The following is a 72089-nucleotide window of genomic DNA, read 5'->3' as shown; positions in this document are numbered from 1 at the left end:
TCGCATCAAACGAAGTAATAAGCCGTGCAAACCCACGCAGAAGGTGCTACACTTGTTCGAGCACCTGAACGATTCAGCACGATGAAGGACTCCAAATAATGATATCCCAACACTTGGAGGAATGTTCTAAGACACGCCGTTAGGCCACACAAGCCTGCGTTGCACCATAATCCCACAGTACAAGTCTAAAAAAGGGTAAGGCACATTGCACTAATGCAAGCACGACCAAGAGTAAGAGGCAAAGACTACTTATCGCCCAAATGCAAGCCACACGACTTCTACATTAAGGATTAAAGGTAGCAAAACATTACCTACCACGGAAGGGATAGCTCGCACCTACACGAGCGAAACCCCAAGGCATCTTTCTCGAAAGAACCTACAAAATCGTACGCCAAAAGGAAGCATCCCAACATGCATACTTGGGGGCTCCAAGCTACGAAACAACCATAACAAAATAAAAAATCTCGAAGCAAATGTTTGAACAATCGAAAGGGCACGATGTTTGAGCCCACTTCATGAATGGACCTGACCCCTATCTAGCTTCTAAGCAAACTATTCAAAATCAGTTATTGCTCAAAAAAAAATGATTCAAGCAAACTGATTAATGGCCCGCACACAACGGCCATTCTATGAACGCTCGTTCGCACATACATATCATCATTCACGAACACGTTCAAAAAATATAAGAGTGATCAAAGTCTTACACCTCAAGGTATGTTCCTCGGGCCATATAGACTCGCCCGACTATTGCAATAACTGAACACCTTAAGAGCAACAGTTCCTTAAAATAATCGCCCTAAAGCGACAAGCACCGTAGTCCACCAATCGGCTACGGCTTCTCAAGAAAATCATCACGTTCTAAAAACAAAGAAAAAACAAAAGAAAAGAGAATACATAGAACTTCCAAGTGAAATAAACGAATGAACAAGAGGCCAACTTTGTCATCAAAAGACCAGCCCAAACAACACTTTCAACGCCCCACCTGGGCGTGATTTATAACAACGCCCAGGCCTGGGCGCCGAAAATGAACCCAGGCCCTAACTTCTATTGGGCCCTGCCATATTCATTCGGCTTGAAAATTGCCGATTTCTTCATTGAAAGTCGCACCTCATGGCTTTGTTAAGATTAGCACACCACTATAAAGATCACCCGCACTTACGAGCACGATCCCAAACGCGATCAAGGACATTACAAATGCTTATCCCCAAGGAACCTTTTTGACAAGAAATGACCATCAAGCACGAATGCTTGGGGGCTCGAAAGAAAATATATTATGCAAAGTTAAAAACAATATTTCCAGACTACACTGTACGAAGTCCCGTGTTTGGATGTTTCAAAAAATAAAACCGGTTTACGACCTCAAGACAAAGGTCGCCGTTGATACTTATACATAGTCCCCTTATCAAGGACCCAAGTAGTGGCAAAATTGAGCCGTAAAGACTAGCTCAAAACCATGAAAGATGATGACCACGAGACAATGGTCCGTCTAAGCACGTTGTCAACCCACATTCAGGTTGCAACTAAATCCGAGCATCCCTCGGAAGAATTCGCTCCTACAAGAATGAATAAAAAGAAATTCTCAAAAAAAAAAATCACAAGAAAAAAATGAAATAGGGACTTGCCCACCTCAATCAGGCAAGATCGAACCGCGCGAGTTCCCAAATCGAAAAGAAAACGAATTCAGGGACGTCCACCCTCAGCGGACAAGGCTCGCCCACCCTCAGCGGGCGGGGTCTACGTCACTAGCCGCGCAGGTCCTCAGTTTTCGACAAAAATAAAGTCTTCAAATTTAAAATAGGCTCGCCATCTTCAGCCGGCGGGGTCTACGGCGTAAACCACGTAGGTCCTTATTTTCAAAAAAGCAAAATAAATTTCAAAATAGATTCGTCCACTTCTATCGGACGGGGTGTCCACCCTTAGCGGACAGGTTCGCCATCTTCAGCCGGCGGGGTCTACGTCACTAACCGCGTAGGTCCTTATTTTCAAAAACATCAAAACAGATTCGTCCACTTCTATCGGACGGGGCGTCCACCCTCAGCGGACAGGCTCGCCATCTTCAGCTGGCGGGGTCTGCGTCACTAACCGCGCAGGTCCTTAGTCGCTGCAGCGATAACTTTTGCTGGATTTTCCTTCGTTTTACGTCCTATAAAAACAAGGGTGCTGGATTTTCCTTCGTTTTACGTCCTATAAAAACAAGGGGGTTTTCTCGTTTAGCTAGCCCTGAAAATGAGAATCTTTAAAAAAAAAAAAAACATTTTTACCTCGTGATTGGGCTTGGCCAGGCCCAATTACACTTTATAGCTTTGATTTCGAAAAACTCTGTAGCTACTCCCAATGACAAAGTGAGGGAGTTTCTACGCACCTTTAGATCCTTCCAATGAAAAAGTGAGGAAGTTTCTATACTATCAGTTGACAAATCCCAATGACACGTGAGGGACACTTCAAGTGATGACCCTTAAGTCAAATGTTATCACTCGGGGGCTCGTGAGACCCTCGCAAAATAGGTCACAATACACCGTGGCTTGTGTGACGCACTCCGTCTAATACTTTGACCATTTTCTTACTCCAAGACTCAGTGAAAGTGGGGGCTAACTGTAGACACCTACTTTTGTCCCCATTCCCGCAAGGGAAAGGTTCGATGATGAAAACGCATCTCCTATAAAATAAACGAATCTCGATTCCCCAATTCATTTCACCCGAAACCTGCTATTTATGGAAACCTGCTAAAAATAGTAACTGCCGTAAAAGGTAGCTTCTAAAAGTGGCAAATCATAAAAGATAGAAACCTGTCAGAATTAGGTGTTGCATTCCAACATAAATCCTAAATGAGATAGAAATCTGCGAGAATCCTATTCCTAATATGATTCGGAAATAAGAGTTACGTATTGATTGAAATCCTAACGAGCCTAGAGTTCGTAACGGGCCCGGATGCATTCCGTCACAAAATTGGTACGCGCTAAAAGACTCGAATTAATCTCAAACTCTGCGGATTTCAGGAATCCGAATCTGACTAAAGAAAACAGCCCAGACCCTATTTTCAACACCTGGGTCTGGGCGCCGAAATCTTCGGCGCCCAGGCCTGGGCGCTGAAAATACCTGGGTACGTGTTTTTTCCTAATTCTTTGTGAATTAGAACTCTGCAATTCTATATTTCCACGAACTCTTCCCTATAAATAGGCCCCTAAATTCGACGTGAAGAGAACACACAACAACAACACACAATTATATTCTGAGTATTGACTCAACCCTTAAGCCTAAGCCTCTCGCTGCGAAACTGTTCACGCGTTCTGTCGCAATCGATCCATAAATCGAACAGAACGTATCCTGTCCCATAATTGAGATTCGTTAAATAAAAAGGAGAAATAGCAAAGTCAAAGTGGTTAGTTTTCTGAGAACCGTGACGCACCTCTCAAGGGTGCGTCGTAATGTGTCCCTTTTCGATGATTTAACTGCTTTCCTCGCCCTTTTTATGAACTGTTAAACTAACCTAATCTGATTGTTCTATCACGCCTAACAAATATAATATTTTTGGGAAATCGGATTATCATGCTAGGTCCCTTAATACTATTTAAATCAGATAATCACGATCGATCTAGTATTATATGTTGCATATTGCTAAAATCAACTCAGATTAGTTTAATAGTTAACGCATGTCCCTTCAATTATTTATGCTGAGCTAGTAAGGATATCCTGCCTCTGGAGTTATCGACGAGCGAAGTACTCCTCTCGGTAGTTACAGTCCCCCGAACCCTCAATCTTTACCTTGCGGTTGTATGTTGAGAGATCCCCACACCAGGGATCACAAGGGAACCTACGGCCGTCGTGGTCAAACATAATTGCACTCCCTTTATGTCACGATAACCGGGTTTTGTCAGTTTTTCTCATTGTCGTTAAAAACTGAATGGCGACTCCTATATTACTAGTCAATTGGGTGTATACTCACAGGAAATCCAATTACACTTGATTGAATAAAAAGAATCGTCACACCCACGAGGGACGAGGTCACGCATTAGCCTCGCGCTTTTTCGACCGCCTCACACCGTTCATGGTAATTCAAATGCTTGCTAATCCCCTTTGGAAAAAAATCAGACATTGCTAATAGGACTTGGCACTTAACCAAGGCTCACCCTACTCAGACATATGACACGGGCATCTAAAATCAAAATCTAAAAGCATCATTAATAGGAAGACATAGCAGTAACTGGGGGCTAAAACTTGAAATGAAAGAGATAGGGAAGGAACTAAGTATACCTCGACCTTTTATACAGATATACACCAAGTAAATCTAAGTCAATTTGAAAATGGTTTATATTCCCACAATTTTGGGCGAGATGGCACTAAAAGCCTACAGCATATGCCAAACGGGCACAAGCATGTCTTGACGCCTGCACCCTGGCTTCCAACAAATCCTTAGACAGCATTCCAAAAATCGTAACAGTATTTTGATTCACTCATGTAATCTTGTACGAACCCTTCTATAAGTCAAACTTACTTAGGACACCTCGGATTGTACATAGTAGGACTCGGATTTCAAATAATTTTCAAAGACTTCTTCGAACATAATAAAGTGTCATTGGTTTAATCTAAGTATGCATTTATCTCGATGTTGCAAGTGAGTCAAAAAGATCTATAAATATGATTATGGGTAAAGAAAGGCACCTAGCTTTTGGTCAAGGCACACTTCAACGTATGATTACCTTGACCATGGCAATGTCGCACAATACGACATTTACAAGAAAAGTAGCAAATTACTACCCGAACGTACCTCGCACTAAACGAGTCTGGTTCAAACTATTCATGATCCATGTCACCATGAATGCATAAAGACGTATGCAAAGCATTATAGCACCAAGCCAATCCCGTAGCTACAATTGGGGGCTTGAGAAAAACACTCTAAAAATGCTCGAAATGACGATTTTATCGCAAATTCTCGACGCTAATGCTATACATACATCATAGGGGCACAATCCTAAGCTTTAATCATGTAAAACGAACCTTAGAATGGCTGCAACCCCTCCCAAATTCTAAGCATTACTTAGAGTATATAAAGTCGCCCCACTAACAAGGGTAACTGAAAATCGCGAGTCACCAAAACTCCGATCAAACCACTGCACATAACGCTCGCCCTATAAAGCGCCCGTTACACTAGCTACATCGTTCCAAAGAAAAAGCGAAAGAAGAAAAAAAGAATCAAAAAAAACTGTCAAAATTCTGCCCAGGAATCATTTTCAAAGCCCAGAGCTGGGCGCCGATATCATTAACGCCCCAGCCTGGGCGCTGAATCTTTCTGCTAGCCAAGTTTTGCCCAGATACAAAAATAAGAAAGAAACACCTATGAATCATCGCATCGAACGAAGTAATAAGCCGTGCAAACCCACGCAGAAGGTGCTACACTTGTTCGAGCACCTGAACGATTCAGCACGATGAAGTACTCCAAATAATGATATCCCAACACTTGGAGGAATGTTCTAAGACACGCCGTTAGGCCACACAAGCCTGCGTTGCACCATAATCCCACAGTACAAGTCTAAAAAAGGTAAGGCACATTGCGCTAATGCAAGCACGACCAAGAGTAAGAGGCAAAGACTACTTATCGCCCAAATGCAAGCCACACGACTTCTACATTAAGGATTAAAGGTAGCAGAACATTACCTACCACGGAAGGGATAGCTCGCACCTACACGAGCAAAACCCCAAGGCATCTTTCTCGAAATAACCTACAAAATCGTACGCCAAAAGGAAGCATCCCAACATGCATACTTGGAGGCTCCAAGCTACGAAACAACCATAACAAAATAAAAAAATCTCGAAGCAAATGTTTGAACAATCGAAAGGGCACGATGTTTGAGCCCACTTCATGAATGGACATGACCCCTATTAAGCTTCTAAGCAAACTATTCAAAATCAGTCATTGCTCAAAAAAAAAAATTGATTCAAGCAAACTGATTAATGGACCGCACACAACGGCCATTCTATGAACGCTCGTTCGCACATACATATCATCATTCAAGAAAACGTTCAAAAAATATAAGAGCGATCAAAGTCTTACACCTTAAGGTATGTTCCTCGGGCCATATAGACTCGCCCGACTATTGCAATAACTGTACACCTTTAGAGCAACAGTTCCTTTAATTAATCGCCCCAAAGCGATAAAACACCGTAGTCCACCAATCGGCTACGGCTTCTCAAGAAAATCATCACGTTCTAAAAAAAAGAAAAAAAGAAAAGAAGAGAGAATACATAGAACTTCCAAGTGAAATAAACGAATGAACAAGAGGCCAACCGTGTCATCAAAAGACCAGCCCAAACAACACTTTCAACGCCCCACCTGGGCGTGAATTATTTCAACGCCCAGGCCTGGGCGCCGAAAATGAACCCAGGCTCAAAAAGGCCCTAACTTCTATTGGGCCCTGCCATATTCATTCGGCTTGAAAATTGCCGATTTCTTTACTGAAAGTCGCACCTCACGGCTTTGTTAAGAGTAGCACACAACTATAAAGATCGCCCGCACTTACGAGCACAATCCCAAACACGATCAAGGGCATTACAGAATGCGTATCCCCAAGGAACCTCTTTGACAAAAAATGACCGTCAAGCACGAATGCTTGGGGGCTCGAAAGAAAATATATAAAGTTAAAGCAATATTCTCAGACTAACGCTGTATGAAGTCCCGTGTTTGGATGTCTCAAAAAATAAAACCGGTTTACGACCTCAAGACAAAGGTCGCCGTTGATACTTATACATAGTCCCCTAATCAAGGACCCAGGTAGTGGCAAAACTGAACCGAAAAGACTAGCTCAAAACCATGAAAAGGTGATGACCACGAGACTATGGTCCATCTAAACACATTGTCAACCCACATTCAGGTTGCAACTAAATCCGAGCATCCCTCGGAAGAATTCCCTCCTACAAGAATGAATAAAAAGAAATTCTCAAAAGAAATCACAAGAAAAAAATGAAATAGGGACTTGCCCACCTCAATCAGGCAAGATCGAACCGTGCGAGTTCCCAAATCGAAAAAAACGAATTCAGGGATGTCCACCCTCAGCGGACAGGGCTCGCCCACCCTCAGCGGGCAAGGTCTGCGTCACTAGCCGCACAGGTCCTCAGTTTTCAAAAACATAAAGTCTTCAAATTTAAAATAGGCTCGCCATCTTTAGCCGGCGGGGTCTACGTCACAAACCACGTAGGTCCTTATTTTCAAAAAAAAGCAAACAAACTTCAAAACAGATTCGTCCACTTCTATCGGACGTGGTGTCCACCCTTAGCGGACAAGTTCGCCATCTTTAGTCGACGGGGTCTGCGTCACAAACCGCGTAGGTCCTTATTTTCAAATTTCAAAAACAGATTCGTCCACTTCTATCGGACGGGGTGTCCACCCTTAACGGACAGGTTCGCCATTTTTAGCCGGCGGGGTCTGCGTCACAAACCGCGTAGGTCCTTATTTTGAAATTTCAAAAACAGATTCGTCCACTTCTATCGGACGGGGTGTCCACCCTTAGCGGACAGGCTTACCATCTTTAGCCGGCGGGGTCTGCATCACTAACCGTGCAGGTCCTTAGTCGCTGCAGCGATAACTTTTTCTGGTTTTCCCTTTTCCAAAAATTAAAAGGATTGGTTTCCCGTTTTTTCCAAAAAAAAGCGATGTGCTGGATTTTCCTTCGTTTTACGTCCCATAAAAACAAGGGGGTTTTCTCGTTTAGCTAGCCCTGAAAATGAGAATCTTTAAAAACACTTTTACCACGTGATTGGGCTTGGCCAGGCCCAATTACACTTTATAGCTTTGATTTCGAAAACATCTGTAGCTACTCCCAATGACAAAGTGAGGGAGTTTCTACGCACCTTTAGATCCTTCCAATGACAAAGTGAGGAAGTTTCTATACCATCAGTTGACAAATCCCAATGACACGTGAGGGATATGTCGACACTTCAAGTGATGACCCTTAAGTCAAATGTTATCACTCGGGGGCTCGTGAGACCCTCGCAAAACAGGTCACATACACCATGGCTTATGTGACGCACTCCGTCTAATACTTTGACCATCGTCTTACTCCAAGACTCTGTCAAAGTGGGGGCTAACTGTAGACACCTACTTTTGTCCCCATTCCCGAAAGGGAAGGTTCGATGATGAAAGCATAAATCTCCACTTGACAACGCATCTCCTATAAAATAAACGAATCTCAATTCCCCATTTCATTTCACCCGAAACCTGCTATTTATGGAAACCTGCTAAAAATAGTAACTGCCGTAAAAGGTAGCTTCTAAAAGTGGCAAATCATAAAGGATAGAAACCTGTCAGAATTAGGTGTTTCATTCCAACATAAATCCTAAATGAGATAGAAAAATGCGAGAATCCTATTCCTAATATGATTCGGAAATAAGAGTTACGTATTAATTAAAATCCTAACTAGCCTAGAGTTCGTAACGGGCCCAGATGCATTCCGTCATAAAATTGATACGCGCTAAAAGACTCGATTAAGTCTCAAACTCTACAGATTTCAGGAATCCGAATCTGACTAAAGAAAACAGCCCAGACCCTATTTTCAACGCCTGGCTCTTGGCGCCGAAATCTTCGGCGCCCAGGCCTGGGCGCTGAAAATATCTGGGTACGTGTTTTTTCCTAATTCTTTGTGGATTAGAACTCTGCAATTCTATCTTTCCACGAACTCTTCCCTATAAATAGACCCCTAAATTCGAAGTGAAAAGAACAACAACACAATTATTTTCTGAGTATTGACTCCAACCCTTAGCCTAAGCCTCTCGCTGCGAAATTGTTCACGCGTTCTGTCGCAATCGATCCATAAATCGAACAGAACGTATCCTGTCCCATAATTTGAGATTCGTTAAATAAAAAGGAGAAATAGCAAAGTCAAAGTGGTTAGTTTTTTGAGAACCGTGACACACCTCTCAAGGGTGCGTCGTAATGTGTCCCTTTTCGATGATTTAATTGCTTTCCTCGCCCTTTTTATGAACTGTTAAACTAACTAAATCTGATTGTTCTATCACGCCTAACAAATATAATATTTTTGGGAAATTGGATTATCATGCTAGGTCCCTTAATACTATTTAAATAAGATAATCACGATCGATCTAGTATTATATGTTGCATATTGCTAAAATCAACTCAGATTAGTTTAATAGTTAACGCATGTCCCTTCAATCATTTATGCTGAGCTAGTAAGGATATCCTGCCTCTGGAGTTATCGAAGAGCGAAGTACTCCTCTCGGTAGTTACAGTCCCCCGAACCCTCAATCTCTACCTTGCGGGTGTATGTTGAGAGATCCCCACACCAGGGATCACAAGGGAACCTACGGCCGTCGTGGTCAAACATAAGTGCACTCCCTTTATGTCACGATAACCGGATTTTGTCAGTTTTTCTCATTGTCGTTAAAAAATGAATGGCGACTCCTATATTACTAGTCAATTGGGTGTATACTCACAGGAAATCCAATTACACTTGATTTGACAAAAAGAAGCGTCACGCCCACGAGGGACGAGGTCACGCAATAGCCTCGTGCTTTTTCGACCCCCTCACAAGTTGTTGTTTATTTCCTCCTTGAATTTCAGGAAGCTGTTGAGATGAACAAGAGGTTATTCAACTATGCATGGGTTATTGAAAAATTGAAGGCTGAACGTGAGCATGGTATTACCTTTGTCTTGCATGCATTTATTTGTGTGATTCCAAGTGTGCACAGTAAACAAGAAATATGGAGTGCGGCTACTAAGTGATAAAGTTCATGTACGATATAGTCACATGTTGTACAAAAGTCGAAGATCTCGAAAAAGGTACACATTATACTATAAGTCTATAACTGTGTATAACTTAATAAAAGTAGGTGAGAAAGAGTCTTTAAAACATAAAAATAAGTATGTTAAAGATGTAAATGGCACACAGTACTTATTTAGGTTCCTTAGTTGAAATTTGCGAGCGAAATAAACTTATTTTAGTCAAAATATGATCTATAATAAACAAACTAGCCTTAAATGTGCATAACTTTCCCAAATTAGGTGAAATTGAGTATTAAAAACATTAAAATAATTATAATAAACATTCAAAGGGTTTTTAATACTTTTTTAGGTTCATTAGTTGAAAGTTGAGACCGAAATAAGTCATTTTAGTCAAAATGTGACCTATAATGATCAAACGAGCCTTAAACGTGCATAATTTGACCGCAGTACGTGAGAATGAGTCTTATAAATATTAAAATAATTCTAAAAAAATGTAAAGAGTTTAAAATATTCATTTAAGTTCATTAGTAGAAAATTGGAACGAAATAAGCTATTTTAAGTCAAAATAAGGCCTATAATAAACAAACTAGCCTTAACTGTGCATAATTTTTTACCGAAGTAGGTGCAAATGAGTCTTAAAAACATTAAAATAAGTCCAATAACATGTAAAGGGTTTAAAACACTTATTTAGGTTCATTAGTTGAAAGTTGGGACGAAAATAAGACATTTTTGTCAAAATGTGACCTATAATGATCAAACGAGTCTTAAATGTGTATAACTTGACCAAAGTAGATGAGAAAGAGTGTTAGAAATATTAAAGTAAGTATATTAAACATTTAAAAGGTTTAAAATACTTATTTAGGTTCATTGGTTGAAAGCTGGGATCGAAATAAGTCATTTTAGTCAAAATGTGACCTATAATGATCAAGCGAGCCATAAATGTGCATAATTTGACCAAAGTACGTGAGAATGAGTCTTAAAAATATTTAAATAAGTATAATAAACAAGTAAAGAGTTTGAAATATTCATTTAAGTTCATTAGTTAAAAGTTGGGACCGAAATAAATCATTTTAGTTAGAATGTGATCTATAATGAACAACCTAGCCTTAAACGTGCATAACTTGACCAAAGTATGTGAGAATGAGTCTAACGAACATAATAGTCATTTTAGTCAAAATGTGACCTATGATGATCAAATGAACTTAAATGTGCATAACTTCACTAAAGTAGGAGAGAATGAGTTTTTGAAAAATAAAACTAAGTATATTAAACATTTAAAGAGTTTAAAAATACTTATTTAGGATCATTGGTTGAAAGATGAGATCGAAATAAGTTATTTTAGTCAAAATGTGGCCTATAATGATCAAACGAGCCTTAAATGTTTATAACTTGACCAAAGTAGGTGAAAATGAGTCTTATAAACATTAAAATAAGTCTAATAAACATGCAAAGTGTTTAATATACTTATTTAGGTTCGTTAGTTGAAAGTTGGGACCGAAATAAATCATTTTATTTAGAATGTGATCTATAATGAACAACCTAGCCTTAAACGTGCATAACTTGACCAAAGTATGTGAGAATGAGTCTAACGAACATAAATATAAGTGTATTAAACATGTAAAGGATTTAAAATACTCATTTAGGTGCATTAGTTGAAAGTTAGGACCGAAATAAGTCATATTAGTCAAAATGTGACCTACAATGAGCAAACGAGCTTTAAATGTGTATAACTTGATGACAGGCTAAAGTCGTATCACCTAATCAAAAATAACCTAAGGTCCACTAGCTAGGTAGCAAGGGAAGTCAGGATCGAATCCACAGGGAAACAGGCGTTCTTTCTACTATCAATGAATTAATCTAGACTATTGTGAACAAAAGTTGGTTGATGGTTTGTATGCTAAGACTACGAACGATAATTAAACAAGAATGAATGAATATATTAAGGAATCTAGGGTATAGGTTTGCCAACAAATAATAATCCAGGACATTGAACAATCACGATAATCAACAAAGTAATTAATTAGACTAGCATGCTCTCTCAAGTCGATACTAATCATAGACTTAGAATTAACGGGCTCTCGCTACGTATTAACTCTAATTACACCTATTGACACAAGCCTAAACATCAAATTGCATCTCTCGAATCTTAATTTGATATTGCATAACTACCACAATTAAACCTGCGCAAATCTAATTGTATAGTGAAATAAACCAATCAATAGGAATCAATTACAATGGCAACAATCATAATCATTCAATCATCCCTTCATATTATTCATGGATCCCCAACCCTAGAAATTAAACTACTCAAGCATGTTGACAATAAACAAAGCAATAATCATAATTGAAAGCATTATTAAAGCAAGACAATGAATTGAAATAAGAAATAATACTTATTTGAAGAACAAAGGGAAGTGAAAGCTTGAATTTTTATTGAGAATTAAACTAAGTGTTTTTGCATAAACTAGAGAGAAAACTAGGCTAAGGAAAATAATACTAAGGTTCAATACTAGAAAATAAGATGTCCTCTAAAAATAATTAAAGCTTGTTTATATAGTTTACCAAAATAAAGCCTAAAAAACGGAAAGTAAATGCGCGAAAAACTGCTGGAGGTTGGCGTCGCCCGATCGGGCGTCGCTTCGCCCGATCGGGCGATCCACTCGATAGTCGGCCCGATCGGGCCAAAATTCGCCCGATCGGGCGGTTTGTGAACTCTCCACATAGGCTCCAGGATGACCGCCCGATCCGGATCGGGCGAGCTCTGCCCGATCGGGCGCGCGTTGATGAATCCAAATTGCCTAAATTCCGCCCGATGGTTGCATTTCCCCCTCAGCTTCCAGGGCGAGTTGAAATCTTCAATGTAGCTCGCCTATATCACTGAGTCTAACTCTCGGGGCTCAACCATAAGCATCCAAGGCTCCCGAAAGTCGACGATGGAGGTCCCGAACTTCCTCGGGCTCATATAGTGGCCTAGATCGACATGAAACGGGTCTAAAAAGACCAATTTCTCATAATCAAACCTGAAACTCAAGGCACACTCAATAACACACATTAGTACTAGAAACGGCTCCTAAGAGCACGTTTGACACATAAAAGTACTAAGGGACGGGGGTAAAAATACTATATAAAACATGCATATCAAATCTCCCCAACCTAGATCCTTGCTTGTCCCTAAGCAAGGAAATCATCGATGAACACAAGACCAACTTCACCCCCAACATATTTCAAAAATGAGAACATAATCCAAGGTAAAATCTAATAAGTATGCATCAATGTCAACAATCAAATCCAATCAATCGCTAATCCACCTTAACAGTCGTCACGCAAAGCGAACCACAAATGCACAATGGAATTCAAGACTAGTGCTCACACACTCGTCACTCAGTTATGTGGCGGATAAAAGATGTACCCGTTCGCTCCCCTCCCAACATATAAGTGAACAATGCCCTCCCAAACTCACACACTCGTGTGTCTAGAAAAACATACACTCAACCTAGTGGTCGACTCGGAATGTGTCATGTCATAACTTGCATTGATAAACAACTACTTTCACATTAATACAACTCTATGCACAAAGGTCAGAAGGTCTTTCAAGCTTGTAATGATAGGCTTAGGTAAGGGTGTGGTAAATTTGGGTAAAATGTGAGCTTAAAGCCTTGACTTTGGGGAGCATAAATCCTAAATAAATCCATGATCAATCACAAATAATGACCACAACTCTCCCACTCAACACATGAATAAAACAACAAACAAACCACACTATACTTTCTTGCCTTGATTTCACAATTATAACCAATCACTCATGAAGATAAGAAATCGTAATACCGGAGTGACAAAAGCTTGAACTATTTTGAGAATAACGTCTTCACATTTTTTTCCTTTTTTTTTTCAATCTCTTTTTTTTTCTTTTGGAACCTTCACATTTTTTTTTATTCTCCTTATCTCATTCATTTTTCAGCTCATTTTTTCAACAACAATCATGATAAGAAGAACTTCCCTTTTCAATACTCAATATGCTTAAAATGTACCACACTACAACTCCCTCACCTCACTACTATTAGCTCCCCCAAGCTAGGCTTGGGACTACCGATGGGGAATTTGCGGGCTTGTAATGTGGTTAGTCACCGAATAAAGGGCACAAGCACAACATGGGTAGAAAAAGAGGGAACAAATGTATCTAATTTCATCTGAAGGCTACCTAAATAGAAAAATGCCTTCGTCCTCCACAATGTGCATGTATATGAGTCATAAAACACTACTAATAGTTGCAAACCAATACTCAAAATCAATGACACACCAGGAAGCTATCACACATCCTAGCCAAGTCAACTAGTCAAGCACCAAGTCCACAAGTAGTTAGTCGGAGTTGACTCATGTTTAGGCATCAAAGCAATCCAATATCAAATCATGGCTAACACATCTACATTGCCCATCATCAAATACCAAGAATCAAAACAATTTCCGCTCAAGGGGCACAGGGAAGCATGATATTGTATTCACCGGAACGTATTTTTGTATTTTTTTTTCAAAGCAATAAACTAATCTAGAAAGCATTAAACACACCAAAGGAACACACCAAAATAAAGAAATGCGAAAAGAAAAGAAAAACATACCTACAATGTACAAGTAATGTGAAACCCCCCCAAACCAAATCAGACAATGTCCTCATTGGCTCAAGGGTATCGAACCAACTCGATCTCATCTCCATCATTGACGGCCATGGCCGCCATCATCATCATCATCACCATCATCTCTGCTACCATGCCCGCTAGGACCCGCTCCCCACCCTCCGTACTGGGTAGGTGTGAAGGTGCCCATAGAACCCGGAGCTCCATATCCCTCCACGGGATAGGTATACCAGGTAGGGTGCTCATAATCTGGGGCAATGTAGCCCTGCCTGGCATACTGATCATAGAATGGGAACATGGTCCTCTGGTGATCAGTTGCGAACTCCTGGAAACCGAGCTCAAGTCTGCTCAACCGCTCATGAATGGACCCCTGCTCTTCATCTACTACCGGGCCACCCTGGGGCCTCCCCGCGTCTCGACGCCCCCTCCTAAAGTAGGTGCGAGGCGCTGGCTGGTACTGGTGGGGCTCTGGCTGTGGGTCAGGCTGAGGCTGGGGGTCAGGCTGAGGCTGGGGGTCAGGCTGAGGCTCTTGCCCAAATCCAACAAATAAGTAATGAGCCTGACCGGGTCTGAAACTAGTGCGGCCCTGAGGGTCAGGCAAGGTGAAAAGCCTGTTTCCCTCGAACATCCAATACATGGCTCCCGGCCTAAACAACCCATGCTCCCCCTGTAGTCGACGGAGTCCAGCAAAGTAAGCCAAATCAAGCAAGTTGCTACCCAGAACTGGAGTCTGGTTAGCCTCAGTAAAGTTGGCCGTGGCCATGGCTATGTGGGTGATCAACCCACCAATGGTAATTTTGGTAGTATGTGTGGAAGTGGCTATGGAGTAGAATTGAGAGGCCATATGATGTGCAAGGTTCATTTTGTAACCATCCTCCCCTTCTAAAACGTAGCCACCTAGAATCTCTAGCTCCGTACTCCTAATATTTTGGGTCTCATCCCTATCAAAGATCGTAAATCCTAGAAACCTGTAAAAGACAATGGGTACTGGGTGTTGTATCTTGGAGGCATGCAAATGTTGCATACTCCCGGGATTAGCATTACCCGTAAGCTTTCCCCACATGGTGCAGTTATTATGGGTTTCCTTAGGTTTCCTACTATAGGTGGTAGACAATCCAAAAATCCTACCAAAATCAGCTAAACTCATGGTGTAAGTTCGGTTCATCACACGAAATTGAACCGACGACACGGTTCGATAACCATCTCTACGCACATTGAAACTACTCAAAAATTCCTGAGTCAACCGTCTAAATGTGAGACGGAGCATACTATACATGTTACTCATACCAACACCAACAAAGACACGCTTGGCATCACGCTCAATACCCATTTCATGTAAAGATTTTTGGCATATAAAGCGAGTAGGGATTACCTCCCTCAATTTGAGGTGGATGAATCGTGCTCGTTGCTCCTTCGTAACAAAGATGACATCAGGAAAATCCGTGTCGGGCTCGAATTGCGGCGGCGGAGGTGGTGGTGTCGGTTCCCGAGCTCGGCTCGTTGAAGCTTCATGCTGATTTCTTGGTACCCTTGTGCATTTCCTTTGTGGTCGGTTTGCCATTGATGAAAATCTGATTTTTTGAGGTTTTTGAGCTTTTTGGGTGAAATTGGGGATTTTGTGGGGATTGGAGAATTTGGTGGAGAGGTGTAGGTTGTACAGGATGGTGTGAGGATGATTTTGGTGAAAAGATTGGTGAATTTGGTGGAGAGTTGAGGGAGATATGGTGGTTGGAAGTTTTTGGAGGTTGGGGTTTAATGGAGGAAGTGAGAGAAAGTTAGGTTGAAGATGAAGAGGAAGTGAAGAAAGAAAAGAGGAATCCGTGTATTTGTCGCTGAAATCACGTTTCGCCCGATCGGGCAACATTTCGCCCGATCGGGCGGATTTTGAACAATTCCTTTTCATCCGTGCGCGCCCGATCGGGCGCACCTCGCCCGATCCGGATCGGGCGATTTGCGAATGCTTGTTTTCTTGACTTTTTCTTGCCCAGAATCTTCCTTGACTTTTCCACGAACTTTTCATCAACCGCCCGATCGGGCAAAATAATTTCGCCCGATCGGGCATACTGTAGACACCTACTTTTGTCCCCATTCCCGCAAAGGAAAGGTTCGATGATGAAAGCATAAACACTCCACTTGACAACGCATCTCCTATAAAATAAAAGAATCTCGATTCCCCATTTCATTTCACCTGAAACCTGCTATTTATGGAAACCTGCTAAAAAGAGTAATTGCCGTAAAAGGTAGCTTCTAAAAGTTGCAAATCATAAAAGATAGAAACCTGTCAGAATTAGGTGTTGCATTCCAACATAAATCCTAAATGAGATAGAAAACTGCGAGAATCCTATTCCTAATAGGATTCGGAAATAAGAGTTACGTATTAATTAAAATCCTAACGAGCCTAGAGTTCGTAACGGGCTCAGACGCATTCCGTCACAAATTGATACGCGCTAAAAGACTCAAATTAATCTCAAACTCTACGGATTTTTAGAATCCGAATCTGACTAAACAAAAACCTGCCCAGACCTTATTTTCAACGCCTGGCTCTGGGCGCCGAAATCTTCGGCGCCCAAGCCTGGGCGCTGAAAGTACCTGGGTACGTCTCTTTTCCTAATTTTTTGCGGATTAGAACTCTGCAATTCTATCTTTCCACGAAATCTTCCCTATAAATAGGCCCCTAGTTTCGACGTGAAACAACACACAACAACACATAATATATTCTGAGTATTGACTCTAAACCCCTTAGCCTAAGCCTCTCGCTGCGAAACTGTTCACGCGTTCTGTCGCAATCGATCCATAAATCGAACAGAACGTATCCTGTCCCATAATCGAGATTCGTTAAATAAAAAGGAGAAATAGCAAAGTCAAAGTGGTTAGTTTTCTGAGAACCGTGACGCACCTCTCAAGGGTGCGTCGTAATGTGTCCCTTTTCGATGATTTAACTGCTTTCCTCGCCCTTTTTATGAACTGTTAAACTAACCTAATATGATTGTTCTATCACGCCTAATAAATATAATATTTTTGGGAAATCGGATTATCATGCTAGGTCCCTTAATGCTATTTAAATCAGATAATCACGATCGAATTAGTATTATATGCTGCATATTGCTAAAATCAATTCAGATTAGTTTAATAAGTTAACGCATGTCCCTTCAATTATTTATGCTGAGCTAGTAAGGATATCCTGCCTCTGGAGTTATCGACGAGCGAATTACTCCTCTCGGTAGTTACAGTCCCCCGAACCCTCAATCTCTACCTTGCGGGTGTATATTGAGAGATCCCCACACCAGGGATCACAAGGGAACCTACGGCCGTCGTGGTCAAACATAATTGCACTCCCTTTATGTCACGATAACCGGGTTTTGTCAGTTTTTCTCATTGTCGTTAAAAACTGAATGGCGACTCCTATATTACTAGTCAATTGGGTGTATACTCACAGGAAATCCAATTACACTTGATTGAATAAAAAGAAGCGTCACACCCACGAGGGACAAGGTCACGCATTAGCCTCGCGCTTTTTCGACCCCCTCACAGTGGCGACTCCTCTATGGCATCGCCCCATCGTTCCTTCGAACTCAGGGCACCCGTTCATGGTAATTCAAAGGCTTGCTAATCTCCTTTGAAAAAAAAATCAGACATTGTCAATAGAACTTGGCACTTAACCAAGGCTCACCCTACTCAGGAATATGACATGGGCATCTAAAATCGAAATCTGAAAGCATCATTAATGGGAAGACATAATAGCAACTGGGGGCTAAAAAGTGAAATGAAAGAGCAAGGGAAAGAACTAAGTATACCTTGACCTTTTGTGCAGACATACACCAAGTAAATCTAAGTCAATTTGACAACGGTTTATATTCCCGCAATTCTGGAAAAGATGGCCCTAAAAGCCTAAAGCATATGCCAAACGGGCACAAGTAATATCTTGACGCCTGCACCCTGGCTTCCAGCAAATCCTTAGACAACATTCCAAAAATAGTAACATATTTTGATTCACTCATGTAATCCTGTACGAACCCTTCTATAAGTCAACCTACTTGGGACACCTCGGATTGTACACAGTAGGACTCGGATTTTAAATAATTTTTAAATGATTTTTAAAGACTTCTTCGAACATAATAAAGTGTCGTTGGTTTAATCTAAATATGCGTTTTGCAAAGTGAGTCAAAGATGTTTTTAAATATAATTATGGGTAAAGAAAGGCACCTAGCTTTTGGTCAAGGCACACTCCAACATGTGACTACCTTGACCATGGCAATGTCGCACAATACGACATTTACAAAAGAAGTAGCAGATCACTACTCGAACGTACCTCGCACTAAACGAGTCTGGTTCAAACTATTCATGATCCATGTCACCATGAATGCATAAAGACGTATGTAAAGCATTATAACACCAAGCCAATCTGGTAGCTACAATTGGGGGCTTGAGAAAAACACTCTAAAAAATACTCGAAATGACGATTTTATCGCAAATTCTCGACGCTAATGCTATACATATGTCATAGGGGCTCAATCCTAAGCTTTAATCGTGCAAAACGAACCCCTTAGAATGGCTACAACCCCTCCCAAATTCTAAAGCACTACTTAGAATATATAAAGTCACCCCACTAACAAGGGTAACTGAAAATCGCGAGTCACCAAAACTCCGATCAAACCACTGCACATAACGCTCGCCCTATAAAGCGACCGTTACACAGTCTACATCGTTCCAAAGCAAAAGCGAAAGAAAAAATACTGTCAAAGTTCTGCCCAGAAATCATTTTCAACGCCCAGAGCTGGGTGCCGATATCTTTAACACCCCAGCCTGGGCGCTGAACCTTTCTGCTAGCCAAGTAAAAAAAAAAAAAAAAAAAAAAAAAAAAAAAAAAAAAAAAAAAAAGCTCCACTTGACAACGCATCTCCTATAAAATAAACGAATCTCGATTCCCCATTTCATTTCACCTGAAACCTGCTATTTATGGAAACCTGCTAAAAATAGTAATTGCCGTAAAAGGTAGCTTCTAAAAGTGGCAAATCATAAAAGATAGAAACCTGTCAGAATTAGGTGTTGCATTCCAACATAAATCCTAAATGAGATAGAAAACTGCGAGAATCCTATTCCTAATAGGATTCGGAAATAAGAGTTACGTATTAATTAAAATCCTAACGAGCCTAGAGTTCGTAACGGGCCCAGACGCATTCCGTCACAAATTGATACGCGCTAAAAGACTCAAATTAATCTCAAACTCTACGGATTTTTAGAATACGAATCTGACTAAACAAAAAACTGCCCAGACCCTATTTTCAACGCCTGGCTCTGGGCGCCGAAATCTTCGGCGCCCAGGCCTGGGCGCTGAAAGTACCTGGGTACGTCTCTTTTCCTAATTCTTTGCGGATTAGAACTCTGCAATTCTATCTTTCCACGAACTCTTCCCTATAAATAGGCCCCTAGTTTCGACGTGAAACAACACACAACAACACATAATATATTCTGAGTATTGACTCTAAACCCCTTAGCCTAAGCCTCTCGCTGCGAAACTGTTCACGCGTTCTGTCGCAATCGATCCATAAATCGAACAGAACGTATCCTGTCCCATAATCGAGATTCGTTAAATAAAAAGGAGAAATAGGAAAGTCAAATTGGTTAGTTTTCTGAGAACCGTGACGCACCTCTCAAGGGTGCGTCGTAATGTGTCCCTTTTCAATGATTTAACTGCTTTCCTCGCCCTTTTTATGAACTGTTAAACTAACCTAATATGATTGTTCTATCACGCCTAATAAATATAATATTTTTGGGAAATCGGATTATCATGCTAGGTCCCTTAATGCTATTTTAATCATATAATCACGATCGAATTAGTATTATATGCTGCATATTGCTAAAATCAATTCAGATTAGTTTAATAAGTTAACGCATGTCCGTTCAATTATTTATGCTGAGCTAGTAAGGATATCCTGCCTCTGGAGTTATCGACGAGCGAATTACTCCTCTCGGTAGTTACAGTCCCCCGAACCCTCAATCTCTACCTTGCGGGTGTATATTGAGAGATCCCCACACCAGGGATCACAAGGGAACCTACGGCCGTCGTGGTCAAACATAATTGCACTCCCATTATGTCACGATAACCGGGTTTTGTCAGTTTTTCTCATTGTCGTTAAAAACTGAATGGCGACTCCTATATTACTAGTCAATTGGGTGTATACTCACAGGAAATCCAATTACACTTGATTGAATAAAAAGAAGCGTCACACCCACGAGGGACAAGGTCACGCATTAGCCTCGCGCTTTTTCGACCCCCTCACACATACCACTCGCCTTCTGCGCCCGATCGGGCAGCCAATCGCCCGACTCGGGCATTCCACTCGCCAGACCGCCCGATCGGGCATGCTGCGCCCGATCGGGCAAAAATAAGCTGCATTAATTTCATCTATGCGCGCCCGATCAGGCGCTCCTCGCCCGATTCGGATCGGGCGGTTCGTAGCGTGCTTGGCCTTGTACGTAACTTCACTTTCTTGAACTTGGAGCTTTAGGCCTGCACATTATTAAACACCCAAACAGCGTAATTCCCTCTTCTCGCCTCACTAACACCGAAAACAATACTTAAACACACTTAGGTATGGGAAATACTAACTAAACACACAAAAAAATGGAATCAAAAATCAAACTTATACTACTAAAGCGATAAAATACGGGTTGTCTCCCGCAAAGCGCTGGTTTATTTCTAGGTCCCGCTCGACCTTGTTACCTCAGATATGTTGTCTATGAGGCGGAGGGGTTGAGGTGATGGACCTCAACCACTCCTACAGTAGCCCCATCATGGTACAACTTCAGACGTTGCCCGTTGACCTTGAATCGTTCACCATTCTCATTCTCTACTTCAACAGACTCAAACTTGCTTACCATAGTCACGGTGAACGGCCCAGACCACCTTGACTTAAGTTTTCCAGGAAATAACTTAAGCCTAGAGTTAAAAAGTAGAACCTTGTCGCCCACCGCGAACTCTCTATGCAAAATGTGATTGTCGTGCCACTTCTTGGTCTTTTCCTTGTAAATCCGGGCACTATCATAGGCTTGTAGTCGGAATTCATCGAGCTCACGCAATTGAAGTAACCGCTTCTCACCGGCTAGCTTTGCATCCATGTTGAGCTGTTTGATTGCCCAATAAGCCTTGTACTCCATTTCTACTAGTAAGTGACATGCCTTGCCATACACCAACCGATACGGGGAGGTACCAATAGGTGTCTTAAAGGCGATTCTGTATGCCCATAGAGTATCATCTAGCTTATCGCTCCAATCCTTCCTAGACTTCGCCACCACTTTCTCAAGGATACATTTGATCTCTCGGTTGGAGACCTCAACTTGACCACTCGTCTGAGGGTGGTAGGCTAGCCCAGTGCGGTGATAAACCCCATACTTGCGCAGGAGCGCATCCAGATGCTTCTCATGGAAGTGTGACCCTCCATCACTGATCAAAGCGAGCGGAACCCCAAATCTAGGAAAAATGATCTTCTTGAACAGGGAGATAACCGTCTTAGCATCGTTAGTAGGTGAGGCAACGGCTTCCAACCACTTTGACACATAATCTACAGCAACAAGGATATACAAGTTACCCTTGGACGATGGGAATGGTCCCATGTAATCAATTCCCCACACATCAAAAATCTCAACCTCAAGGATCCCGTTCTGTGGCATCTCATACCTCCTCGAAATAGTGCCGGTCCTCTGGCACGCATCACAAGCCATAATAAAAGCCTGTGCATCCTTGAACATAGTAGGCCAGTAAAAACCACATTGTGACAACTTAGCGTTTCTTTTAGACGGTCCATGGTGACCACCATAAGGTGAAGAATGACACCTACTGATAACACCTTGAACTTCCCATTCTGGAATACAACGCTTGTACAACCCTTCAGCAGTCTCACGAAACAAATAAGGGTCGTCCCAAAAGTAAAACCGGACATCATGTAGGAATTTCTTCTTCTGTTGATATGAAAGATCGGCCGGAAGAATTCTCCCCACAATGTAGTTAGCAAAATCTGCGAACCATGGTGACTGACTGGCAAGTGCAAGTAAATGATCATCCGGAAATGAATCATCAATCGGTGTAGATCCCTTACCATCGTCATACCTCAATCTAGACAAGTGATCTGCAACCACATTCTCAGCCCTTTTCTTGCCGCGGATCTTTAGATCAAACTCCTGTAGCAGTAGTATCCATCGAATAAGCCTAGGCTTGGTTTCCTTCTTAGAGAGCAGAAACTTAAGGGCTGCATGGTCAGTATAGAATATCACGTTGGATCCAATCAGATAGGTGCGGAATTTATCCAAGGCATAGACTATAGCTAGAAGCTCCTTCTCAGTACTAGCATAATTAACTTGAGCTTCATCTAAGGTCTTACTTGCATAATAGATGGCATGTAAAACCTTCTCCTTTCTCTGACCCAAAACTGCCCCAACTGCATAATCACTTGCATCACACATTATCTCAAACGGAAGATCCCATTCGGGAGAACGAATGATGGGAGCCGAAATCAGTGCCTGTTTAATCCTGTCAAAGGCCTCAAGACAAGCATCAGTAAACACAAACGGGGCATCCTTGAGGAGGAGCTGGGTAAGTGGTTTAACAATTTTAGAAAAATCCTTGATAAAGCGGCGATAAAACCCCGCATGACCAAGAAAACTTCTAACACCCTTCACATTAACTGGAGGAGGTAATTGTTCAATCACTTGGACCTTAGCTCGATCCACCTGAATGCCCTTATCAGATATCAAATGTCCCAAAACCACCCCCTCAGTAACCATGAAATGACACTTTTCCCAGTTCAAGACTAAATTACACTCTTCACATCTTTTCAAGACTTTAGTCAGATTTAGCAAACAAGAATCAAAAGAAGTACCATAGACGCTAAAATCATCCATAAACACTTCCATGATAGACTCAATAAAATCAGAAAAGATACTCATCATGCAACGTTGGAAAGTAGCAGGTGCATTACACAGACCAAAAGGCATCTTACGATATGCAAAGGTACCATAGTGACAGGTGAAGGTGGTCTTTTTCTGGTCGTCTGGATGTATGGGAACTTGAAAGAAACCAGAATAACCATCCAGATAACAGAAAAACTTGTGACAGGCTAGCCTTTCTAACATTTGATCAATGAAGGGAAGGGGAAAATGGTCCTTTTTAGTAGCAACATTAAGACGCCTATAATCAATGCACATGCGCCAACCTGTGACTACCCTAGTTGGTATCAACTCATTTTTTTCATTTCTCACCACAGTTGTCCCCCCTTTCTTATGCACTACCTGAACAGGACTCACCCACTTAGAATCAGACACAGCATACACAATACCCGCATCAAGCAATTTCATAACTTCAGCTTTTACAACATCTTGCATGACAGGGTTCAAACGACGCTGGGGTTGGATGCATGGTTTATGATTTTCATCTAGATGTATCCTATGCATACAAAAGTCAGGGCTAATACCCTTTAAATCATCAATACTGTACCTAATGGCCTTTTTGTGCCTTTTCAACACAATAAGAAGTTGGGATAACTGGTCTGCATCAAGTGCAGTACTGACGATCACAGGGCAATGTTGTTCATCATCTAAAAACGCATATTTAAGGTTAGCATGAAGAGGCTTAAGTTCGGGTTTCTTTACCTCTTTAACAGAACAAACCGGCCGAACTAACCTCTTCAATTTGGTGCTCTCCGGCTCAGATTCTCCACCATTAAGAGCCAATTCCAGAGCATCCACTTCAGCACTCCAAGAACTGCTATCACCTGCAGAAGACTCACAACAAAGCACTGCCTCTAAAGGGTCTCTTTCGAGAACTTGGGAGACGTTATCACGAGTAATAAAATCAACTACATCTATGCGATATCATTTTTCCTCCTCTAGCATGGGACTTTTAAGGCACTATTCAGATTAAAAGTCACCTTATCATCCCCAACAGACAATGTCAATTTCCCACTTTTAACATCAATTACCGCCCCCGCCGTGTGAAGGAAGGGTCTACCTAAGATTATGGGAATTTGAGAATCCTCCTGCATGTCTAATACTACAAAGTCTACAGGTATATAGAATTTACCTACTCTAACAGGGACGTCCTCTAAAACACCTAAGGAGTATTTGACAGAACGGTCGGCCATTTGTAGAGTGATATTAGTAACCTTAAGCTCACCCATATTCAGTTTAGTACAGACAAACAAAGGCATGACAGACACACTAGCACCTAGATCACATAAAGCTTTATCAATAAATACGGTGCCAATGTTACATGGGATGGAAAACTCCTGGGGTCTTTAAGTTTAGGTGGAGACTTGTTTTGCAAATAAGCACTACATTCCTCAGTGAAAGCTACAGTCTCTACCTCACAAAAAGCACGTTTCCTGGTCAAAATATCTTTCATGAATTTAGCATAAGCAGGAACCTGTAAAATAAATTCAGTAAAAGGAACCGTTACCTGCAAATTTTTTACCACTTCCAAGAATCTGCCAAACTGCTTGTCTAGCTTATTCTTGAGTTGTCAGTTTGGGAAGGGGAGTGCAATAGGTGGTACTTGAATATCCGCCCCCTTCTTAACCTCAGTTGTAGCCTCATTCTCATTGACTACCTTTTCAGCTTCCTTTTCATCCATAACTATCTTCGGGATTTCCTCACTGACCAGATCACTAGCAGACACCCCAGAATCAACCTCAACCGGCATAGAAGGACCATCATAATCCCTACCACTCCTCAATGTAATTGCATTAGCAGTCTCCCTATTTTCGGGCTGTGAAGGAAATTGGCCTGGTGGCCTCCCTACAATAGTAGTAGCCATCTGTGCCACCTGTGTATCAATGATCTTGTTGTGAGCAGTAAGAGCATCGATTTTTGCATCCTTTTCACTTAGAGATTTTTGCATTTGTAGCATCATGTTTCTCATCTCTACTAGCATAGGGTCAGGCTGTGTGGTTTGAGGTGGTGGTGGTGGAGGTGATGTGTGTTGTCTAGGGAACCCAGGTGGTCCATTAGACTGTTGGTTGTAGTTGTTCCGTGGTTGGTAGGATTGTTGATGTGGGGGTTGATATGGTTGCTGTGGTGGATGTTGGACTTGGTGAGGGTTCTGGATATTGTTGCTCCTGTATGATAGTAGAGGGTTGTTTTTGTAGCCCTCATTGTAAGAGTTGGAGAATGGGTTATTTTGTTTGTAGGATTGAAATGCGTTACACTGTTCAACAGAGCTCCTACATTCCGGTGCATAATGACCAGACATTCCACAACTTTCACAAACAGTAGCAGGTTGGGCACTCATAGCAGCTACACTAGCAGGTTGGGCAGATTGAGTAATGGCTGCTTGCATATTATCAAACTTATAGTGTAAAGCAGTCAATTGGGCAGTTAATTGTTCAATAGAATTTAAATCATGCTTACCACCCCTATTAGATAGACCTCTAGGATTTCCATACTGGGCATTGTGAATGGCTATCTCCTCAATCACTTCCATAGCTCTAGGCACCTCAAGTTGCATGAACCTTCCACTGGCAGCCGAATCTAACAAACATCTAGACTCCTTGCCCAGACCATTATAAAACTGCTGAATCAAGAACCAATCTTCCAAACCATGGTGCGGGCATTCTCTTTGCAAATCCTTGAATCTCTCCCAGACCTCGAACAAACTCTCATCCGCTTGTTGTGAGATACCTAATATCTGACCCCTCAGACGAGTCGTTTTCTCAGGTGGAAAATATTTAACATAAAAAGCAAGAGCCAAGGACTCCCAATTAGTGATTTTCAAAGCCGCCCCATTCAACCCATTAATCCACAGTTTAGCTTTCCCACTCAAAGAGAACGGGAAAAGTATCTCCATAGTCTGCTCCGGAGTCAATCCCTTTTGCTTGATGGTGGAACAATATTGGATAAAGGACTGAATGTGAAGATTAGGATCTTCACCTGGTTCCCCACCGTACTGGTGTCTCTCGATCATGTTAATCAATGCAGGCTCAATCTTGAAGGTCTCAGCTGCAATAGAAGGCATGATCGCCTTTGGTAGCACGGACAGACTTGGCTTAGAATAGTCTGTAAGCCGTGGGGTAGGTGGCGGTATCAGATTTTTCGTCACCCATCTCTATCTCTGAAACTGAATCTGTATCTGAAGGAAAAAGATCGCCAATATTATGATCAGAATCAGAGTAATTCCCACACTGTGCAATGAAAGTTCTTCGTCTATGAAAGGTTCTTTCGGGCTCAGGATCGAATGGAGTAAGATTACTAGTACCTACGGTCCTGGGCATAGAGAAAGACTACAAAACAATGTGAGATCCGGTCTCAAGGAACGTGAGTTCCTTGAGTAGTAACAAACAATAATCTAGGATAAGCAATCAACAACAGAAAATAAAACCGTTTCCCCGGCAACGGCGCCAAATTTTGACAGGCTAAAGTTGTATCACCAAATCAAAAATAACCTAAGGTCCAGTAGCTAGGTAGCAAGGGAAGTCAGGATCGAATCCACAGGGAAACAGGCGTTCTTTCTACTATCAATGAATTAATCTAGACTATTGTGAACAAAAGTTGGTTGATTGTTTGTATGCTAAGACTACGAACGATAATGAAAAAGAATGAATCAATATATTAAGGAATCTAGGGTATAGGTTTGCCAACAAATAATAATCCAGGACATTGAACAATTTACGATAATCAACAAAGTAATTAATTAGACTAGCATGCTCTCTCAAGTCGATAATAATCATAGACTTAGAATTAACGGGCTCTCGCTACGTATTAACTCTAATTCCACCTATTGACACAAGCCTAAACATCAAATTGCATCTCTCGAATCTTAATTTGATATTGCATAACTACCACAATTAAACCTGCGCAAATCTAATTGTATAGTGAAATAAACCAATCAATAAGAATCAATTACAATGCCAACAATCATAATCATTCAATCATCCCTTCATATTATTCATGGATCCCCAACCCTAGAAATTAAACTACTCAAGCATGTTGACAATAAACAAAGCAATAATCATAATTGAAAGCATTATTAAAGCAAGACAATGAATTGAAATAAGAAATAATACCTATTTGAAGAACAAAGGGAAGTGAAAGCTTGAATTTTTATTGAGAATTAAACTAAGTGTTTTTGCATAAACTAGAGAGAAAACTAGGCTAAGGAAAATAATACTAAGGTTCAATACTAGAAAATAAGATGTCCTCTAAAAATAATTAAATCTTGTTTATATAGTTTACCAAAATAAAGCCTAAAAACGGAAAGTAAATGCGCGAAAAGCTGCTGGAGGTTGGCGTCGCCCGATCGGGCGTCGCTTCGCCCGATCGGGCGATCCACTCGATAGTCGGCCCGATCGGGCCAAAATCCGCCCGATCGGGCGGTTTGTGAACTCCGCCCGATCCGGATTGGGCGAGCTGCGGCCGATCGGGCGCGCGGTGATGAATCCAAATTGCCTAAATTCCGCCCGATGGTTGCATTTCGCCCTCAGCTTCCAGGGCGATTTGCAATCTTCAATGTAGCTCGCCCATATCATTAAGTCTAACTCTCGGGGCTCAACCATAAGCATCCAAGGCTCCCGAAAGTCGACGATGGAGGTCCCGAACTTCCTCGGGCTCATATAGTGGCCTAGATCAACATGAAACGGGTCTAAAAAGACCAATTTCTCATAATCAAACCTGAAACTCAAGGCACACTCAATAACACACATTAGTACTAGAAACGGCTCCTAAGAGCACGTTTGACACGTAAAAGTACTAAGGGACGGGGGTAAAAATACTATATAAAACATGCATATCACTTGACCAAAGTAGGCGAGAAAGAGTATTTGAAATGTTAAAATAAGTCAAATGTTTATGTAAAGGGTTTACAATCTTTATTTAAGTTCATTAGTTGAAAGTTGGGAGCGAAATAACTCATTTCAGTCGAAATGTGACCTATAACAATCAAACAAGCCCTTTTTTTGGCAAATAAAGATTATTATTAACCAAAAGGGAGGAACAACCAAACAACACAGCAACAAAACCAGCGTAGGACAACCCCTAAGCTTTACAAAAGCTCAACACCTATCCTGCCTACAAGCAGTTCTAAAAAGGATTCGATTAACTACATTACTACAAGAATCTAACTTGTTACTGAACACCTTAGAGTTCCTTTGAATCCAGATTGCATAGACTGACTCAACAAACAAAATGCTCTTTTAAGTATCAGCTGACTTAGTGCTTCTCTTCTTCTTAGCCATCCACTCAACCAACTCAGGCCAGTTCTGAGTCCACCTTTGATCACTACAAGACTGCATCACATTGCTCCAGATTGCAGCAGAATATTCACACTGAAAGAAGAGGTGAGGCACTGTCTCTGGACTCTTCTGACAAAGCACACATTGACCATCAATAGTCAGGTTCCAGCTCAGTAATCTATCCTTTGTAGCTAGCCTATTTTAAAGATCAAGCGAAATAATGAAGGTACTTTTTGGACTAGCCCTACTGTTGCAAATGATCCTTTTCCAGCTCACTAAGGTAGCTTCAGGTTTAAGGAATTGGTAGGCTTTGTAAATTCTAAATTTTCCACCATGCACAAAACTATGAACACCTCTAGCCTGAGCAAACATTTCCCTCTGGTGCCATATCTTCCTCATAGACCAAGTTAGCCCATTAGGAACATCCATAGACCAGAAATCCTTGTTTTTTATATAGTACTCATGCATCCACTTCCCCCACATTTTGTCTTGCTTCATAGCCAAAGCCCAGCAATGCTTTAGAACAACTGCTTTATACGGTGAGATCTTTTAGGTTCCAACCACCACAGCTTTTTGGGAGGCAAACATGATCCCAAGCAACAGGAGCTTTCCTAGAGCCATTATCAGAACCAGCCTAAAGAAAACACCTACACAATCTCTTAATTTCCTTCATCACCTTTTTTGGCATAACAAAATTGGGCACCAGTACAGCTGAATCCCACACAAAAAAGACTTGATAAGCTGAAGCCTGCCTGCATAGGATAGAAGTTTAGCTGACCAGCTTTGAATTCTTGCTACAGTTTTCCCAATTAAGGGTTTACATTCTGCATAGCTCAACTTCCTTTTGGTGAGAGGAACACCCAAATATTTGAAGGGAAAAGACCCCCTCAAAATACCTAGTTTAGTAGAGAGTATCTCAGCAAAGGAATCTGATACTCCTGCAACATAAACTTCACTTTTATGCAAATTTGCCATCAGACCAGAAGCTTCTGAGAATTTTGTGAAGGCATTAAACATAGCCGTAACATAGGGGTTATCAGCTCTGGAAAACATCAGAAGGTCATCTGCAAACATCATGTGTGTGATCCCTAGTCTCTTACACTTAGGTTGGTGTTTAAAGACAGGGCCAAGGGTATAAAGACATCTTGAAAGGTACTCCATTCCAATGGAAAAAAAGAAAGGGTGACATGGGGTCTCCTTGCCTGAGCCCCTTCTTAGCTTGAATAGGGGTAGAAGGAGAGCCATTAACCAGGATAGAGTAAGACACAGTATTTAAACATTGCATTATCCACTTCACAAATTTATCAGGAAAACCCAATTCAGACATCATACTCTAAAGAAAAGGCCATTCAATTGAGTCCTAAGCTTTCTTAAGATCCACTTTAATCATACACCTTGGAGAGATGTGCTTCCTAGAGTAACATTTTATAAGTTCAGAGGCCAGCAAAATGTTATCTGAAATGTTCCTGCCGGGTATAAAACCAGATTGAGCTGAATCCAACTTCACCAATGACTGAGTGCATCCTATCAGTAAGAATCTTTGAAATGAGCTTGTACACAACTGAGCAACATGCTATAGGCCTGAAGTCTTTAACACTGGATGCATTAGGCACTTTAGGAATGAGAGTGACAGCAGTGTTATTCACCTATTTTAACAGAGTTCCAGTCTCAAAGAATTCCTGGATTGCTGTATACACATCTTCTTTCAGAATCCCCCATGCTTTCTTAAAAAAGAAGCTATTCAGTCCATCTAAACCAGGTGCTTTGTTCACATCTATTCCTTTCAAAGCCTTATCTATCTCTTCAGGTGTCACTGGTCTAACCAAGCTTTCAGCAGCAGCAGGTGAAATTTGGTTCCCCCTCCTAACCACCTCAACATCAATACCAACAACAGTTGGGGCTGCAGTACCAATCAAGGTTGTATAAAAACTCATGATTTCACTAGTAGAAAAAACCCCTGTTGCAGCCCCCTTGTTGCAGCGTACAAGTATAAATACGCTTCAACAACCAGTCGGTCAACGCGGGTCAAACCCTTTAAAGGGTTATCGCAGCGTACATTTTAGTTGTTCGCAACAAATGCGTTTGTTGCAGCGTACAAAATAAAAGCCCGCAGCAACAAACCGTAGTTATTGCAGCGTACATGTTAATGCCCGCTGCAACAAGTCCGCGTTTCAAATTAAAATTTTTACTTTCCTAGTTGCAACGTACAAACCGCGCTCAATCATATCTCTGTTCCTTCTCTGCTATAGCTCCAAGCTTATCCAAGGTCGCCGTCGAACTCAGCTCGCGTCGCCGTCGAACCCAAGAGTTGCTCAGCCCTGCGTCGCTGTCTTGGTTCCGTTGGTTGCTCATCTCCCCGTCGCGTCGTGGTTCAGCCCTGCGTCGCTGTCTTGGTTCCGTGGTTCCGTGGTTCAGCCCTACGTCGTTGTCTTGGTTCCGTGGTTCAGCATCTCCCCGTCGCGTCGTGGTTCCGGTGGTTGCTCGGCGTCGTGGTTCCGGTGGTATGGTGTGTTCAATTTTTATTTTCGTTTTTTATTTTCGTTTTCAGATTAGGGTTCAATTTTAGTTTTTGATTTTCGTTTTGATTATTGTTTTTGATTTTCGTTTTTGATTTTCGTTTTGATTTTCGTTTTGATTTTCGTTTTTGAAACTTAACGACCCAACGAAGTAAATGGGGATTGCTATGTTTCCGAGTATAGATCTATTTCTTTAAAAAGCACACAGCCACTATGTTTCCAAGTAATGGGGAATGGCCTAAGGCTGTTGCTGACTGCTACTCACCCCTTCAGACTGTTGTTTGGATGTTATTTTGCTGATTTCCAAGAGGCTTTTGGATTACCTTTTTTTTTTAATTTTTTTAATTTCCAAGTATGCTCAAAGTGTTGAATACATCACTTAGATCAGTAGTATCAGGCCCTTAGTTCCCTTCTTCCTTCCCCGAGGTTACAGGATTTTATTCTGGCATTACCCTTCTTCCTTCCCCGAGGTTACGTAAGCACTTAGTTCCGCACTTGAATGCTGCGTTAATGCCAATAACTTGAATAATGTGATTGCTACGTGGTGATGTGGTAGATAGTTAATTTCCTGTTACATGCATTCTATGAGAAATATCTGAATTTGGCCCTCGAACTATTTTCGTTTGATTTTCGTTTTGATTTTCGTTTTGATTTTCGTTTTGATTTTCGTTTTTATTTTGATTTTTTTGGCTGTTTTTCAATTATTTCTTTTATTTGCAGTTAATTGTGAAGATGGGTAGATACGCATATGGTTGAAGAGAGGGGCGATGATCGTACTGCCAGCATAATCTATCATCGTGCTTGTTCGAATTTCAACAATTGCATAAGGTATTGATATATCTAATTATCTTCATAAAATTTCTCTTTTCCTCTTTTAAAAGTTGAAATCAATAGTACAGTAAGTGCATATCATTTTTACGATAAATAAAATTTGGATAAGTATAGTAAGTGTAATAATAAAACGTGTACATTAGTATTCTATGCTTAAGTATCCATTCCGTTTTACTTATTAGGACTGTTTTTGGACTTCTAATATCACTTCAGTGAAGCATTGATAAACTTAAATGATGTAACCAAAGATTTGCGGAACTTCTTAATGATTTTGTGACTTCTTAATATATGTGTTTATGTGTGGAACCTTTTGTTGTTGTTATTAGTAATGAGTCGTCGTTGGATGTATGGTGACCATACTACGGCAGAATACTTGAGTGGGGTCGCAGAGTTCATTAGATGTGCTTTAGCACACCAACGGAGTACAAAAGCCGAAAAAATCTATTGTCCCTGCCGTGATTGTAACAATATCAAGCGGTTAGGTGACATTGATGAAATTGAGGATCATTTATTTCGCCGTGGGTTTAAGCAAGATTACCATGTTTGGTTTTGGCATGGTGAAACAATACCTGATCGTCCAAGTTCTAGTGTCCATGAATTTGATGTTCAGAGTAATGAGAGTGATGATGATATTTATGAGAATAATGAGACGGATGATGATGAGGAAGAAGATGATGAAATAAATGAGATGATGGATGGGCTGAAAGATCACTTGGACGAACGACCTCAGATGTTCGAACAAGTATCAAAGGCTGCTGAAACTCCATTGTATCCCGGTTGTACAAAATTCAGCAAGTTGGAATGTGTGTCAATACTTTACAACCTCAAATGTAAAGGTGGTTGGAGAGATGAACACTTTGACACCTTATTGGAGTGGGTAGGTGAATTTTTGCCGGAAGGGAATGATATCCCCACCTCTACCTATTATGCCAGGAAATTGATGTGTCCCTTAGGCTTAGAGGTCGATAAGATAGATGCTTGCCCAAATGATTGTATCCTTTACAGAAAAGAGCATGAACATTTGGATGAGTGTCCAACATGCGGCGCATCTCGTTACAAACGCAAAGGGGCAAATTCAGCTAAGAGGGGCCCGCCTGCTAAGTCTTTGTGGTATCTTCCAATCATACCTAGGTTTGAGCGTATGTTTTCATTGAAGAAACAAGCAAAAAACTTAAGGTGGCATGCGGAAGTGAGGAAGAAAGATGGACTCCTTCGACATCCTGCAGATTCTGTTCAATGGAGAAATATTGATAAGAAATATCCTGAATTTGGTAAGGAGGTTAGAAATCTAAGGCTTGCTTTATGTGCAGATGGTGTGAATCCATATGGAACTCTAAGCAGTCAACATAGCACATGGCCGGTTCTTCTAGCAATTTATAATTTTCCTCCATGGCTGTGTATGAAGCGGAAGCATATCATGTTATCACTCCTCATCTCGGGGCCTAAGCAACCTGGAAATGACATAGATGTGTACCTGGCTCCACTCATAGATGATTTGAAATTATTGTGGAATGAAGGTGTTTCAATGTTCGATGCACACACCAATTCAAGCTTTACATTGCGAGCTATGGTTTTTTGTACCATAAATGATTTTCCGGCGTATGGAAACTTGTCTGGATACAAAACCAAAGGAGAACAAGCATGCCCTATATGTGAAGAGGACATGAAGCCCACATGGTTGCATAATTTCAAGAAAAATGTTTACCCAGATTTCAGGAAGCACCTCAGTCGATATCACCCTTATCGTAAGAAGAAGAAAGAATTCAATGGGTTCACCGAGGAAAGAGTAGCTCGTACGCCTTTGACAGGATCACAGGTTTATGAACGAATAAAAAATGTTGAAACCAAATACGGCAAGTGCTACAAGTCCAAGTCTAAAAAGGGTGTTTTGTGGAAGAAAGTATCTCCATTATGGGATCTTCCCTACTGGAGAGATTTGTCGGTTAGGCATTGTCTCGATGTAATGCACATTGAGAAAAATGTGTGCGATGCTATCATTGGGACTTTGCTAAACATGCCTGGAAAGACTAAGGACAATGAGAATGTGCGGAAAGATATGAAAAAGAGGAATATTCGACCAGATTTGTGGCCTGTTGAAAAATCTGGTGCGGGTGGTACTAAGACTTATCTGCCTCCAGCGTGTTACACAATGTCAAGAAAGGAGAAGAAGCAGTTTTGTGAGTGCTTACATGGAATTAAGGTTCCCTCGGGATATTCGTCGAATGTAAAGCGCCTAGTATCTCTCTCGGACCTTAGGTTGGTTGGTATGAAGTCTCATGATTGCCATGTAATGATTAATGTGTTTTTGCCAATTGCACTTCGTGGGATATTGCCGAAACACGTGAGACATGTTATAACAAAACTTTGTGTGTTTTTCAATTCTATATGTGCTAAAGTGATTGATCCGGAGAAATTAGATTCTTTGCACAATGATATTGTTGAAACTTTGTGTCGATTTGAAATGTACTTTCCACCATCTTTCTTTGATATTATGGTGCACTTAATTGTCCATTTAGTTCGAGAAATCAAGTTATGTGGTCCGGTGTTCTTAAGATGGATGTATCCTTTTGAGAGATTTTTGGGCATTTAAAGGAAAAAACAAAGAATCAGGCAAGGCCGGAGGGTAGTATCATTCGGGGAGTCCTTGAGGAAGAGATATCTCAATATGTAGCTGAATTCTTAACAAGGCTTGAGCAAATAGGTCTTCCAAAATCTCGTCATGCAGGGAGGCTTGAAGGGCATGGGGTAATTGGTAAAAATGTGATCTCGCCTCCATCTGAAAGGAAGAATAAGGCACATCTTTGTGTGTTGCAGCATCTTACCGAGGTCAATCCTTACATAGATAAGCATTTGCTAGAATTGCAACAAAAGAATCCTAAGTTGAAGGAAAGAGCGTTGATGCAAGAACATAATCGCACATTTGTTGATTGGTTTAAGAAGGAAGTAGCCGAGGAAATGAAAAAAAATCTAGATGTTTCTGAAATGGTCCAGTGGTTAGCTCGAGGTCCTCGACTATGTGTTCTGTCTTATGAAGGGTATGATATCAATGGGTTCACATTCTACACTAGAAGAGAAGATGAAAAGAGTGTGGTGCAGAATAGTGGAGTGAAGCATGTTGCAGCATCTAGGGTCTATGCAAGCGCCAAGGATAGAAGACCGGTTGATGCGACACAATCATATTATGGTGTTATCGAAGAAATATGGGAGCTTGATTACAACAAATTTACGATCCCTGTATTCCGGTGCAAGTGGGCCAACAACCATAATGGGGTGAAACAAGATGAAATTTTTCCTGGTTTAACATTGGTTAACTTTGATCGATTAAGTGATAGTGACGAGCCATTCATTCTAGCATCACAAGCTAAGCAAATTTTCTATGTGGTAGACAATGTTGATCCTATATGGCGTGCAGTTGCCCAAGGCAAGAGAAATATTCTGGGTATTGATGATGTTGTGGATGAAGATGAGTATGACAAGTACGATGAAACACCCCTGTTACCAACGGCTGTTCAACCGTTACCGGAGGAGGAAGATGCAAATAATACTAATCATATGCGCACAGATCATAGGGAAGGAATTTGGGTTGTAAACCGTAAATGAATAAGATGAGTTGGCTTCTGGGAATAGGTAATTCTAGCTAACTGAATATCAGATTAAATGTATCTTTTCTAGCATTTAGGAAGGTGTAGTTTGTACTTCCACATCTTTAATTCTTATTTTATACTTCCATTGTGTTCATGATTATACTTTTCTAGCTTTCTTTAATTCTTACTGTACTTCCACATCTTACTTTTGTTCCTGACCAAAGTTTTCTAACTTTCTGTGCAGATGACTTGAGATCCCCGAGTCAGAAATTTTCAGAAGCTTTCGGTGATTTGTGTCTTTTCAGAAGTTCTCAGAATCGGAAAATAAAGCACGTATTTACTTTTGGTGAGTTGTGCGTTTTCTCCTAGTGTTGCGCTAATTAACATGTCTCCTAATCTTGAGCTAGAATGACCTAAATCAAAACGAGCGGGCTTAAATTGACCTTAGTTGAATAAATTGACCTAAATTGACCTTAGTTGACTAAATTAGCATAAATATGAACCATAACTACCAAACAAGTCTCAAATGGCATAAATTGATTGAATTGAGTCTAGGTAAGTTAAAACTAATCATATTAATCATTTAAAAGGATTAAAATGAGTGTTTAGGTTCTTTAGTTCAAAGTTGGGAGCGGAAATGTCATTTTAGCTCTATATATGACATATAACGACCCAACGAGCCATAAATGTGAAAGAATAGGTTCGAATGAGTTTTAGAAACTTAAAACTATGCATATTAGTCATGTAATAAGAATAAAATGAGTCATTAGGTTCTTTAGTTCAAAGTTGGGAGCGAAAATGTCATTTTAGCTCTATATATGACCTATAACGACCCAACGAGCCATAAATGTGCATAAATAGGTTGGAATGAGTTTTAGAAACTTAAAACTATGCATATTAGTCATGTAATAGGATTAAAATGAGTGTTTAGGTTCTTTAGTTCAAAGTCGGGAGCGAAAATGTCATTTTAGCTCTATATATGACCTTTAACGACCCAACGAGCCTTAAATGTGCATAAATAGGTTGGAATGAGTTTTAGAAACTTAAAACTATGCATATTAGTCATGTAATAGGATTAAAATGAGTGTTTAGGTTCTTTAGTTCAAAGTTGGGAGCGGAAATGTCATTTTAGCTCTATATATGACCTTTAACGACCCAACGAGCCTTAAATGTGCATAAATAGGTTGGAATGAGTTTTAGAAACTTAAAACTATGCATATTAGTCATGTAATAGGATTAAAATGAGTGTTTAGGTTCTTTAGTTCAAAGTTGGGAGCGGAAATGTCATTTTAGCTCTATATATGACCTTTAACGACCCAACGAGCCTTAAATGTGCATAAATAGGTTGGAATGAGTTTTAGAAACTTAAAACTATGCATATTAGTCATGTAATAGGATTAAAATGATTGTTTAGGTTCTTTAGTTCAAAGTTGGGAGCGGAAATGTCATTTTAGCTCTATATATGACCTATAACGACCCAACGAGCCTTAAATGTGCATAAATAGGTTGGAATGAGTTTTAGAAACTTAAAACTATGCATATTAGTCATGTAATAGGATTAAAATGAGTGTTTACGTTCTTTAGTTCAAAGTTGGGAGCGAAAATGTCATTTTAGCTCTATATATGACCTTTAACGACCCAACGAGCCTTAAATGTGCATAAATAGGTTGGAATGAGTTTTAGAAACTTAAAACTATGCATATTAGTCATGTAATAGGATTAAAATGAGTGTTTAGGTTCTGTAGTTCAAAGTTGGGAGCGGAAATGTCATTTTAGCTCTATATATGACCTATAACGACCCAACGAGCCTTAAATGTGCATAAATAGGTTGGAATGAGTTTTAGAAACTTAAAACTATGCATATTAGTCATGTAATAGGATTAAAATGAGTGTTTAGGTTCTTTAGTTCAAAGTTGGGAGCGAAAATGTCATTTTAGCTCTATATATGACCTTTAACGACCCAACGAGCCTTAAATGTGCATAAATAGGTTGGAATGAGTTTTAGAAACTTAAAACTATGCATATTAGTCATGTAATAGGATTAAAATGAGTGTTTAGGTTCTTTAGTTCAAAGTTGGGAGCGGAAATGTCATTTTAGCTCTATATATGACCTATAACGACCCAACGAGCCTTAAATGTGCATAAATAGGTTGGAATGAGTTTTAGAAACTTAAAACTATGCATATTAGTCATGTAATAGGATTAAAATGAGTGTTTAGGTTTGTTAGTTCAAAGTTGGGAGCGAAAATGTCTTATTTTAGCATAAATATGAACCATAACGACCAAACAAGTCTCAAATGGCATAAATTGATTGGATTGAGTCTAGGAAAGTTAAAACTAATCATATTAATCATTTAAAAGGATTAAAATGAGTGTTTAGGTTTGTTAGTTCAAAGTTGGGAGCGAAAGTGTCATATTAGCCTAAAAATGAGTTCTTAGGTTCTTTAGTTCATAGTTGGGAGCAAAAATGCCTCATTTTATCATAAATATGAACCACAACGACCAAACAAGTCTCTAATGTGAATAAATAGATCGGATCGAGTCTTGGAAAGTTAAAATTAATCATATTAATCATTTAAAAGGTTAAAATGAGTCCTTATGTTCGTTAGTTCATAGCTGGGAGCGAAAATGCCTCATTTTAGCATAAGTGGTGTTTTCTAGACTTATCTCATATGAGTATATGATTTCATGATATAAGAGAAGTGAGATTGTCAGATTTCCTCATTAAGTTTCTTAATCATTGTTGCTTGAGTTTAAGTGAAACTCAATTACATAATTTCATTTTACGATCTAACTTACATACTACTCCGTACTATACTAGATTAATAGAACTTGTTTATAGAATGAGTTAGCTGCCCTGCATTCTCATATTGCCTCAACAAACACACCAAGAATGACAAAGAACATTGCAGATCAGATCAGCACAGATCAATGCAGATCAGATGAGGGTAGCACTGATCTGTGTTGATCTGTTCTGCACTGATCTGTGCTGATCTGATCTGCACAGATCAGTGCAGATCAGATCAGCACTGATCTGTGCTGATCTGTTCTGCAGATCTGATCAGTGCAGAACAGATCAGCACAGATCAGTGCTGATCTGATCTGCACTGATTTGTGCAGATCAGATCAGCACAGATCAGTGCAGAACAGATCAGCACAGATCAGTGCAGAACAGATCAGCACAGATCAGTGCTGATCTGATCAGCACTGATCTATGCTGATCAGATCTGCACAGATCAGTGCATTCCACATATATAATTTTTCATGCTTGTTGGCTTGTTGCTGCTATAGAGTTCAAATTCTTTGATATGATTTGATTCTTTGAAGGCCGGAGCATGTGTCAACTTAGTATTCTATCAATTGTTCAATTACATTGTAAAGCGATGTTTTGGTCCCTAACAAAAAGCGGAGAGGAATAAAAAGAGGGAAAAGGGGTGAAATGGATCAAGGAAGGGATGTGAAGGTTGGTTTTTCTGGTGATGTATCCATGGTGGGTGGAAGTGAGAGTTGCTTTAGTGGTGACTAGTGAGGTGACGGTGATAGTGGTGGTGAGGTGATGGTGGGGTGGGGTGGATTGATTTGGGATGATGGTGGTGACCATTGAGTCATTGACCAATGAGAGACTGATAGAAATTTGGGGGAATCCAAGTCCAGGGGGAAGTCTGGGGAACCAAACAGCCCCTAAATTTCTTTCTCTCTATGCTGTTCTTATTGATTTTCCATTATGTTGAGCTTTGACATATTTACACTTAAATTTCTCGTTCATTCTTCAATTAGTGCCATCTCTTTTGCATGATCCCCTTTGCACAAACTAGAGACTTAAAATTGGTGGGGAGTGGTACTGTTAGTTGCTGTTGTTTCAAAATTGACCTTGATTTATCTCTTCTGACTGCCATAAAACTAGCATCTGCAAATCCTTGATGAAATTTTATTAACCAAATATTTGGTTAAAATAGTGTCAATTGTTCCTCTATGGTTTCACTTTAAAAAAATGGACTTACCTGACTACCTGTCTCAAGCTGCAGATGCAACAGTCATATTGTTATAATTCGAACAAAATCAACAAGGGGGGAACATTGCAGATCAGGTCAGCACAGATCAGTGCAGATCAGATCAGCACTGATCTGTGCTGATATGTTCTGCACTGATCTGTGCTGATCTGTTCTGCACTGATCTGTGCTGATCTGTTCTGCACTGATCTGTGCAGATCAGATCAGCACTGATCTGTGCTGATCTGTTCTGCACTGATCTGTGCTGATCTGTTCTGCACTGATCTGTGCTGATCTGTTCTGCACAGATCAGTGCTGATCAGATCAGTGCAGAACAGAGAAGTGCAGATATCACAGATCAGATCAGCACTGATCAGTGCAGATCTGATCAGCACTGATCTGTGCTGATCTGTTCTGATCTGATCAGTGCAGATCAGTGCTGATCTGATCTGCACTGATCAGTGCTGATCTGATCTGTGATATCTGCACTGATCTGATATCCTTCTGTATGCTAGAGCACTGATTTGCTGCTGCGCGCACATTTTGTAACCACTCTTCTGTATGTTTTACTTGATGCAGGAACAACATAGGTACGATGAATGAAAACCAAATTGTTGTTAGGCATGAATCAGAAGGTGGCAAGACTCCCACAACGCGTGACGAATCACAAGATGTTAGTACGATTACAAAGACCATTAAAGGCCGTGGTCCGTCAAAAGGTGTTAAAGTCGCTAAGCCTATGTTCCTTGAGTATAATGTATATAATGTCCCCGATGGACAATGGTCTCATGAATACGGGAAGCAAGTTGGGAGTTGTGCTACTAGAATTAATATTAACGTCCCATTATATCCAAAGGTAGATGAGCAAATCAAGAAGGGGTTTTGGGAGGAGACTAAGGTAAGCATTGGATATTAACTTGATTTGTATATTTTAGGGATTATTTAATTTGATTTAAATACTATTTTTATAATCTAACTTTTTTTAATTATTAACAGCTTATGTTCCACATTACTGATGATTCTAATCATTCGAGGGAGAAATATTTTCATTCTTGTGTGGCGAAACGATTTAGTTGTTTCAAGAGCAAGTTGGTGCGCCGATGGATAACTATGAAGGAAAAGAAGCCAAAAAATCAAACAAACAAGATGCCTTGGGATGTCTACAACCATATCACAGAGGATGATTGGAAGACTTTTGTTAAACATTATTTCCTGCCAGAGTCATTGGTAATGATAATATTTCTTTAACTTGTCCTTAAAGAGTTTTTCATGTAGCAAACTGACATTGGTTCTAGGACAAAAAGTTATCAGAAAAAACATTTATTTCCATCTTTTTATGTTGTCTTTGACAGCTTCGTAGTGAAAAGGCGAGGAAAAGTGCATCATGCAACAAGAACCCACATCGCACCGGCCAAAAGGGTTATAATAGAAAGCGACTAGATTGGATAAAGGATGGACGACTTCCACCAGATGCAGCTTTACCTATCTCGAGTAGCTCCTCGGTGAACTCATCAGTGACCTCAAATGTTAATAGAGTTAGAAAATACAGATCAAAGGAGTGGATTTTGGCCCATCAAGTACAAAATAAAGAGGGAAAGTGGGAAATTGACCCGAACGATTCAGAAGTTGTTGAAATCGCAACAAAAGCTGTAAGTAGCGATAATTAATTAATATTTACTTGCTTTGATTAGAGAATATAAAGTAATTTTACTTTCCTAATTGGCAGTTAGAGTACATCGCAGAAGAGGAAAAAGGAAATCTTTCTTTCGAACAGGGTGAGGATGCCCTCACTAAAGCTATAGGGAAAAAAGATCATCGTGGGCGTGTCAAGGGAACAGGTGGCATGGTTGGTATCAAAAAGGCTTTCGGTCCGTGTATTCGACATAGTAGAAGTGACCATGGTGAAGCTTCATCAGAAAATTACGAATCAATCAGAGCTTCTGTGAAAAAGGAGTTTGAAGGTGAATTAGAGAAAAGGGTAGAGAAGAGGGTGGCAGAGGCCCTCCAAAAGCAACTAAGCACCTTGTTAAAAACAGGACAACTAAACTCCATTTCTACCCCGATACCTGATGACCTCCACTTAAATGATTCTGCCAGAGTTGACCTTGATATTAGTGCTACAAGAACCACTCGTCACATCTTAGTGCCGCAACCACGCGAGCTAAAGGTACGACGTAGTCACTCTTTTTTAACATAGTTGCTTGATCCTTTTATGTTTTTAGTTGACATTTACTTAATAATCTGTATCACTTAATTACAAAGTTGCATTGAAACCTTAATTTGTTTATGAAGGAAAGGACTCCATGTCGTCTTGCCCTTGAGGAGAAAGTTTCAGGCAACAACATTGTCGTGGCGGATGGTATGGTACAACCCTCAGATGGTGCATTGCCCCAACATTTTACATCGATGAAGCCTGGTCACTATAAAGTCCAAGTTGATTTTGTTTACGACGGACATGTTGATGATATTCTTCCGGTACCTACGGGAGATGGTTTCACTAACTTAGGCGGTGCTCTGGGTAGTTTTGTGCATTGGCCCATACACTTAGTGATTTTCGAAGACGGCGAGGTATATATGTTTTATTGTTTAGAATGTATATGTTCACGCAAGCACATTCGACATCTTACCTACTCTTGTTTTTGTTGAATTTTAAAGGATTGTATTTCACCTCCTAAAAAGAAGTCCAAGTCTAATGTTTCTAAAGAGAGGGATGGTAGCTCCAAGAAAAAGACAACGGTGTTAGCGGCCCAAAAGAAGACAACAGACTTACCATCCAAGGTAAACCCTCTAAAACTCATTCGAACCTAAAATGACATTTTCGCTCCCAACTTTGAACTAAAGAACCTAAGGACTCATTTGATTCTTATTACACGACTAATATGCATAGTTTTAAGTTTCTAAAACTCATTCGAACCTATTTATGCACATTTAAGGCTCGTTGGGTCGTTAAAGGTCATATATAGAGCTAAAATGACATTTTCGCTCCCAACTTTGAACTAAAGAACCTAAACACTCATTTTAATCCTATTACATGACTAATATGCATAGTTTTAAGTTTCTAAAACTCATTCGAACCTATTTATGCACATTTAAGGCTCGTTGGGTCGTTAAAGGTCATATATAGAGCTAAAATGACATTTTCGCTCCCAACTTTGAACTAAAGAACCTAAACACTCATTTTAATCCTATTACATGACTAATATGCATAGTTTTAAGTTTCTAAAACTCATTCCAACCTATTTATGCACATTTAAGGCTCGTTGGGTCGTTAAAGGTCATATATAGAGCTAAAATGACATTTTCGCTCCCAACTTTGAACTAAAGAACCTAAACACTCATTTTAATCCTATTACATGACTAATATGCATAGTTTTAAGTTTCTAAAACTCATTCGAACCTATTTATGCACATTTAAGGCTCGTTGGGTCGTTAAAGGTCATATATAGAGCTAAAATGACATTTTCGCTCCCAACTTTGAACTAAAGAACCTAAACACTCATTTTAATCCTATTACATGACTAATATGCATAGTTTTAAGTTTCTAAAACTCATTCCAACCTATTTATGCACATTTAAGGCTCGTTGGGTCGTTAAAGGTCATATATAGAGCTAAAATGACATTTTCGCTCCCAACTTTGAACTAAAGAACCTAAACACTCATTTTAATCCTATTACATGACTAATATGCATAGTTTTAAGTTTCTAAAACTCATTCCAACCTATTTATGCACATTTATGGCTCGTTGGGTCGTTATAGGTCATATATAGAGCTAAAATGACATTTTCGCTCCCAACTTTGAACTAAAGAACCTAATGACTCATTTTATTCTTATTACATGACTAATATGCATATTTTTAAGTTTCTAAAACTCATTCGAACCTATTCATGCACATTTAAGGCTCGTTGGGTCGTTATATGTCATATATAGAGCTAAAATGACATTTTCGCTCCCAACTTTGAACTAAAGAACCTAAGGACTCATTTGATTCTTATTACACGACTAATATGCATAGTTTTAAGTTTCTAAAACTCATTCGAACCTAATTATGCACATTTAAGGCTCGTTGGGTCGTTATAGGTCATATATTAACCTAAAATGACATTTTCGCTCCCAACTTTGAACTAAAGAACCTAAGGACTCATTTGATTCTTATTACATGACTAATATGCATAGTTTTAAGTTTCTAAAACTCATTCGAACCTATGTATGCACATTTAAGGCTCGTTGGGTCGTTATAGGTCATATATTGAGCTAAAATGACATTTTCGCTCCCAAATTTGAACTAAAGAACCTAATGACTCATTTTATTCTTATTACATGACTAATATGCATAGTTTTAAGTTTCTAAAACTCATTCGAACCTATTCATGCACATTTATGGCTCGTTGGGTCGTTATATGTCATATATAGAGCTAAAATGACATTTCCGCTCCCAACTTTGAACTAAAGAACCTAAACACTCATTTTAATCCTATTACATGACTAATATGCATAGTTTTAAGTTTCTAAAACTCATTCGAACCTAATTATGCACATTTATGGCTCGTTGGGTCGTTATAGGTCATATATAGACCTAAAATGACATTTTCGCTCCCAACTTTGAACTAAAGAACCTAAAGACTCATTTGATTCTTATTACACGACTAATATGCATAGTTTTAAGTTTCTAAAACTCATTCGAACCTATTTATGCACATTTATGGCTCGTTGGGTCGTTATAGGTCATATATTGAGCTAAAATGACATTTTCGCTCCCAAATTTGAACTAAAGAACCTAATGACTCATTTGATTCTTATTATATGACTAATGTTAATTGACTATTGTTATAGGAATTTTCGCATCCAAAGAAGTCGAATTCTAAGCCTAAGTCCAACTTAGAGGTCGTGGGTAGTTGTGATCGTAAAACACAAGAATCAACCACCAAAAGCAAGAAAGCGGGACTTGTACACGATGCAATTCAAGGTCTTGGCCCGTCATGCAAATACTTGCAGTTTATCATGACTTCGGCGCCTGATGATATATATGATAATACTACCATCCCATTGGCGGCCTCAGTTTGGCACTCGGATTTTGATCAAGAAACATACATAACTGCGTCTGATATAGGAGAGTTCCTTCGCGGGGCGTGCTTAAACATTTCAGCGATCCAAGTCTACATATTGTAATTAAATGTTTTATTGTTGTTAATAAAACTATTATTTCTTTGAAGTTTTTTCTCTTTATCGATCTTAATAGTGTAATCTTGTTTATTTTGTAGGTGTTTATTGCACGATCATGCCAAATCATTTGAAATGTCTCGGATTTCGTTCATTTGTCCCGAGATTATGTCAAGCACTAGAATCAAGGCCGACCCTGGAGCGCCAACAATGTATTTGAAAAACATTTTCCAAGCTGAAATTGAAAAGGAGAAGATGGGTAATCCTAACCTAACTAATTGGTTTTTAATCCCATATAATCAAGAGTAAGTGTGTTATATTATATAAGTTTCATATAAAATATTAATTATTATTGTTATTAAATATTTAATATATCATTTATAAATTATACAGAAATCATTGGAATTTATACGTGATGGACCTACGTAGAGGTTATGTATATATTTTCGATTCTGCTAGAGATCCACGTCGAACAGATTATGCATGGGGAATCTTGAGTTTGTAAGTTCTTTTGCTTACAAATTACATTAGTCTTTAAGAAACCTAAGCCAAAATCATATTCATGAGTACCCATGTTTCGTTAATTTTCTAGGGCATACCAAGTGTACAAGTGCAATGGTGGGCATTGTCCGAATAAAACGAGTTTTAAGTCGTGTAAACCCATTCATATAGAGGTATAACATGTTTCTTAATTAGCTTTTTGCTTTGTTTTTATTAATTATTGGCCTTGCAAGATAAAGTATTATGTTTCTTAATCAGTGTGCTCAACAAATCGGCGGAACTGAGTGTGGCTATTACGTTATGAAGTTCATGTTAGAGATAGTCACGTTACAACATGACTATGAAGGCCGGCTAGATGAGGTAATTAAGTAACTAATTGATTCGTATTCTAGACTATTAATACATTGTCATTAGTTGCTTGAATGTTAAAATGTGACATTTCATTTGCATTTAATCGATCTAATATATGCTCCATCAATTTTTTGTTTTTGTAAGGTCTATACTCCGAGGACTGCGCCTTATGCTAGTGAGGAAATTGATGTGGTTCGTGAGAAATGGGCGAAGTTTTTTACCACCAAGTATTTATTATTGACCTGATGGCGCTTGATCGTGTTGGTTTAGATGTTATAGAACAATCTTTTATGTTAAAATGTATGCGTACTTTGAAATTGGAACGTAAATGTATTTAAATGTATCGGTATGTGCACTTTTGGTTTTGGGATATATACAAAACTCCAGTTGTTGTTTTTATATTTATTATACAGGTTGCGTTATTCTATTATTGTTTTGACAGGTTTCTATATTTGGTGCAAGGCACTCTAGGTATCCCTAAACAAAATTAGAATTTTCCCGCCAAAAGTGATTTTTTGCAGCGTACATATATGTTGTACGCTGCAACAAGGGAAAAAAATTTCGCAAAAATTCAGACTTGTTGCAGCGTACAAATAAATGTACGCTGCAAAAAATTGAGTAATTCAGACTTGTTGCAGCGTACAAATAAATGTACGCTGCAAAAAGTTGGGTCTGTTGCAGCGGGCTTTTATATGTACGCTGCAACAAGTCCAAAATTTTGCCAATTTTTTGGCACTTGTTGCAGCGTACATCTAAAAGCCCGCTGCAACAAATCACTTTTTGCAGCGAACATGTACGCTGCAACAAGTTCAGACTTGTTGCAGGCCCCCCAGTTGCAGCATACGATGTACGCTGCAACAGGGGTCTAAAAGCCCGCTGCAATAAGGGTTTTTTCTACTAGTGTTTATTCTGTAATCTCTTTATTGGTACTCAGTTTCTGGCCTGCACTATCAAACAACTCATCAATACTATTTCTGGGATTCCTCTCCTTCATAGCACTGAAGAAGAACTTGGAGTTTGAGTCACCCAGTTTGAGCCATTGAATTCTTGATTTTTGTTTGAATGCACTCTCCTGGATTAGAAGAAACTTCTTCAGTTTGGAACTCATTTCTTTCTCATCATCCTGCAGTTGGCTATCAGTGTGATCAATAGCTAGTTGACTTTGGATTAGATTTAAGTCAGCTCTCATAGTTTCAATTCTCTCTTCTAATCCAGCAAATTCCTGTTGATGCAAAGTTTTGAGTCCTGCTTTAATGCCTTTCAACGTACTCCAGATTCTAAACATAGCAGTCCCCTGGACTTCAGCCTGCCACCTTTCTTGCACAATCTTCAAAAAATCTTTATGATATGCCATGTAATTAAAAAAATTGAAGGGTCTCCCTCCTTGATGCATATTGACTTTGTATCTCATGATGAGTGGGGTATGATCAGATAAACCAGGATTAAGATATTCCACTATTGAATCTACATATTTGCTATGCCAATCAGGGTTTTCAAAAGCCCTATCAATTCTTGAACAAATCCTCAGGTTACCTTGCCCTTTGTTAGTCCAGGAGAAGAACTGACCAAAGGTCTTGAGTTCAGTGAGATCAGTAGAATTAACACACTCTTCAAATTCTCTAGTTTCATTATTATTGACAGCAGTGTCATTTATTCTATCACCTGACAACAGGACAACTTTAAAATCTCTCATTACCAGCCATGGTCTAGTAATAGAGTTCTTCAAACTACAAAGATCAACCCACATTGGTTTTCTATTTTCAATGGAATGTAGACCATAGACACCTATAAAGCTTGTAGAGAACTGACCATTCTTTGCAGTAATAAACCCATGAATCACCTGTTCAGACACATACATTGTCTGGAAAGTTAGAATGCTATGCTTCCATCCAATCTAGATCCTCCCCCTAGGAGAGAAGTTATAGTTCACCTCCCAACTCCAAGCACCTCCAAAATTCTTTTGCACCTTTGTACAATTATTTTCTTTAACTCTAGTTTCAACAAAAGCTACCAGATTCACTCTATTATTGCTTAAGTACTTCTTCAACTCTACTATCTTTGAGGGGTCATTCATTCCCCTTACATTCCAGGATGAGATATTCATGTTGCATAGATTGGCATGACCCCCATGTCACCACCTCCCTTTCCACCATCACCACCCCCACATCCTGGTACATCTTCATGGACTTGAGCTAACCCCACACTGCTGATAACAGCTCTGGTTTCTCTATTCCTCCTAGTAACCACTCTCCACCCTTCATCATGAGTGACAGAAGGGTTGGCAATAATAGGATCCTCATGATTCACTGGCATTTGATCACCCTGATCAATCTCACTATTCTTATTCTCATCTCCTTTGTCTTCCACTTGCTGAATCTGCACAGTTTTCTTAGGTTGCCAAACTTGAACAATCTTCTTCTGAGGTTGTCTTGCTGGCTGAAATCTAGTTGTGTTGCCCTATGTCTTCCCACATACATGCCCAAAATTTTAGCATTTAGAGCAATATGGGGGAAGCCATTCATACACCACTTTCTGCATAATTGATTTACCTAAATGATCCTGGATAGCCACAGTTTTAGGTAATTCTTTTGTTACATCTACTTCTACTAGCAGCCTTGTAAATGAGATTCTCATCTGTTTTGATGTGCACTCATCTGCATAAAGTGGCACAACAAGCAAGCTACCTATTCTGCTAAGAGAATCACTCCCCCAACAGTTCAAGGGTAGATTAGGTAATCTGATCCACACAGGAATCACCCTCAGTATCTCCTCCTGGAAGTTAAAGTTTGCAGACCATGGCTTGATTACCATTGGTCTACCAAAGAATGTATAAGGTCCATCAACCAGCACAATATCCCTTTCATTTCTAGTTTTAAATCGAATGACAAAGTACCCTTCCTCATGCAAATAAACTTGTGGTTTATTAACATTCCTCCATTCCTTCTCAATATATCTAATAACAGCCCCAATAGAAGGTTTCTCTCCAACAACATATAATATCATTGCACTATCCCACTGCTTAGCCATTTTAGCAATATCCATCCTATCCAAAACAGCTACTGGCTTACCATCAGAAATCAAAGGTGCAATGAAAGACAGAATTACCTTTAGATGTAAGAGCTGCACCAGAAAATAGGCTAGCCTAGGGTTTCTTGGGTCCCAAGTCATTCATTGGTGGATTTCCAGTCACCTCTTCCTCATACTCTATTTCTAGGTTAGGAACTTCACTGCTCATGCCATGGTTAGCACCTGAAATGCTAGTCAATCCCAAAGCAATATTCACACTTCTCATTATTTCTCTCATTCTAGACATCGCATCACCCTCAATCTGTTGTCCACCCTGCAATTTCTCCACTGCATCTTCGATTAGCAATGGGGTATGAACCATGGAAGCTTTGTGGGGTTGAAGAAGAGGTCTCCTAACAGAATCATGGTAAGCTTTAATGACCTCCATTAGTTCCGGCGACGGCGGCCCGTTACTTGGGTGAGGGGGCACAGGTGAGCCCAGATCCAACATTCGAACTCCAGAATCGCTGGGTAAGGCATTGCTAGTTTGTTTCGCATTCATCGTTTTCATGGATTGCACAGGAGGTTGAGGAGAAGATTCCCCACTCGAGTCTCTATTTTCTGGCTTGTTTTGCTTCTTCTTCCTTGCCATGGCTGAAGTGGGCGTACGATAGTAGGAGACCTTATCCTACACCCTTATCGCCATTCTAGAGAGATTTATCTCTAATTGATTTTTCCATTGTTAATTACTTCATTATCAACATATTCAAACAAGCCTTTTAAATATGCATAACTTGATCAAAATAGGTGATAATGAGTCTTTAAAACATATAATTAAGTATATTAAATATCTAAATGGTTTAAAATACTTATTTAGGTTTATTGGTTGAAAGTTGGAACCAAATAAGCTAGTTTAGTCAAAATGTGACCTATAATGATCAAACGAGCCTTAAATAAACATAACTTGACGAAAGTAGATGAGAGTAAGTATTTGAAACATAAAACTAAGTATGTTAAACATGTAAAGGTTTAAAATACTCAATTAGGTTCATTAGTTAAAAGTTAGAACCGAAATAAACCATTTTTATTATTATACAGTTCATTATTTCATTGTTAGGAGCAAATTAAGTCTTACTTTATTATACAATACAATATTTAATTAACCAAAGTATATATATATATATATATATATGTGTGTGTGTGTGTGTGTGTGTGTGTGTGTGTGTGTGTGTGTGTGTGTGTGTGTGTGTGTGTGTGTGTGTGTGTGTGTGTGTGTGTGTGTGTGTGTGTATGTATTGATGGTCGGGTCGATTTTGTTAAGGTATCCATGATCAATTAAAAAGTGATACCGCAAGTGCACGATGTCTGTTGTTAGCAGATAATTAGCAAATACGGGTCGATCCCACAGGGGGACAAGTTTTATTAGTTTTTGCCCAATTATTGTAAACTATTTCAATAAAATAAGTGTAGAATTTGGTTTACTAGCTAGTGAAATAAGACAATAATATTATTGTAAAATTTATCAATGAATTAAAGGTCTAGGGCTTACGTTCGGTCCACCATGCTTATAACAATCGAAGAACACAAATCAATTCTACAATGAATAAACTACGTCGGGTAATTAAAGTACATATTAATCCTACGATCGGGTCTTAACATCTTTCAATCCAAAATTGCAGTACGGTCGCTACATAATCAGAATTGCTAATTGCACCAAGCCTCTAAGAATATGATCTTTCAATTCTAATTCCTCTTAGCTAGATAATCAATCAATGATATTGGCCAATTAAATGAATCAACAATTAAAACAAATCAATTGGAATTACTCAAGCAACAATCTATAAATTTACAAACTTTAAACATGGCTTCCCTAGAAATTAACTACTCCCTCATAATTAAATTAACAAGCATGAAATAAACAATAAAGACGAATTTCATAATCAAATGACAAATTAACCCAAGGAACGAAAATAATAAGAATGAATTAAAGCAAAAGAAATTATGAAATTACCTGTAGATTGATGAATGAAAGAAATAAGAAAATAGGGCTCAACAATGGACGAGAGAAAAAAAAATAAGAATTAATGCCTATTGAGAATTCTAGGAAAATAAAGCATAAGGGAAATAAATTAATTCCTTGGAGTATTTAGAGTTTCTATTTTCTAAGCTAAAATAAATAAGAAAATAAAAGTATAAGCGCACAAAGCAGACTTCGTGGCCTTGCTTGTGCATCAAGGCTGATCGGTTTGCTTGCCTTGCAAGCAGCCGACCAGCACCTAGGGTTTTTTAGGGTTTTTGGTTTTGGTAAATTCCTAAAACTTTTCTAAAACGTTCTAGGGTTTTGGCTCCTAGGGTTTTTCCTATTTCATATAAATACATTTCCATACATCAATTGAAATACAATTCAATACACTTTGCCTATCACCTAAAAGTGAGATCCCGAAATCATAGACCTTATATTATATCCTAGTTGGTACGATCTAAGGCGGATTCGAATGTACTGTGGACTTTTTACAGAGGGACAACGTATGGCGTTCTCACTTGTTCTTGTTTGGTTCGGGAGCAGCTAGGGAAGGCACGCATCACAAAATGTGTTCACTAAATTATGCTAAATGATTATGTCCATTTAATTTGGATTCTTGCATTTATGGTTTTTCCGCATGACATTGGATTGTTCATAACCTAACATGGTCCATTTCCCTCAGATGTGAATCAGAAGAAGTGGTTGATTGTAGGAGTTGACTACTTCGGCAAGTGGATCGAAGCCGAGGCAGTTTTTGCAATCACAGAAGCTCAAGTCCGAAAATTCATCTGGAAAAACATCATTACAAGGTTCGGCATACCAAGGTTGATGGTCTTTGACCATGGAAAACAGTTTGATAACACCTCGCTGCAAAGCTGATGCAAACAATTCAGCATACACCTAGCCTATTCAGCTGTATGTCATCCGCAGAGCAATGGGCAAGCCGAAGCAGCAAAAAAAGCTAATCCTCAACATACTCAAGAAAAGATTAGAGGATGAGAAGAGCAAGTGGTTGGAGGATCTATCAGGAACACTCTGGTCTATTCGGACAACGAAGAAAGAGGCCACTACGCAAACACCCTTCTATTTGGTTTACGGATCCGAGGATGTCATGCCTGTAGATATCGGCTGTGAGGGGGTCGAAAAAGCACGAGGCTAATGCGTGACCACGTCCCTCGTGGGTGTGACGCTTCTTTTTGTCAAATCAAGTGTAATTGGATTTCCTGTGAGTTTACACCCAATTGACTAGTAATATAGGAGTCGTCATTCAGTTTTTAACGACAATGAGAAAAACTGACAAAACCCGGTTATCGTGACATAAAGGGAGTGCAATTATGTTTGACCACGACGGCCGTATGTTCCCTTGTGATCCCTGGTGGTGGGGATCGCTCAACGTACACCCGCAGGGTAGAGATTGAGGGTTCGGGGGACTGTAACTACCGAGAGGAGTACTTGCTCTTCGATAACTCCAGAGGCAGGATATCCTTACTAGCTCAGCATAAATAATTGAAGGGACATGCGTTAACTATTAAACTAATCTGAGTTGATTTTAACAATATGCAACATATAGTACTAGATCGAGCGCGATTATCTGATTTAGATTGTTTTAAGGGACCTAGCATGATAATCCAATTTCCCAAAAATATCATATTTATTAAGCGTGATCGAACAATCATATTTAGTTAGTTTAACAGTTCATAAAAGGGCGAGGAAAGCAATTAAACCATGGAAAAGGGACACATTACGACGCACCCTTGAGAGGTACGTCACGGTTCTCAGAAAACTAACCACTTTGACTTTGCTATTTCTCCTTTTATTTAACGAATCTCAAATTATGGGATTGGATACGTTCTGTTCGATTTATGGATCGATTGCGACAGAACGCGTGATCGGTTTTGCAGCGTGAGGCTTAGGCTTAGGGGTTCAGAGTCAATACTCAGAAATATAATTGTGTGTTGTTGTCCTTTTAAGGCCCTATTTATAGAAAAGAGTTCGTGGAAAGATAGATTCGCAGAACTCTAATCCACGAGGAATTAGGAAAAAACACGTACCAGGTTTTTCAGCGCCCAGGCCTGGGCGCCGAAGATTTTGGCGCCCAGAGCCAGGCGTTGAAAATAGGATCTGGGCTGTTTTTCTTAGTCAGATTCGGATTCCTAGAATCCGGAGTATTTGAGATTTAATTGAGTCTTTTAGTGCGTATTAACCTTGTGACGGGATGCGTCTGGGCCCGTTACGAACTCTAGGCTCGTTAGGATTTTAATTAATACGTGACTCTTACTTTCGAATCATATTAGGAATAGGATTCTCTCGAAATTTCTATCTCATTTAGGATTTATGTTGGAGTGCAACACCTAATTCTGACAGGTTTCTATCTTTTATGACTTGCCACTTTTAACAACTACCATTACGGTAGTTACTATTTTTAGCAGGTTTCCATAAATAGCAGGTTTCTATAAATAGCAGGTTTCGGGTGAAATGAAAAGGGGAATTGAGATTCGTTATTTTATAGGAGATGCGTTTTCAAGTGGAGATTTACGTTTTCATCATGGAACCTTCCATTTCGGGAATGGGGACAAAAGTAGGTGTCTACAGTTAGCCCCCACTTTGACTGAGTCTTGGAGTAAGACGATGGTCAAAGTATTAGACGGAGTGCGTCGCACAAGCCATGGTGACCTGTTTTGGCGAGGGTCTCACGAGCCCCGAGTGATAACATTTGACTTAAGGGTCATCACTTGAAGTGTCGACATATCCCTCACGTGTCATTGGGATTTGTCAACGGATAGTATAGAAACTTCCTCACTTTGTCATTGGAAGGATCTAAAGGTGCGCCGAATCTCCCTCACTTTTTCATTGGGAGTAGCTACAGATGTTTTCGAAATCAAAGCTATAAAGTGTAATTGGGCCTGGCCAAGCCCAATCACGAGGTAAAAACGTTTTAAAAGATTCTCATTTTCAGGGTTAGCTAAACGAGAAAACCCCCTTGTTTTTATGGGACGTAAAACGAAGGAAAATCCAGCACATCGTTCTTTTTTGGAAAAAACGGAAAACCAATCTTTGGAAAAAGGGAAAGCTACTCACATCGTTCTTTTTTGGAAAAACAGAAAACCAGAAAAATTTATCGCTGCAGCGACTAAGGACCTGCGCAGTTAGTGACGCAGACCCCGCCGACTAAAGATGGTGAGCCTGTCCGCTAAGGGTGGACCCCCCGTCCAATAGAAGTGGACGAATCTATTCTTGAATTTTGAAAATAAGGACCTACGCGGTTTTGTGACGTAGACCCCGCCGGCTAAAGATGGCGAACCTATCCGCTAAGGGTGGACACCCCGTCCGATAGAAGTGGACGAATCTATTTTGAAATTTGTTTTGTGTTCATTTTTTTGAAAATAAGGACCTACGTGGTTTGCGCCGTAGACCCCGCCGGCTGAAGATGGCGAGCCTGTTTCATTTTGTTTTTTTTTTGAAGATTCTATTTTTCGAAAACTGAGGATCTGCGCGGTTAGTGACGCAGACCCCGCCCGCTGAAGGTGGGCGAGCCCTGTCCGCTGACGGGTGGACATCCCTGAATTCGTTTTTTCTTGATTTGGAACTCGCGTGGTTCGTGACGCGATCTTGCCAACTGAGATGGGCAAGTTTCCTATTTTTCATCGTGATTTCTTTTGTTCATTCTTGCAAGAGCGAATTCTTTCGAGGGATGCTCGAATTTAGTTGTGACCTAAACGTGGGTTGACAACGAGTTTAGACGGACCTTTGTCTTGCGACCATCTGCTTTCGTGGTTTTGAGCTAGTCTTTACGACTCGATTTTTGCCACTACTTGGTCTTTGATCAGAGGACCACTAGTCTTATATGCACGCGATGCGTGCGGGAGTATATATACATAAGTTTTATATATAACCAACTGTTGCAATATTTTTGGTCTTTACTTTGTAACTTCTCATCCTAGCAACCAAACTTATAACATATAGCTAGTTTAATGCAGAGTCATAGCAAAAATTATAACCTTTTTTTAAAGAGAAAAGGAGAACTTCATTCATTCAATCATAGGCCCTCGAAGCCTCAAGGGACATCAGTCCAACAAAGTACAATGGAGTTTTTTAGAAAATAAACAAAGTAAAAGCATGAAAAGGAAATGAGCAGTTGACATAGTAAGATGTTTGAAACCATTGAGATCGAACTGGTTCACATTGAACCTGATGATCGATTTCTAGCTCGAAGGCTAGAGCAGTAATGTTATGGGAAAGTTCATTGGCTTCACTTCTTGTGACTTAGAATTTTACTTCCCAATTTCTTCCCAGTAGCTCGATAATATCTTGGGCAATCAGACCAAGTTCGTGATTAGCCATAATATCAGTTTAGTCCAGCGTGGCGTAAAAGCAGGTGGTTTGCTCATGTATAACACCAAAACATTTCCTTCATAAACACAGCCTGCAAACTATAACGGTAAGAAACCATTGTTTCAGAAGAAATATAAAAGACAGTCTTGACAGTCTGTTGAAAGACCATGCATAGAATATCAAGATACTGTCAAGAGTTAATATCAATATCAAGAGTAATATCAAGACTTTCAGAAGAAATATTAGACTAATATTCTGTTGTATTGATTCATGTTGCATGAATATTAGTATTTGGCTTTGCTGTTGACAACAGAATTTTAAACGCAAACTGGATTCAAAAGAAAAAGAAAATATTAAACGCAAAGACGTCAGAATTTTCCTTTTGAATCCAGTTTCTCATGTTGCATGAAATCCTAATTTATCTACACTCTTTATCAATATAAAGGAAATTCTTCCATCAAAAGGATTGCCAATAAACCAAGACTGATTATCAGACTGATTGTCCAATAGAAGGAGTTACCTCAGCAATACAGACGTCTCTAAGAATAGCTGCAATGGCACACACTGCATAAGAATTGCAATGGAATAAGCAGATAAAAATATAAAGCAGATAAAGAGTTGCAATAGACCAAAATAGTGGAGTAGAGAAAGAAAGATAGGCCTGTTTTAAAACCAGTTTATGCCACTTCAAGTGCATGTTTCAGTTCATCAATCTCAAATGACTCCTTTATGCTACAGAAAATATATAAAAAGCTATTAGTCTAATTGACAATACACAGAAATGTAAGAAACAAACCTCGTAACTAAAAACAGACTGCTCATCGTCATCAAAATTAACATTATCATCATGTCGAAAATTTCCAAAATTGGTGATTAATTAACAAACTAAAATAATTCAAAGGAATACTCTGTAATTATTAATTTCATATTAATTAAAATGAACAAACCCAGAAAAATTAAAGCAATGCCCAAAAAAGGTTAAATAGTATCAGGATCGCACTAAGGAATTTGATCGCCGGCGCCGAAGAATCAAATATACAGGTTATGCACCTGTATTAATTATAATCCGCACAAAGTTGAAATTAAATCAGCTTCAAGGATCAGTATTCAGTGTAGAAGTTCAAAATTTTTAGCAATCCCGCTAATTGCCAGAATGATCAAATAAATAAAACTGATAAAGTGAGAATATTGCAAGAACAATCCTGTCCTATAAGGCGTACATATCATTTATGTTGCCCCGTCAGAAAAATACACCCGTAATTTCATCAAGTAGGTATGACCGATAATCATCATCACCGCTGTGTTATACAAAGTACATAGCAACAACAGCAGTCAATAGAAGATAGTAATCAATTACATTGAAATAAGGGAGTATGAGGACAAACACACATTGCAAAGTAATTTTAATTACTAAAGAACTTGAAGTTTCTAGTATATATGCTTGGTATAAAGTTATATGCGGAACAATATGAAAAAAGACAACCCTAAAAAAGATTTCTGTATCCATTTTTGCTGCCATTCTTGGTTCCCAATCCCTGACATCTCCCCGCTTCTCCCCTCATAAAGTCATGAAAAAGTAAAGTAAAGAGAAAACGGTATGACTCATTTTTTATCAAAAAGAGAGATTCATGATGAATCTATCGGAAAAAAGAGAGATCGTATATGTATTTGAAGATCTCTATTATATTCCTAGTACAAAAGAAAGACAAATATTAACCCTAAGGCAGTAAAATAAAATTAAAAAATAAAAAAACATTTTCAATTTGTACAGCAAAATAAAGGACTGTTTAAATGCAAAACTGGTACAGATGAATAATGATGAATCATAAGTAACTGAGATATGATCATCATTCCAACACCCTCCGATTTAAATTCCACCCAATAAAGTTTAATTTAATTAACCAGAAAAAAGAGAGGGAAATTGAAGATGAACCCTAATCTATACTGATCGAGTATAAAAGACTTAAGTCAAAAACTATAAACATACTTATTTTTCTAAACCTAATACCAAGTACGGAGTATTATTCATTATAAGAGTAAGAATTGAAGATAGAACATTATAGTAGGATCCCCTCCTCGAAATAGGTAAAATAAATCTAAACCTAATACTTCAGTAATGATAAAATTAATTGTGCTAATCAAGTAATCAAATCACGGATTCAAGGGGTTTTTTAAAAACAAATTCAAGGGTTTTGGTCAAATTAAATCGTCAGAAATTAGGGTCAAATCAAATCAATAGAATGAAATGCAAAGATTTCTACTAAAACTCAAACGAACGCATTGTAATAAACTTGACACCAGATTATAATTACTGTTCAAAAACACAAAAACAAACATGCCCAGATTCAATTTCAACGTAAAAGGCTAAAAAGATCAACTAACAATGCAGACAGAACATTCATTTCAAGCAACACTCCATCCAGACAGAACATCTATTTCAAACAACTCCATCCATCCATCAGGATCGTCCCTGGGCCAACAACTCTAAACATAACCCTAATCAATCGTATGAGAATCATATCGAAAAGGATAATATGAATATGAATTTGCATTGGAACAATTCAAAAATCATTCAAAACCAATTCATCAATCAACTAAGAACACAATGCAATTGGCAATGGAATTAACACGAAAGATGTTCAGACTTTTCAAATTAAAATGAAAAAGAACCTGGAAAAAAAAAATCGTAATTCTCCCAAGGGGAGCAACCATGTTCTTAGCAAAAAGCGCCAGCAGCGCCGCCGGCGATCAATTCTCTGACATAAATCGGCAATGAATCAACAAACGTTGAACCGTCATCCAAAATTAAACCTGCAACATTCGACGAAGATGACGAACCCATCTCAAAATCTGACCCAAACCCCACTTCAAGTCGCGTTCAAATTTCGCCAAAATTAACAAATCGAATTGGGGATTTCCCAAAATAGAGAAATTGGGGATGAACAAATATTAGGTCTCGAATTTTTTTGGTAGAAATCTTTGCATTTCATTGGTAGAATTTTTTTAATTAGATCTCGAATTTGACAGAAATTTGGTAGAAACGAACTAATTCAAACTCGTGATTCTTCAGCTAAAGAGAGAGAGGGAGAAAACGCAGAAAAAATACCTTTAACGCTGCTTTGGGACGTGATTTGGTGACGGACGACGGCGAGGAACGCAACCCTTGAAACAACGGCGAGGAAGGCACCCCTAGAACGACGGGGCGAGGAAGGTAACCTAGAAACGACGTCAATTTGGTGAGGGAAAAGTGAAGAGAGACCGAGAGAGAAGAGTGAGAGGGGGAGAGAGGATACAAATCGCGATTGGGACGATAGGCTCAGCAACCGGCGAGAGAGTGAACGGCTGGTTTGTTTGCGAGTCAAAAGCAGGGGTGTTTTAGTCATTTCAAAGGGGGACACGAAAAGTGTTATTACCGAAACGCCCTCAGCTGTTCCTTTATAGAATAGAGATGTACAAATGTCAATGACGACCCTTTTCTGAGGTCGAACCTGTTCTTTTGAGATCATCCAAACATGGGACGGCGTATAACGTAGCCCGGGAATGTGATTTTGATTGCGCGCTCTCTGTTGGAGTATACTTTTCGCGAGCCCCCAAGCACTCGGGCTTTGGTGGTCATTTTTCGCATACTTCATAACGTCTTTTAATCATGTTTGGGGTCGAGCTCGTATGTGCGAGCGACCTTTCATAGTGGTGTGCTACTTTGGCGAAGTCATGGGGTGCGACTTCAGTCTTCGGGCGACAAGGTTTAATATCATTCGGTTTAGCTTGGCCCGATTTAATCCTTTGACAGACAAACATTTTTTTATTTGAGAAACCAACGACTTAACAACGTTTTTTGGTGTTTCGAAGAATGACCTTGATATTTTTTGTTTTGAAAAGTGTACATATATGTTTCTTGAGACAAGTCTAAGTTTCGACCAAGTTTTACCATTCATTTTTGCTATTTGGGAGCTTAAAGGTGCTTTTGGGCTTGATCTTAATTGTACATAGGGCCTCGTGTCTAGCAACACGGTTTTAAGTCTTTTCCTGCTCCGCGTTTTGTGAAATCTGGGCCTTGGGCTGCATTTTCGGCGCCCAAGGTTGGGCGTTAATTATTTAGGCGCCCAGCTTCGGGCGCTGAAAGTCCTTTCCTGGCGAATTTTGACTTTCGAATTTTTTAACGCGTTTCCGAAAGGGATCAGGATGCCACTTGATGCGTTCAGCTATATATAGAGGCTAGATACGTCCCTATTTTCCATCACTCTCAATTTCCTTCTTTCTTTGCTGTGTTTTAATTACTCCTTGCTTTCGTCATGTCGATTCCCACTTTCTCACTCCAACGGGCTGTTAGGCGTTGGCTACGGGCCCTTAATCCTACAGAAAAGGCTTTGTTGAAAGAATACCACTTAGAGGCACTTTTAGGCTTCCAACAAATTAACATTGACTATAATTTTCTGCACGCAGCCCTAAGCTTTTGGGATTCCGATCATCATGTTTTTGTCTTTCGGGGCAACGAAATATGTCCTTTGCCAGATGAATTTGCTGCGATCCTTGGTTATCCTACTAGTGCTACCCCTGCCACTCCTGGCACTATTGAAGAGAGTAAAACAACCATAGGGGCTTTCCTAGGACTAGATGCTAACATGCTTGCTGAAGTTGTTGTAGGTGATGAGGTCAATTTGGCAAAACTTGTAAAACCCCACTTTAGGCCTAAGAATATGACCGAACAAAAATTGAATATTCGAGCCCTTGTATTTTGCTTGTTGAATCATTATTTGCTGTCGAATAACAATGGTGAGTTTGGTGACCTAAGGTTGATCCCCTTGATTAGCCAGATGGAAAGTTGCTATCCTATTATGCCGTTGGTTGTTGCCGAGACTTTGCTGAGTGCGGATGAGCTGAAGAAGGATGCCAAATCTGAATATTTTAAGGGAAGCCCCCTATTACTGCAGGTAATCGATTTTTTTTCTTTGCGCATGTATACGTTTTTTTTTTGCATATATATTTTCATTCGCCCTGCTTTGGGGCTGATTTTCAGCGCCCAGGGCTGGGCGCTAGAATTATCGGCGCCTGGTCCCGGGCGTTGAAACTGCGCCCCAGGAACCGTTTTCTTTTTTTTCTTTTTTTTATCGTACCCGTTTTTTGCAGATTTGGCTCGTGGAACGGCTTAGGCTCTTGGAAGCTCCTGCCGATCCTAAACATTATCGCCCTATAGCCCTGGGTAACCAAAAATATTTGCACCGAGGCCAGGACGAGGCCGAATGGGCCTCCTTTTTTACTCATGGCATCTGTTCTATCAAGTGGGTGGTACCATGGTACTATCCCCTTTTCTGATACGGTACCACCTAAGGTAGCGGTTTTTTCACAAGCACGGGTTCTAGCGTGGGCTAAGTATTATGATGGTCTCTCGCGTTGGGCCGTAGCTACAAATGGCTTTGTGGGTCTTTGTGAAAACTACAAGTTGTGGATGAGTTCCGATGATAAAGCTGTGAGGACCGAGGCTCGAAATGGGGAGTCGGTTGAGCTTTTGATACCTCGCATTCGTGTTAAGTATGAGGGTCCTGATTCTGCCAAACCTCGTACCCATGGTATTAAGACTGTGAAAGCTCGTCCTGATCGAAAGCGAAAGGAAGTTCCTCCCCGTTCCTATTTCAGGCCTAAAAAGATGCCTAACATGAAGGGGCCTGCTGTTGTTAAAAGAAGTGCAAGCTCTCGCGGAGATCGTCGCCGGAACAATGTATGGGTTAGGAAGGCTCAGCCGCCTGTAGAAACAGCGACTAGTCTAGTTGATGATAATAATCCTTCTCCCACCATTGTCTGTGCCCTTGAGGCTGAGCGGGCTATAACTGAGAATGCTTCTGAAGCCTTGGCATCTTTGGAAGTTAGTGTCCAGGAGCCGGTTCTTATGGAGATTGATATTGGGGCAGCGCAGAAGACTGTGGGGGTGGATCCTGCGAACATTGCCCTCTACAAGACTTTATTTGATGATCTAGAAGAACTAGAGTAGTGTAGTTCTTGCTAGGGTGTAGGTGCCCTTTATTTATTTCAGTTGTGTTTGTTTTTTCATTTCTTAGCACTTTGTTTTCCTTCTTATTATTTTTCAATAAAGGCGTATTTTATTTTTTCATTTTTTGTTTCTCCCTTTTTTTTTATATTTTCATATGTCTAACACTTTTTGCACATTTTATATATGTTTTTTTTACTGGGCCGAATCCTTGGTAAGGATTGCCTACGTATCTTGTCAGAATCAGGTCGCGCGTAGTTCTAGATAGAATAAGTTCTAGGATGCCGGATTTTAATGGATATGCCCTGAGGTGGTAGCATATTACTTAATCGGTCAAATGAGTGAAGTATTATCATTATTTTCCCCTCGTCTACCGTTTTTTGCCGTAAGTATTATGTAAAAACGAAATTCGACTTTTTTGTATGGCTATATTTTTTGGTAAGCCTGTTTGGATACGTGTTGTACCCCCCAAGTGTTCGTTATTTTTCCTTTATGTGCGGATAAAATGACGAGCACTTCTAAAAATTAGGCAGGCAGATAGTTTCAACGCCTAGGCTGGGGCGTCAAAGATTTCGGCACCCAGCCCTGGGCGGTGAAAATGATTTGGGCGGTCAATTTTGACGCTTTGCTTCACGTGTTCTTGCATTTCTTTTTTCTCTCTTTTTTCGCTTTAGTGCTTTGATTTTTGCTCGTATTTAAAATCAATTTTGAGGCTACTTTCAGAGACTTTTTTGACTGTTAGCGTAAGATGCATTTTTGTCCGGATTATTTTTTCTATCCGTGACTCGAAACGGCTTTGAAAATGGAGTTAGGGTGTGGAAGATATGAAGATCTTTGTGTAGGCTTTTGAGGTGGGTTGAGGTGCGTGTCGTTTTTGAAGGATATGGCGGGGTTACATTTTATTAATTCCCTTTTTAAGCAACATTTGCTTTTGTTTTGGATTTTAATTTCTTCGATTTCTTTGGGTTGCATGGATTGACTTTTTATGATGACACTGGTTGACCTTTATGTTTTGGGGATATGAAGGGGATGGTGCGGTTTATTTTGTGGGTTTCGGGAGTTGGTTCCCATGGCACTATTTCAAGACCGAGTGGGCCTCGTTTGTTGGGCCTAGAGTGGGCCGCCTCTTTATTTTTGTATTTTGCAAGTACATTTGGTGCTTACTTAGTGTTAGAATAAAATTTTAGGAGGAATATTACGCCTTTATTAATTTGGAAAGTAAGGAAAACACACTGAAATAAACTTGACCTATATTCTAAGGGGTCTTAGGACCATCTAAAGTCTTTATTATTTTTCTACCAATCTAAAGAACTACTAGGCGCTTTTTATCAAGGTGCTCTATGTGGCTCAAGCCGTGGGTTTAGTCTCGTAAAACTTTGGTCCTTCACCGGTACTCATCTTGAATTCTATTCCTTTTGCATTTACCCACTGATATGTCTTCACCCATCCGTTCTCGATCTCTTCTAGTGTTGACGCAAGAGCGATTAACCGGGTTGGATCGAAACCTTCATCTTGTAAAGCTAGGGTAGTCATCACAGTCTCGTCCTCCATAGGCCTCGATTCCTTAAACAATGTCCATAGAGCCTGGTCGTCCAATATTTCAGCTGTTTTAGTCTTGGTGAGGTGGGGTGCCTCATCCAAGGTGTGGCAGTCATGGAAGATTTCAAATCCTGGTTTTAGCAAGCCATCCTGAACGAAGGGTTCAGGGAAATCACAGCATGGGTGTCCTTCTCCTTCCCGAACGAACATCCCGTTAAGGGTTCTTTGATATGGGGGAAGGAGGGTGGTTTGTTTGTCCTTGTTAAGGCGTAGCCCAGACAGGCGGTCAGCAATATCTTCCTCCGTTGGTTCATAGCCTAAGCCAAAGGGAGTAGATTTGTTGGGTAAAGGATGGAATGTGCATTCCTTCTTCCTTATGCCCAATGGGGTTCTAGGGAAATAAGCTTGAGGTAACAGCATTCTAGGGATGACTCGGGATGCATGCGGGTCTAGGAATGCTGGATCATAATCTTCGATGAACTGGATTGTTTCTTCTATTTGAAACCCGTAAAGGTCGTCTGCAGTTTCGGCCGTTCCAACCATAGTACAACTGACGTCGAGAGGAGGGGCGTGGATTTCTAGTATTACCCCGTTATGGTTAAGTTTAACCATTTGGTGCAAGGTAGAAGCCACACCTCCTAAGTCATGGAGCCAAGGTCGCCCCAAGAGGAGGTTGAAAGTGGGCTTGATGTCGATTATTTGAAACTCCGTGGTGCGTGCCACATGCCCGGTTTGTACGGTAAGGTTGATTTTTCCCAATACAGGCCTTCGGGAGTTATCATAAGCTCGTACCCCTTGCGTGGAGGTTTGGAAGTCATCGTTTCCTAGCCCCAAGCAATGGGCGGTTCGCAATGGGAAAACGTTAACCGCCGAACCGTTATCTACGAGCGCTAGGGGGATGTTTTGTCCTTTGCATCCAACCACTAGATAAAGGGCTTTATTGTGGGCACCCCCCTCTTTGGGCAAGTCTTTGTCAGTGAAAACTATGGCCTTTTCTCCAGCATCTCTCGTGACGTGGTTAACCAATGAGTCAGGTGTGATATCTGTAGCCACCGAGATGAGGTCAAGTGAGCGAATAAGCTTTTCGCGATGTTCCTTTGAAGTACACATGAGATCCCAGATGGTAATTTCGGCTTTGGTTCTTTTTAGTTGTTTCAAGAGAGGATTTTCAATGACTTCCGCGACGGTGGTGTGCCGTCCATTCTCGGGAGTTTGCCTAACTGGGATATCGTCCATAGGAGGTGGGCGAATATCCGGTTGGTATATTCTTCCGGATCGGGTGAGATTGTCGACTTCGGGTTCCTGAGGGGTGGTGTCAATGAGAGCATACCCGGGCCAAGTTTCAGTAAAGAGGTCCTGGCCCGATACTTGAGATAGGTAGATATCTTCAGCATCATCATCCCACACACCGCACACTTCCCTCTCGATTCGATCCATAGGGACCACAGCGAGTGGTGCACCTTAAGGTGTAATATACACCGTAGGGTCGAAGTTCTCATTTTCTGGTTGGTCGAGAGAGACGTGACAAGAGCCGAGTGGGGTCTTGTTGTTGTTGGGTTTGCCAACGTTAGGGAGAGGTATCACTTCATCCTCTATCATGTCCTGGATCGTATGTTTTAGATTCCAGCAGTTTTCAGTGTCATGCCCATTTCCTTGATGGAATTTGCAGTAAGTACCTTCGACCCATATTTGCCCTTGACAGGAGGGTCACGGGTGGGGCCTATAGGTCTCAACTTTCCTTTATTGGTTAGTCTTTCAAAGGCTTGTACCAAAGTCGACCCGAGTGGGGCAAACTTTCGGTCTCGGACCCATCTTCCAGGGCTTCTTCGGGTGGGAGTCTCCTCTACGGCATGGACTTCTTGGGCTTAGGATGTGTTGCCCCTGTTGTAGGTATTGCTTTTGTATGCGGGTTTACTTTGTATTGTTTTTGCGAGATCATCCTCGATCTTTATTCCCACATCATAAACTCTTTTGAAAGTGTCAAGTCCCAGGTATCTAAGGTGCTGTCTGTAGGCCGGCTCCAGGTTGTCAATGAATTTTTGGACCAATTCTGTTTCGGGAGGCCTATTGATTAGCTGGGCCGCCTGATCCCTCCATCTAGCAAAGTAGGTTGTGAAACCCTCATTTTTCTTTTGGAAGAGAACTTCCAGCTCGCGCATGGTGACTTGAAAATCCATGTTCGACAAGTATTGCTTGATGAAGACATTGACAAAGTCTTCCCAAGTGGGGAAGAGCTTAGGGTCCTGGTGATAGTACCATTTGAGCGGCACAGGTTCCAAGGACAAAGGAAAGGCAGGTAAATACATGGACTTGTCCACGCCTTTCAAGTTCATGGCATTCACAAAGCTCAATAGATGATCACGGGGATTGTCTGTGGCTTTAAACTTTGGTAAGTTAGATGAACTAAACTTTTCTGGTAGTTTGCCAGGAAAAGGTTCAGGATCGAGGGAGAAGTACTTTCTCCCCATGGTTTGCTCTAGGACTATTTTTTCAATCCTCTTCTCGTTATCGAGGTCATTTTTGGCTTGTGCAGCCGCTAAGGCTTCGTTTTCCATTTTCAGTTGGCCCATGAGTTGGGTCATTTGAGCCATCTGGTCTCACAATTCTTCGATGGACATGTTTGAGGGTGCGAATCGAGGTTGGGGAAGCGGAGATCCTTGAAATGAGGGATGACGGACGGAGCTTGGAGTCACTAAACCTGGTGTTGGCGATGTATCTTCGAGGCGCACTAACCGTTGATTTCCTGATCGGCACCAAGTGGCAGGACCAGTCCTATGCATAAGATAAGCTAAAGTTTAGGTCCCGAAGTTTCAAGTATTACTTAGTCTAGACTTCGACTCTCTCTATTGGTTTTTCACTCTTTCTTTTGTTGGTACACTTTTTAGTTCTTTCTTTTGGTCATTCTTTGGATTTTCGAAACACTTGCCCGTGTGACATTCATAATTATTAGCATGTTCGATTTTAGTCCCGAGCATTGTCGTCGTAGGAGGGCTAACAACGACGCAAAGAGTTATTCTTTTCTATGAGTCGCTTTTAGAATCGAGTGCTTTTCTTACGCCCTCGTAGCAATTCTTTTTACGAACGGTTTTTTTTTTGTGCTACGTATTTTCCTTTTGCGCTGGCACCGAGGCTGCTGCGCCTGACCAGAAGGCCAAGCAGCAACTTCAGCGCCCAGCGTAGGGCGTGAGAAATTCTGGCGCCCAGCCAGGGGCGTTGAAAATGCGTCCCTGGCTGGTTCTCGTTTTCTGTTTGCGTCTACTTTTGTTTATGCGACTTCGATTTTGCGTGCTTGCCTAATAACGTCCTTTACGCGTTGTGCAGCGTTTGTGGGATTCGTTACAGGCCATCCCGAGCGTCGCTTATTTTTGTGGCGATCGTTCGGGTTTGCGGAACACGTATTTCGGTATAACTCTTTGGCAAATTGGTTTATGAATGTTTGGGAAATTTTTAAGGTCGTTGGTTTTTCTAGGATAGTTTGTCACACACAATCATATATTTCGCTACACATAACTAACATTCCGTCATGAGGCAATAATAATATGTCATGTAGTTTATGATACGCTTCTATGGGTAGTTATTTGCGCCTGGCTTGGTACCGCGTCTATCGCAGATCCACCACATGCCCCGGTCGGGTAGTGCTTTCAACAGACGAATTTCGTCCCAGAAGGCCAACCAGCAAGTGCAAGCCAAGGGGCGTGCAGGCGAGAGGGACCTAGTGGGCGAGCGATTGGGTTTGGGACGGGTGTATTACTAGCGAAAGTGCCGAGTTGACAACATTCGAAGCGTATGCACCCCCCGGTTGGCGATGGGTATCCTTAGTCCCAACTCCCGAGATGAAACACCAAGGGAGCCAAGATTCGTTATGCGGTTCTGCCCGTTCACATTAATATGCTGATTTTCAGGTCGTCCCAACTTGATGGGGAAATAAACGCGGGGTAGGATCGTTTCACCCTTCGGCTATTTTGATTACCTACAAGCACGAGTATTTCCTTCACTATCCCCAGTGGAGTCGCCACTGTGAGGGGGTCGAAAAAGCACGAGGCTAATGCGTGACCTCGTCCCTCGTGGGTGTGACGCTTCTTTTTGTCAAATCAAGTTTAATTGGATTTCCTGTGAGTTTACACCCAATTGACTAGTAATATAGGAGTCGCCATTTAGTTTTTAACGACAATGAGAAAAACTGACAAAACGGTTATCGTGACATAAAGGGAGTGCAATTATGTTTGACCACGACGGCCGTAGGTTCCCTTGTGATCCCTGGTGGTGGGGATCGCTCAACGTACACCCGCAGGGTAGAGATTGAGGGTTCGGGGGACTGTAACTACCGAGAGGAGTACTCGCTCTTCGATAACTCCAGAGGCAGGATATCCTTGCTAGCTCAGCATAAATAATTGAAGGGACATGCGTTAACTATTAAACTAATCTGAGTTGATTTTAACAATATGCAACATATAGTACTAGATCGAGCGCGATTATCTGATTTAGATTGTTTTAATGGACCTAGCATGATAATCCAATTTCCCAAAAATATCATATTTATTAAGCGTGATCGAACAATCAGATTTAGTTAGTTTAACAGTTCATAAAAGGGCGAGGAAAGCAATTAAACCATGGAAAAGGGACACATTACGACGCACCCTTGAGAGGTACGTCACGGTTCTCAGAAAACTAACCACTTTGACTTTGCTATTTCTCCTTTTATTTAACGAATCTCAAATTATGGGACTGGATACGTTCTGTTCGATTTATGGATCGATTGCGACAGAACGCGTGATCGGTTTTGCACCGTGAGGCTTAGGCTTAGGGGTTCAGAGTCAATACTCAGAAATATAATTGTGTGTTGTTGTCCTTTTCACGTCGAACTTAAGGCCCTATTTATAGAAAAGAGTTCGTGGAAAGATAGATTCGCAGAACTCTAATCCACGAGGAATTAGGAAAAAACACGTACCAGGTATTTTCAACACCCAGGCATGGGCGCCGAAGATTTCGGCGCCCAGGGCCAGGCGTTGAAAATAGGATCTGGGCTGTTTTTCTTAGTCAGATTCGGATTCCTAGAATCCGGAGTATTTGAGATTTAATTGAGTCTTTTAGTGCGTATGAACCTTGTGACGGGATGCGTCTGGGCCCGTTACGAACTCTAGGCTCGTTAGGATTTTAATTAATACGTGACTCTTACTTTCGAATCATATTAGGAATAGGATTCTCTCGAAATTTCTATCTCATTTAGGATTTATGTTGGAGTGCAACACCTAATTCTGACAGGTTTCTATCTTTTATGACTTGCCACTTTTAACAACTACCATTACGGCAGTTATTATTTTTAGCAGGTTTCCATAAATAGCAGGTTTCTATAAATAGCAGGTTTCGGGTGAAATGAAAAGGGGAATTGAGATTAGTTATTTTATAGGAGATGCGTTGTCAAGTGGAGATTTACGTTTTCATCATCGAACCTTCCCTTTCGGGAATGGGGACAAAAGTAGGTGTCTACATCGACACAGAAAGCTTAAGAATCAAATCATACAACAAGTATGATGGAGTTCACAGAGAAAGCAATGATTAACTTCTGTCTGAATCCCTAGATCTACTAGATGAAGCTCGGGACGACGTTAGAACCTTGAACGCAGCGTACCAACAAAGGGTTAGCAAGCACTACAATCTAAGAGTCAACGCCAGACCTCTAAAGGTTGGAGACTTAGTGCTCAGAAATGCTGCAGTAGTTCAGAAAGGAAGGGTCCACGGAAAGCTCTCGGCAACTTGGGAGGGACCTTATGTCATCCACGCTGAAAAAAGACCCGGGACCTATATGCTCAGGCAACTACATGGTCAAGTCTTGAAGAACCATTGGAATGTCGATGTTCTCAAGAAATACCCCACCATTTAATTAAATAATACATCTAATTTACCCCATGACCCACCATCATATTAAACAAATAATTTCAAAAATCCACCCCACCTCCCATCCCTAAAATGACATGAACCCCACTTGTTTACTTATTAAAATATCTACCCAATCCCACTTGTTTTGTTATTTTATTTCATTCAATTTTTTTTCTTAATACCCGTGTCCGGCCAAGTGTATCCCTTAAATAAATACGGAAGAAGTACAATCGACCAATATAAAAATGACTACGTACGTGTAACATAAAATTATGTAAGGCATCGTTATTACAGGGTTTAGAAGATGAAGGATTGATTCGCTCGAATTCATACTACTTTTTACTACTCCTTCCATCCCTTATTACTCGCACTGGTTTGACGAATGCGGAGTTTAAGACACTTGAATTGACTTATTAATTTAATAGATGTTAGTTGATAGTGAAATATATTTTTTAATATAGTTAGTGGGAAATGTGTAAGGGATGGGGAGTGGGGAGTGGGGAGTGGGAGTGTGAATTTTTAAATGATTTTTTGTAGGGAGTAGGGGTGTAAGTGGGTTAGTAGGTAAGTGTGAGAAATAATATAATATTTGCAAAAGTTTTCATTTATAGAAGGGTGCAAGTATTAAGGACGGTCCGAAAAAAAAAGCGGTACGAGTATTAAGGGACGAATGGAGTACTATACTAGGAATATATCCTTATAAAATATTCGTAAAGAATAAAGACAATATAGATCACATATAAATGTCCATGAAATAATGGGTAAGCTCCATGATATTTATAAATAATGAGCATAGTACTAGAAGAATCCGACAAGATGAGTAAAATTAGGGTTATGAGATGCGAAATGCTTAAAATGGAGTAACTAGGGAAACAAATCAACAGTGAAGCAAAAGCAGGAGTCATCAAATTACTACTACCGGTAGTAGGGAATAAGTGAGTGAGTGAGTGTTTGCACACCCACAATTCCACAAACACAATCCAACTCAATATACCCGTATTTCAAGGTCGTTTTGCAGACACACCCACTTACCACTTACGTACCGTAGTCGGCAGGCCATTTTACACTGCTCTCTAACTATTTTCTTTTTTGGAATTCACCCTTTTCCTTTCCCCGAAACAAGGGATTTTCATTACACTACTGCTCCCTCCGTATTTTTTAGGAGTCTTATTTATTATTTTTGGTCGTATTTTATTAGAAGTCACACTTTCATTTTTCAACGTACGGAGTAATAACTTTTCTACATTGCCTTCTAATTATTTAATGTATATAATTTTCTCTAGGAACCACCATTATAATAAACTCTCTCTCTACTTTGATTAAAATAGTTTTCCCATCATCTTTCCTCTATTTGTTTATTACTCTAATACGTTAATATGCGTGTCAGTCAACATATAACTCATAATAAATACGGAAAGAGTATCTTGCTCATCACATTACTTGAGTGCAAACTTTGAATTGTGGTGGTTCATTAGTCTATAGAGTGGAATGGGATGGTTGTCAGGGTGCCAATTAGCTTAATTGATACGGAGTACAGTATCAGTTGGCGGGTATTTTAGTCTAGTGAAGTCAATAAAACTCATTGAATTTCAATCAGATCTAATAAAGTCTAATTAGTTTCAATCAGATTAATAAGATCCGATGAGTTTTAATTAGATCTATTAAATCTACTCTTTTGCAATTAAGGCTAGCCAAATTTAATAAATTCATGTCTTATAAATGAAGAGAACACGCACCATTTGTATAATATCATAAAATAATAATTTGTAGAGTTTTACTTACTTTTTTTTTAATTTATTTGAACTTAGTGGAACTTATCAAAACTTATTTTAATTATAAACTAGATTTGGGCTCGAGCGATGCCCCGAAGGCCGAGTCATCACTTAAATAATTGTAACTATACCTATTTTTCTGTAAAAAAAATAAAAACAAATCATAATTAACTCCTATTTTTATTAAAATCATTTTTCTTTCTTTACTATCACTTTATTATATATCGTTTGCAAAATATAACACGTAAATTTGCATAGCCAAGTGGATAAGTCATTAGTGGTTTCAATCACCAAGTACGTCATGGGTTCGAATCTTGTATTTGTAATTTTTGAATAATATTGGATGACACGTAATGACATGTGTCAAAATTGGAAGAGGAGGGCGCCACGTGGCATTGTATACTTCTTACAAACGCCTTTTAATATATTAGTATAGATTGTACTTGATCAACACTTATTTTTCCTAAACTTATCTAAATTTTCTGAACATATTTTTATTAAAATAAATGGAAAGAAAATGAACAGAATAGAGCATAATGGGCCAATCTAAGAAATTCGAAAGTCAATTAGTACTCTCACAACATAGGGTTTGCGACGTTCGTTTTTCCGCCATTATTGTTTTATCTTTTCTTCATCAATCTTTGCTCGTTCTCATAGTCTCTTCTATGTTTTTTATCGATCCCATGGCAAGTGTGGAGGAGAAGCTGCTTGAAGACTGGAAAAACTTATAGCTTACGGAGGAGGAAACCAAGGTGCTTGGGGGTGACTTTGAGGACGTTAACGATGAGGTTTCAAAATCTCAAGTATCTTTCTGTTTGATTAGGAAGATGCTCACTGGTAGACCTTTCAATTTTGAGGCAATGAAGAGAACCCTGACATCAATATAGTGTAGACGCCTACATTTGGCCTCTGGCTAGAAGCGGTAAGTTTGATAATGAAACAAAACATTCACTTCAATTCGCAAACGTATTCCTAATAAGGCAACGAACGTTCTAAGACTGACCGACTCATTACCCAAAACCATGTTTCTATTTATAGTAATTTCTATTTATAGTTGTTGCTATTCTAAGTATCTGCTGAAAATAGTAATCCGTCCAAGATAGAATTGTGTCAAGGGAATTTTAGTTTCACTCCAATTAAATCCCTAAAAGAGTAAAAGAGATAGAAAAGCGTAAAGGAATTTTAGTTGCATTTCAATTAAATTCCTAAAATCTTAAAAAAGATAAATAAAGGAAAAAGAGTCTTAGTTAGGATTATCCTGAAATACGGATTAACAACGTAAAAAGAGTTCTAATCCGGAATAAACCGGATTAGACTGGATTAAGTCAGGTAAAAACGCGTGGAATAGATTGTGCGCAAGAAATTTCTTACGCACAGGGCCCAGCACGACTAATCAATTGCGTCAACCTCCATGCGCAAATATTATCTCACGTACCCGCTACAATCCAACTCAAAACAAACTCTGAAACACATCTGGCGCACGAAACTGTGCGCGAGAAATGTTTTGCGGACCCGTCCTATGCGCGAGAATTTTCTCGCTCACCAACGCTTTTAAGTGGTTCTCAAACTCTAATTATTTCTATCTTTTCCGGCACTTATTTCCTATAAATATGGTCTTAACCATCCGAGTAAAGAGCACCAAATATTAATCTCATACTACGCACATGTTATAAGCCTAAGTTCTCTATACGTCCTTATTATCGTTCCGTACACTCCGTATATTCCATAGTTCCACCGTATTAACTCTTGTTAAGAGGAACTCTGCCCGTACAAACACTTAAAAATAAGCTCGGATCCTGTCCAAGAGTCTATTCAAGTCGAGGAAAGTACGTTGCATAAAAGGAAAGCGGGTAAAGTCAAGTGGTTAGTTTTCTGAGAACCTCAATATAGGCAAAACTATATTGTAAAGTGCCATAATCTGTTTTATTGCTTTAATTACAACTATAAATTTGTGAAACTTAATCTGATTATTTATCACGCCTAATAAGATGTTCATGGACAATCGGGATTACTGCTAGGTACCTTAAATCAATTTAAATCATCATCTTGACG

At 40.0% G+C, this 72089-nt stretch overlaps 3 protein-coding genes and 1 non-coding gene across 4 annotated transcripts; 2 read left to right on the top strand and 2 right to left on the bottom strand.

Annotated features, from left to right (window-relative positions):
• The first annotated feature begins 25943 nt into the window (after positions 1-25943).
• On the top strand, positions 25944-26050 carry LOC130464491 (small nucleolar RNA R71). The gene has a single exon (XR_008924900.1). It is a non-coding gene; the product is annotated as a small nucleolar RNA R71 (small nucleolar RNA).
• A 3056-nt stretch (positions 26051-29106) lies between these two features.
• LOC130463508 (uncharacterized) lies at positions 29107-29901 on the bottom strand. Its single transcript, XM_056832653.1, has 3 exons — positions 29777-29901; positions 29284-29616; positions 29107-29185 (listed from the first exon to the last, which is right to left on the bottom strand). The coding sequence occupies exons 1-3, from the start codon at positions 29899-29901 to the stop codon at positions 29107-29109; spliced, it is 537 nt and encodes a 178-aa protein (XP_056688631.1).
• Positions 29902-31001: 1100 nt separating this feature from the next.
• On the top strand, positions 31002-45889 carry LOC130463507 (uncharacterized). Its single transcript, XM_056832652.1, has 15 exons — positions 31002-31080; positions 31811-31918; positions 35750-35851; positions 40074-40392; positions 40491-40721; positions 40847-41143; positions 41221-41661; positions 41787-42062; positions 42150-42272; positions 44327-44658; positions 44755-44958; positions 45047-45154; positions 45246-45327; positions 45413-45514; positions 45650-45889. The coding sequence occupies exons 4-15, from the start codon at positions 40090-40092 to the stop codon at positions 45749-45751; spliced, it is 2601 nt and encodes an 866-aa protein (XP_056688630.1). The 5' UTR covers positions 31002-31080; positions 31811-31918; positions 35750-35851; positions 40074-40089; the 3' UTR covers positions 45752-45889.
• Positions 45890-46409: 520 nt separating this feature from the next.
• Positions 46410-47609, bottom strand: LOC110791160 (uncharacterized). The gene is made up of 2 exons (XM_021995910.2): positions 47436-47609; positions 46410-47345 (listed from the first exon to the last, which is right to left on the bottom strand). Exons 1-2 carry the CDS (start codon positions 47607-47609, stop codon positions 46410-46412), a joined length of 1110 nt encoding a protein of 369 aa, XP_021851602.2.
• Positions 47610-72089: the final 24480 nt, after the last annotated feature.

Source organism: Spinacia oleracea, chromosome 6 (genome assembly GCF_020520425.1).
Source record: "Spinacia oleracea cultivar Varoflay chromosome 6, BTI_SOV_V1, whole genome shotgun sequence".
In the NCBI taxonomy this organism is placed as follows: Eukaryota; Viridiplantae; Streptophyta; class Magnoliopsida; order Caryophyllales; family Amaranthaceae; genus Spinacia; species Spinacia oleracea.
The sequence above is the reverse complement of the archived record's forward strand: the minus strand, read 5'-3'. Positions and strand labels throughout refer to the sequence as shown.

Bases quoted from the DNA above. Each gene is read 5' to 3' on its own strand.
- LOC130463508 (XM_056832653.1), bottom strand. From the start codon at position 29,901: ATGTCTGAATTGGGTTTTCCTGATAAATTTGTGAAGTGGATAATGCAA. The intron at 29,617-29,776 runs GCAAGGAGACCC...GATGTTTTCCAG, and splicing joins CAAGCTAAGAAGGGGCTCAG to AGCTGATAACCCCTATGTTA. The intron at 29,186-29,283 runs GTACTGGTGCCC...TAATGGCTCTAG, and splicing joins TTTTTGTGTGGGATTCAGCT to GAAAGCTCCTGTTGCTTGGG.
- LOC130463507 (XM_056832652.1), top strand. From the start codon at position 40,090: ATGAATGAAAACCAAATTGTTGTTAGGCATGAATCAGAAGGTGGCAAG. The intron at 41,144-41,220 runs GTAAGTAGCGAT...CCTAATTGGCAG, and splicing joins TTGAAATCGCAACAAAAGCT to TTAGAGTACATCGCAGAAGA. The intron at 45,515-45,649 runs GTAATTAAGTAA...TGTTTTTGTAAG, and splicing joins ATGAAGGCCGGCTAGATGAG to GTCTATACTCCGAGGACTGC.
- LOC110791160 (XM_021995910.2), bottom strand. From the start codon at position 47,609: ATGAATATCTCATCCTGGAATGTAAGGGGAATGAATGACCCCTCAAAG. The intron at 47,346-47,435 runs GTGAACTATAAC...GTGTCTGAACAG, and splicing joins GAGGTGCTTGGAGTTGGGAG to GTGATTCATGGGTTTATTAC.